Source organism: Corapipo altera, unplaced genomic scaffold (genome assembly GCF_003945725.1).
Source record: "Corapipo altera isolate COAL_440 unplaced genomic scaffold, ASM394572v1 75, whole genome shotgun sequence".
NCBI lineage: Eukaryota > Metazoa > Chordata > Aves > Passeriformes > Pipridae > Corapipo > Corapipo altera.
In genome coordinates, this window is record NW_020884887.1 from 13330432 (window position 1) to 13401870 (window position 71439).

Consider the following 71439-nt stretch of genomic DNA (forward strand, 5'->3'; position numbering starts at 1 on the left):
ACACACAACAACAAATAAACACCAGTGACAAATGGGGTGACGCATTCAGAATTAAGATAGCTGTCCCAAAGTGAAAACACTTATCAAAGTTTAAGAGGATTATCACCAGCCACAACCCTTCCCACACAGCTCTGCCCCCTCCCAGGCAATATTTCCTTCTCCATCATCTCTGCTGCATAAACAAGTTAAGTGTTTATATTCTCAATCACTCAGAAATATCTTCTGCAAATAGTCTCTTGAGGTTGCTAAAATTGATTACAGAGTCAGAGTGTCAAACTGAAGTAAGAGTACAAAAATGTAAGAATATGAACTATTTACATTAATCACAAAGACAGAGGAGCTCTGAAAAGGTGCTTTTTATCATCCTATATATAAATAAATCACAAAACAGGCAAAGGGAATAAAATCTAAGCCAAGGCTTGTTTCAGTGAGGTAGTTCATGTAGTGCAGTTTCTCAGGCTTTTGTAGCAACTTCTAGACAGTTGTGACACACTGTGTGCTTTCAAAACGGGTGTTCTTTGTAGACCCAGCAGATGTGCAATATGATAAATCTGTGTTTTGGTGGGAGGTGAGCCAGTCAATGTCAACAATAAAAATGATCAACAGCAGTCTCCTGTTCCATGGACAAATTGTTCAGGCCCTTTGCAAATTCAGGCAGCTCCCACTCCAGAAATTCTCACCACTGGTGTTTCGGAGGCTTTCTTCAAAAGCACAAAATACAGAGATCCCCTTCAAACGAGACAAAGTGAGCAATGATAGTAGAAAGTTACCTACACTGCTCTCCCAGATGGCTCCTTCTATCTGCCCTTGTAGAATCATAGAATCACAGAATGGTTTGGGTGGGAAGGGACCTTAAAGATCATCTTGTTCCAGCCTCCAGCTCCCTACACCTTGTAACCTTCCATCAATCCCACAAGACAGTGTTGTGGGTTTTTTAAATTTCACATGGGCCTTTGTTGCTCATATCAACAGAGATATTGGGGGGGGGGGGTATTTATATAAAACTTGTGTGTGTGACAGTAAAAGAGAGTGGGAAGAGTCAAGCACTGGAGGACCAGTTCTGTTGGGTGCTCTGCAGAGCACATGGGAAGGGTTTTTGTGTGGGCAGCACCACCAGCAAGGCAAAAGGGAGCAGAGCTCCAGTGTGATGTGAACGCAGAGGAGGAGGTGGGAGGGAGATGATGTGTGTGGGTGAGAACACAAGGAAAGCAGAGCGTGTCAGCTGTGAACGAGGAGCCACGGCAGATGGCCTAGTAAGGACTGTATCCATATCCTTGGGTTAAGGGCAATCGGGGACTATAGGGTACTTACCCAGCAGGGAGTCTTTGTTAAGCAAAACTGCCCCACTGAACGGCATTCAGGGTGTAATTAGCACTCAGGGAGCACAGTCAGGACAAGGCTGCATTTGACCGTGTGCTGCACTGACAGGTAATGAGAGATGTCTTGGGAGACACGGAGTTTGGCTGCGTTAAAACACAGACCAAGTCTGGCCGTTTAGAGGGATGAGAGCACAACTATAATGCCTGAAACACTTTTCGAAGGGATGTTTCTCAGACCAGCCACACATCTTTTACATAGGCTGTCCCCACATTCTTCCTTTAATGTTTTTCATTCTTCCTTTAAACCATCTTCTTCCTGCTATTTTGTATGACAAAGGCACTGTGATGATGTGCTGATACTGAGTAAAATAAGGAGAGCTGGAGGGCAGGGTGGTTGATGAGAAGAGCAGGAGAGAAGCTCCTTGACCTCCAGTAGCTGTCTGTAGCTGCAATGATATTATGTCACTGTCAGCTGTTACAGCTCTACCCGTGAAAGAACAGCAAGGGACACTGGGGAGGAGGTTATGGGCTGGGCTTTGGGCACTGAAGAAATAGGATGCTCCATTCGGGTGGGAGCAGTGGAAGACTCTGGGAGCATTGGCAAGCCAGGAATCTTTCAGGACATTCAAAACTCCAGCTGCCCCTAGTCCCACCATTGTACAGGCGGTGGCAGTTTGTTGTGAACTGTCTGTCCTGCAGCCAAGATCCGCTGTGGCAGCTCCTCTTTCCCACTGGCAGCCGGCGGGCGAGGCACCTGGAGAAGGCAGAGGGGAGGGTGGTGAGGGACCGAACCCTGGTCTGGGCAGCAGCAACGCGGGGCTCCCACCCCCGCAAGGTGAGCTCAAGGACATCCCACGCACAGACCCCTCCAAAGGCTCCATCTGGGGCCTCTGGAAAATGGCACCGAGCCATTTTTGTACAGCACGATGCACAAAGTGCCTGCGCCTCGCGTGACGACCCGGCCGCCTGTTCTCTCCCCTCCACGAACCACACGCTTCACGCCGGGAGGAACGCGGCTCGCAGCCCTCGCTCCCGGGCCCTGAAGGTTGAGGGGCGAACGCCTTTGTACACAATGGCCCGGGCGGGAGCAGCTGCGGAGGCCGCGGGGCCGAGGGCTCAGCCCCGCGCAGGCACCGGGGCCGGGCCAGCTGCCCCGTGAGGTGGGGGAGCCCCCGGGAAGCCCGGGGAGCTGGCCGTGAGGGGATCGTGAGGGGATCACGAGAGACCGCCAGGAGACCGGGAGGGACCGTCAGGGGCAGGACCGTGAGGGAGCGCGGGGCGTCCCCGCCGCGAGGGGCGGGCGGTGGATGTGACGCGCGGGCGCGCGCGGCATTGTGGGAGCTCCGCCAGCCCGTCCAGCCGATCCCGGTGGCCCCGCGGGCGGAGCGGAGCGGCGGGAGAGCAGCGGGAACGGGAGAGGGAGCGGGAGAGGGAGCGGGGCCGCCGCCGGCCGACGGGAGACATCTTGCCCGCGCCGTAAGTGCCCGCCGCGCCCGCCCGCCGAGCGGGGAAGGGAGGGGGGCGCGCCGGGGGCTCTGTCGCGGCGCGGTGACACCGGCGGCAGGGGGGGGGCCGGTCCCCTCCCCTGGGGGAGCCCAGGGGTCGGCTCTGCTGCCTCTCGTTGTTGTCTCGGCTGGATCCCGGAGATCCACCCGCGCCCGGCGAAATGGTGGCAGCGGGGCCGTATTTCCATGGAATCCGCTGTGGAATGACGGTGTGGGGCCGGGGGGAGCCCGGCGGGGGTGCGGGGCCGCGGTCCGCCCCCGTCCCTGCTGCTCCAGGCACAGACGGGCTCCTTCCTCGGCGTTCCCGCCGGGCAGCGCAGGGTGATCGAGGGGCACTGCGAAAAGCGCAAGGGAAAAGCAGCAGGACGCGGTTTTGGTTGTGGTTTGTTTTTTTTTTTTTTTTTTTTCCCCCCGTGCGTTTCACTTCGGGATGAGGAACCCGCGGCGCAAAAGTTACCTGCGGCGTGGGAACGACTTAATGAAAAACAAAAGCCAAATGGCGCTTCTTGAAACCGCAAGCTGAGAGCGGTAAAAAAAAAAAAAAAATTTTAAAAATAAAAAAAAATAAACGTTCGGCTGGAAGAAGAATAGGGGCTCGCTATTCTTTTGGAAGTGTCACTTGCCGAGGAGCCCGCAATATGTCTGCCTGCAGGCTCGGAGCAGCCCGTGGGGACCGCCCGGGTGCGGGTGTTCCAGGGGACCGCGGGCACTGCAGGTGGATGCGGGTTCCCGGGGCTCCGCACCGGGCACGGCACAGGAGCGCTGCCTTCGGCCCGTGTCTGCGCCCGGGGGGGCACAGCGGGGGCGGCAAACTCCTCCTGCAACTTGCACCTTCCCGCAGTCCTTTTGTTTTGCCTGTAGTCTTTGAAAGTAAGTTGCGGAAGGCCCGTGAAATCGCGTCTGAAGCCGGCAGCGGGAGCCGGCTCAGTGCGAGCAGGGTGGTGGAAAACTGGGGATGGAAGGAGGCTTGTTGTTGAAATATATTTGGATGAGGCTCGTTATTTGTCTCTTGACCGTACAAATGAACAAACATTTTTTTTCCCCCTCAGGACCGTGTGTAGCTGTCACTTAGCAACAGGTCTGTAGGGAACTTTGCAGATCCAGTGCCTCCCCCATTCTGAAGAGTGGAAGAAATAAATGAGCTAAGGAGCAGGAGTGCAATTAATAAAAACACTACCTGGGTTCTTGGGTACAGCCCAGAGTTGAAATACTTAAGTGGGAACAAGACAATTACAGTTGCTTTGAAAATTAGATTTTATTGCAGTTGGGTATCAGAGATTTTGTATCAAGTGGTTCCTAGAAAACTACTCAATGAGTTTGGGGTTTGGGGGCTTTTTTTCCCCCAAGTGTTATGAAAGAAAGGAATTAGATTGTTGTTTGCTTAGTAATGGTTGCAGGTTATTTTGCTGCATTATGATTCATAACCTTTCACACTGAAGTCTCCTGGGTCCCTAAAGAGTAACTTTGCTTTGCTGTTTGTACTGCATACCCTTCTGATTGCCAGCAAAGCAAAATGTTGACAGTGTAGATTAAGCCATAACTGATCTGAAAACTCATAGGAAGACTGGAATTTGGCCTAATGACAGTAGTACAGGAAGAGTACTTAAACATTGCTTATTTTGTACATCAACATTAGCAAAAAGAGAAGTCCACTACTGTAAGCTTAGACTTAAAAGAAATTGGTGTGTTTAAATTTGTCCTTAGGAGTTGCCTGGTTCTGCCAATGCTCAGCAGTGAGCTGATACAAGATATTCTCTTGATAGGAAAGGTGATATATAATAACACTCTGGAAGAATCATCGTGAACCTGAGCTCTCAAAGAAATTCAGAAGTATTTTTGTACAACTCTGTCAAGTGGGATCAAGGCCTGTTGTCTGTTCCACAGAAAAGCTTATAAACTAGGGATACAGGAGGAGGAATCTGATACCACAAGAGGAAAAAAGAAAAGAGGCTCCAGATAGATCTTCCACTGGGAGAGGGAACATTGGCCCAGTGGGCAGTGCTGTGAGCATTAGGTTTTGTCCACTCAAGAGGTAGAATTGGAAAAGAATCATGCAGTGCTTGTGGAAAGAATGCAGGGCTGGTTTGCTTGCTTGTTGGGGAAAGATGCTGTCAATGCATAAAGAAGCTATAATTCCTTACCCAGACCCATTCTAAAGACAGGATGGGCAGGATTCGTGGTCCTTGCTCCAGGAGTGAGGTGAGAATCACACCATTCATGACCTCAGTGGGTCGAGTTCTTGCACTCCCTTCCCTCAGCAGTGTAGCATCTCTCTTAAATTTCATTCTGCATCCAGATTTTGCCCTGGAAACATCCACGTGAATTGTTTATTATGTTTTTGTTTCCTTCCAAAAACGTCTAGGGGCAAAGGAGTTTTCAAAATGTTCTTTAAAACACTTTTTCTGACCCCTGAGCTCACAAACCATCCAGTGCTTTAAGGCCACGTATCAATTTTTTCTTGCTTCCTGTCAAGTATACAAAAACCTATAATGTACAAATGGGCTTATTTTGGGCCAGTTCTCCCAGCAGTGGTCAGTGAAGACAATTGTATTTACGTTTTCCTGAGTATTGGTGGCAGGATGCCCAGCTGAAACTCCTGTCACGCTCCCAGCACTGTTCAGTGTGGAGGTTTGCACATTAAGGGGTGTTTGTTTTGGTGTTTCAGACCCACTGGGGGAGGGAGTTGAATACAATTGTGCAACAGTGTTTTGTTTAGCACACAGATTTAATGAAAATGTTATTCCTCTTTTTCCCATCCTTTATGTTTTGGGAATTAATAGTCTTCTTAATCTTCAACAGCAAGTGCACCTATTGAGCATTCCTAGGTGAGGAGTGTTCTCTCAGTTTGCCAAGTGAAAATAAATGTATGTATGGTGCTACCTTTTCAGATGATAAATTAATGTAGTTTTGGAACGGATGTTTCAGTGGTTTCACAACGGTTTCACACCTGGTTTCACTCCTCTGTCCGTTTCAGACCTCAAAGAGTTATTGCTTTGATGAAGAACTTGAACTGAAGTTTGAAATCACATGAGATCAAAGGATAATTGAGAGCTCTTCTCAGTGCTCTTGTACCTAGAACCCACAGTGCCAGGCTGAGCCCCTCTCTGCTAGGCAGGCACTGTTAGAGCCCATTTTATACCCACCCTGGGCAGTGCATTTTATAAATATGCCAGACTAGCTTCTGATTAGCCAAGAACAGAGCAAGTTACTTGTCAAAGCAAATTCAAATGCACCTTTTCAAAAAGAGTTCAGGAACGGCTGTTATTGTGGTACATAAAGAGATTTAAGAGAGAATGGCAGCACTTATATTGTTAATCTTTTGAAACAATGGAAAGAAAATAGCGTTGCAGCTAATCTCTTTTGTGATACAAAAATGAACTTTCCAGCGTAGCCTTTGTACTGAAAGAAGAGAAAAATAATTACTACGTCTTAGTATTTCTCCTATTGTAGTAATGATCTCCTGGATTCCACTACACTTACTGAGATGATGATGTAGATCTAAATTTAATCATCTCTTTGCTGAGTGCAGTTAATACAGCAGTGCAAGCCCACGAGCAGAACAGTCCCTGCCTGACAGCAGCAGCATTCATAGTAATTTGTTTAGTCATTAAGAACCTGTACCTGAAAACTCTTAATAGCAGGGTGGTTTTATTACTGCTGTTTGATCAAAGTAGCAGATCGACTCAGCTAATAAAGAACTGGTGTTTGGAATTTGGGTATCACTTTGCCAGGATGTGCAGCCTGTGCTTTCAGAATTATGTGATGTTAAGCCTTTCAGAAAAACAGATGCCTGTGTGCATTTTAGGAAGATGGTATTTAAAAGTGTTGTTTAGCAGAGTATCTTCACGCAGGAAAATATGGCCAACCAGAGTTCCTACAGCCAATTTCAACCAGAAAAATGTTAATTATGGTGATTTCATCACAACACCTTAACGTTTTCTTAGAATATGTATTTCTGGCTTGCAAAGATGTGACAGCAGAGGAGCCTTGTAACTTGAATCTTGTAACCATCAAATCTCGTTTGTGTGCATTTGGACATCTTAGAAAGCAGCGTGAGTCTTGCTGCAGTCCTTAAGGGGTTTTCAAAAGGCTGTGGATCAGGTGCTAAATTCTGCACCAAGGGCAATCTGTGTCCAAGCACAGCAGAGCCACTGAAGAATACAGTGTGAAATTTGATTTGAAGTGAAAGGTGAACGTAGATACTTGACTGCTCAGTGATATCCCCTGATTATCACAGTGATAATTTTGTGAACTGTCCCATTGAAACAAAACCATTTTATTGTCAAAGTCTTTGGAGGCTTTGCAACGTATTTGGTAAAGTTTCTCAGTAATTCCATTGCAAAGGCAGGAGAGAAGAAAGAAAGGAAAGTACTGGTCCATTGACTGTCACTGGCTGTGATTCATTTAAAAATATATTTACTTATTATGCCACTCAAATCCCGTGTGAACTGTGGCTCATGTGATAAGGTTCCTTTGGTTGCCTCTGATCTGCGGGCTCCCGGTGACTCAGCAAACAGCTCTGGTTCATTAGTGTTGGCAGCATTCCAGAGTTCCTGGTGTTACAAAGATAAACCATTTCGGAGCATGGAAGGCACAGGGCTTTCTTTGGGTTTTGATCTCTTGCCGTGCTCTTTACTTTTCACTTCAGTCCATTTTCTTGTGGCCTTTGCAAGTGAAATCTCTTTCCCTTCTCTTTTTCTGTGGAGAAGGAGAACGTTCTGAGCTCCTCTGGGCCATCCCTCAGCTCAAAGGCAGGACAAACAGGTTCTGCAAAGGAATGATGCTGAGTACACAACGAAGCTCTGAAAAAGGTTTGCCATGCCAGGCTCTCACTTTCACCTCCCAAATTACATGGTTGGCAAGAGAAAAAGTGGTGCTTGAAACCCAGTTAAGTTTCCCACCCTCCACCCCCAACATCTGAACATTCCGTGATTCACCAGGTGTGGGAATGGGATCCTTGAGATGGGAAGCTCTGAAACTCATCATCACATTTCACTGTTAATACTAAAAGTTCCAGAAGTTCTTGGTTTTTTCAATGTGTAGCCCCCCTCACCACCTTTCTGATTCAGACAAAGTTTTTTTCCTTACAAATAAACTTATAGACAGAAAGGTCCTTAATGTTCTGTATGAAAGGACCAGGTTAAGTGTCAAGATAGGTCCAGGGTTATCCTAAATATTAATGCAAGAAATGTCACCAAGTGTATAAAATAGAGGGAGAGAATAACCTGTGGAATTAGCAGAGGTGATAAACTAAGATTATGAAATTTGTATATGGATCAGTGTTATTCTGTATTGGTACCTACTTTAGTAATGTTTTGATCTAAATGTTACAGCAGCTGATGACTGACACTCTCCCAAAAACATCAGGAAGTAAGGATTTCCATATTCTCTCCCAGCTGTTCTGACTATCCCATAAACTCATAAGCTAAGTGGTTAATAGAAGTTTACTGCTTAAGGCTTGCAGATTTTCTCTAGGATAAGCATGTTTTTCACCCATCAGTTACCATCCAAAGGTGCTGTGGGGCAGCACAGGTATTTCTCACACCCTTTTCCCTGGTGTTCGAGTCAATGAACTGCTTCACATTTGTGAGATTGAACATCTGTAGTGCTGTTGACGAAAATGGATTATGAAATATGAAAATAATCCCTGGCAGAAGGTCCAGAGCCAACTCAAAGCCCCACCCAGCCTTCCTGCTAACAAAGCCAGTGGTAACTAGATGAGGAAATGCAATTAAATGGATGGGTTTTTAAATCACTGGTGAGCTCCAGTTAGACAGTTTCTCAAGGCAAGAAAATTGGCTTTTGTCCTCTTCTTCACAGAATAATGGTGGTTGCAGAGCTGAGCCCACAGCAGATGAAAGGAGAAGGAGCCCTTTTGATGGCTTCTCCTTTCCCTACATTCCTGGCTGGATTTTGACATAAATTTCCTAAATGTAGTTTGAATTCCATCTGAGCTACAGAGAGGGGGTTATTTTGTTTACCTTTAACAAGCAATAAGCCCATTGCGTTTAATTTACCTGATGTGTTGTGCAGGTATGGAATCTGATGGGTGGAATATGGAAGTGAAAAGGAAAAGAAATGTTTGATACTTGTGTTTCTTTAGTTCTCCTGAGTGGTCTTCATTTGGCAGTTAGGAGTCTGAATCTCAGTGAGTCACTGAGATTTAGAGGACTGCAGGATGTGTCAGCACAGAACAGAAATTGCAAAACTTAAAAGTGGGGTTGGTGAACCTGTTCTGCTGAGTTCTGAGCTCCCTCAGTTGTGGATTCAGACGTGTAGCAAATACAGTCAGGTTCAAAAGGGCTAGGAGAAAATTCAGGATAAACAAGAGAAGATGGAAAGGGAAGCAGAGCAATGGTGTGATGGGAAGACAGGCTTAAAGGGGCTTCACTGTGGAGTGTATGAACACAGCAGTGAATTTGCATGTGTATGAGGCAGCGTTTGTGCAGCCAGGGAAGAGCTGGGATGCACAGAGGTCTGGGTATCACTGATGCATTCCACTGGTTTCCCTAGAGTTTGGGAGGGAGGGGGAGATGGGGATTGTCTCCTTGCCCCTGAGGTAATTTCAGAACCCAGTGAATTGCCTAAGCCTGTGCAGATACCTTGAGAGCCTGTGAACCCTCCACCCCTTTGGGTTTTGTCAGCTTCTATTTACAGCCTGAGCAGAAATCAGAGAGAGAACAGAATATGTTTGACAGCTGTATCAGCAGTAGGTTTCCTCCCTGAGATAAGCTGAGATACAGTTGTCAGATGTCTGCTGGGTGTTCAGACTCCTGTGCTCTGAGGGAAAGGTGGCAGATGGAAGTTCAGCACATTCCTGGAGGGCATGTTGAAACAACAGAGTCTTCGGTGTGGACATTGTTGGGCTTCAATAGATTCAGATCTCAAGGGGGTCATTTCAGCTCTTTCTAAAAATAGAACGTTTAGTGTACAGTAGATGTATTTTGCCATCCATAAGCTTTTGTTCTGTCAATTCACACTTCTTGAAAAATGAGGTTTTTAAAGAGGGTGAATACACTTTAGGAAAGCTTTAGTGGACACAGTTTTTCCTAGTTAGGAATGTAGTTGTTCATGAGCATAACTGTCCTACCACAGCTGTTCAAATCATCAAAAGTCCCACCAAAGGTCTTTTGTGGAGAGCAGAGGGTTGTGTCAGCCTCCTTGTTGCAGAAAGCATCCTCTGCTCCAATGCAGGAGCTCTCTTTTAAATCTGGTAATCTTCACTCTTTGCTCCATTAGTGGTACTGGATTTAATCTGTTAGGAATTTCAGAAAAGGAGATTTGTAGGAAATAGTTTGTCTTACATATTTCCTACATAAAATTATGCCAAGATTGCAATGGCAAGTAAACATTCTGGGGAAAAATATTTTAGGTTCTTGTTGTGTATACTCTAAAAAGGCAACTTGTCTGTATGTTTTGGACACTCTAATGCATTGCCTACCCCAAAATACTGATTTGTGTTGAAATTCAGTGTAAGATATTATAGCATCAGTCCTTAGTAATAACCTTTTATCTTTTGTTTGGTTGTTTTTCTTCCTCATCTGTAGAGTGCTGTTTCAGACCTGAGACAGACAAGATGTCCAGCAGGGGTGGAAAGAAGAAGTCAACCAAGACTTCCCGCTCGGCCAAGGCTGGAGTCATATTCCCTGTGGGAAGAATGCTCCGTTACATTAAGAAGGGCCACCCAAAGTACAGGATTGGTGTTGGTGCTCCCGTGTACATGGCTGCTGTACTGGAATATCTCACTGGTAGGTGTTGCTGAACGAGGGGAAGGTAAAACTCAAGCTGAATTTGCACAGAAGAAAGCCTGGAAAAAGATCCTGTGATTGATAAATGACTAAAAAAATGTTGAGTGTGTGCTGTGCTGATCACACATCTCAGCCAAAATCAAGGTACCCCCACCCTGCCTCAGAGCCCTGATGGTTTTTGTTCATTCCAGTGCTGTGTTTGCTTTCACCTGTTGTAAAAACTCTCCTTCCACACAGGCAGGCAGGGTTCCCACTGACACCAGTGTGTGTGGACTGGGCCTGCATTGCTGCCATCCTTGCTGTGCCTGCTGACTGTTTGGATTATAATTGTCTGCTAATTGTCTGTTAAACATACACATTAAATTGAAATAGAGAGCTTCTCAGTGTTTACACAGGGCTGAGATTGCTTACAGCCTTGTTTATACATTTTGTTCAATTTACCGATTTCTTTTGAGACTGCATGTGCTGTTTGCAGTTTGGTTGGTTGAGTTTGTGTATAAATGCACACTGTTGGTCAGCCCTGGATCTACGTGGCTTATTTGCTTCCATTTGTAGTCCTTGCTCTGTTCCTCTCCTTGCATCAGAATGAGAACACCTTAAACAATTATCTCATCCTCACAGTCCCTTCTTGGAGGACCAAAGTATTTTTTCCTCCATTTAGAAAGAAGCTTCAAAGGAAGAAAATGCTTTGCCCAAAGACATACAAGTAAAGATCTTTACACAGCAGTTCTCCTCTCAAATGAGACCTAAGACACTGCACGTTTACCCCACAAACAGCATTACAAAAGCAGTCCTCTGATGGAAAACCCCAGCTGTAACAGCATCAACATATGGGCTTTTTGCAATAATGGTTTGCTTAAAATAAAAATTAAAAATAGGTAAGAGCAAACCATCAGCTCAGTCACCTTTGTGTGGGCAGGTTGACTTTTAAGCATTTACCTGGGGTGTAGGAATGTAGCAAAAAGCACAAGTGCCAGATGGATTGCTGTCTGGGGACAGAGTCTATTAGCACGACTAAGGAAAAGCTTGAATTGGCTCTTATTTCTCATTTCTCATAGCAGAGAGAAATGCACTTTTTCAGTGCATCTGCTTCTGTCAGTGTTGGGGTTGCTGCAGGTTCAAGGGTTGGAAGGGAGAGGAGTCTTTAAACTCTGAGGGTGTGCTGAGCATCTGAGGAAGAGATACAGTTCTTTCTTTGACTTAAACACAAAGTTACTAAGGTGTGATTTAACTTTCCTGGCAGTGTTTAAAACTGTATCAACCTGACACTTGGGACTGTTTTAGATACACTTGATAGTGAATATTGACATTGAAGAACAGAAAGAGGCTGATCTTTTTTCTGTGAAGTTTTTTCTTCCCCTAAAGATGATTGGTAATATAATGAATAATTAATAAACTGCTTGTTTTCATCAAATATCCTTCCCCCCCCCCCCCCTCAGTTATTCCCATTCGGTTTTCTTTATTTGGACCTTTTCTTTAAAAGAATGCTTTTAAACTTCATAGATGGCCTTAAAAAAATTAACATTTCCTTCAGCTGGGTTCCTGCTTACAGCAATAACAACTCAAATAAAATACTTCTTAGGGTGAGGGGTGCTTTGAATGCTGCCCTTTTAAAGGAACAGAGCAATACAGGTGAGCTTAAGGCACTGCTAATGAGCAGCACATGTTGCTGGTTAACTCTTTGATTTAAAATGTTTACTGAGGCAGGGATGGTTTAGGCAGCTGAGAATAGGGTGGGGAAATAAAGGTATTTCTTTCAGTGCTGTGGATCCTAGGAAACTGTCTGAGGACATTCATACCACAAAAAAAAAAGCCAAGGAAAAGTTACACACATTGCTTTAGGAAAAGTAAAAATGGGAGAGGGAAAGGAGAGCTAAAGGTAAAAGTACCTTCTTGTTTTCTCCCTTTAAATATTTGCAAATAGTTTTGTTATGGGGTTTTTGTCTCCTCTGAAGGCTGGGTAGATAATCCTAATATCCTCAGGGTTTTATTTCATTCTTGTACATAGATGCACCTCAAAAGCACAGATACACTTTTCTTTCCAGAGTTAATAATAGTTTTATCATAGAATGGTTTGGGTTGGAGGGGACCTTAAAGCTCATCTCGTTCCAAACCCCTGCCATGGGCAGGGACACCTTCCACTCTCCCAGGTTGCTCCAAGCCCTGTCCAACCTGGCCTTGGACACTTCCAGGGATGGGGCAGCCACAACTTCTCTGGGCAACCTGTGCCAGGGCCTCCCCACCCTCCCAGGGAAGGATTTCTTCCTAATATCCAGTCTAAATGTATCCTGTTTCAATTTGAAGCCATTCCCCCTTGTCCCATCACTACTGGTCCTTGTAAAAGGTCCCTCTCCAGCTTTCTTGCAGTCCTCTGACTGTTTCAGTCTGGTGGAACTTTTTTGCCCTTCTCTTTCTGTAAGTTTTTCCCACTCTATGTAGTATAATTTTTTAGTCTTTGGTGCTCTGTACGTTTTCTGAAGTTGAGGTCATTCATCTTTTCCAGCATCATTCAGACACACTCCCTTGAAATGGGATGCTTGGAGATTTTTGGTTTGTGTTCTTTTTAACTCTTGGCAGTTATTACTTCACAAACCCAGAGAAATCCTGACTTCTCTCCAGGAGAGTTGTTTTTTTTTTGAAGATGGTCATGTCAGCACATGGTCTGAGACTAAATCAAAGCATTTGAACCATTTCAAAGTAAAAGCAGGATCGTGACATAATAGGAAGGAGCCCATGTGAAGTGGCCTGCTAATAAATTGGCTAAATGAAAAAAGCAATCTTGGCATCCAGGAAGGAGAGGAGAAATGTAAAATATCAAAAGCAGTTGTAGGAAAGTGAAACTTCAGAAAAAAATAGGAGGGGAAATGACAGAGACATGACCTAATAGAGAGGAACCCATTAAGGTTTGAAACCTTGTTCATCAAGGTGCAGAGTATTGGCCCCAACTTTAATCCTTTTGAAGGTGAGCTGATAAATTCTGCTGGCCTTTGCTAAAGTTTAACTTTGATGTAAATCTGAAATTAGCCCATAATGTGCTCAGATCTGGGATTTTTTGTTCAGTTTGAGATTTGAACTTTTGAAATGCTTCCAGCTGTTTAGGCTTGGAGTTCTGTTCTGGATTCATCTGGAGTTATGACTTTATCCACTTTGTACTTGGAAAGGAATTTAGTTTTATCATGTATGTACACTACTCATCAGAAAGTAAAGGTGCATATTCTGCCATTTCTTGTGTCCTTAGATTTCAATATACTTGACACAGAAACAGGTTGCCCAGTGAGTATTCTCCTTCTCTTGCTTCTTCACCAGAGGTTACCTAGAAATAATATTACAAAATAATTGTCTCATCAGCACACCCAGTGTTGGCAGTTGGGTTTCTTAAGCCAACTTTATTAGAGTTGCCTGTGTTTTCTCTAAGGAAATAACGTGTTATGTCCACTCTAATAGGGTGAAAGTGTGTGTTTTGTAGGGAACTGTGCAGAAAGTACCTTTGAGTCTTACTGATATCAAAGCAAGTGGATACAGTTCCTTTCTTTACTCTGCAGGAATAATGTGGATGCTGAAGAACTATAATACATGGTTCTTATTTCTTTTTCTTCTTTGCAGCAGCAGTTCATGCAGTGCTGCCTTGTCTTGTAGGGAATAATCAGGTTATTTGATTAACTTCTTATGCTGCAGAACTAATTTTAGGCATTATCAGCGTTATCAACAGTTTTATGTTGGCAGGTTCAGGGTTGGTAGTTCCTTTTGTCTCCTTTCCTTATTGCATCACTTGGTTTACAATGGTTCCTTGCCTGTTTATCTTCCTTAATGTGGACTTCAGAAAACTGCAATCCACTCCTTAATTTCTCTGCAAAGTAGTGAATCAGTATCAATTTATGTCAAAAAAGGACTCTAGGTCAGGCAAGGGAATGGCCACAGACTTCATCTGGGGCACTGCAGCCACTCACGTGAGCTTGGGTGGTTTGTATTTGTCAGAACTGATCCAGCCACACATCTAATCAGGTCTGGTCCTTTCAGATGTAGAGCTTGTCCAAATTACAGTACAGTCCAAACTTTCTTATGAGCTGAAAAAGATACTCCTTTGCCCTTGAAAAATAGAAGTCTCTTGAGCATATTTAAAGGCAGCAGAAACCAGGCCTGCAAGTGATTTCTGCTCCCCCTGTCCCCCATCATCTGTTCTACACTGTAAATAATTTTCATTTGCCAAAATGTCATAGCAAATGAGGAGAAGGAGAAGTTTATAAAACAGCAGGAGCACAGGAATACAGAAGAAATCAGACCCTGATTTATATTTGTTATGTACAAAGTGAAGGAAGGAGAAAATGTTAAATGTCTGTTTTCTCCATTAGTTTTTTTTCCTCGGCTGTGAGGTGGGGTTTTTTTGTTGCTGTTCCCCTCTGGTGTCCTGCTCACTGCCCAAAATCTTTACAGGGTCACAGGGGAAGGCAATGATCTGCCCTCTTTGTCAGAGGTACTGCTGAACTCCTGCCTGGGAGCAGAGCGAGCTCAGGGGTCCACAGGAAAAAAGCTTTAGGTTAAACTTGACTTCCAGGCATTCTGAGACTGCTCTAAATAACAGTCCTTAGGGAGTAATGAAATTTAAGAAGATAATTAATTGACAATATCTTTTTGATACTGTTGAAATGTGTACTCACTACCAAGATGCATCTTTTCTATTTAAACTGGCAACTTTGGAAACACTAATCCCTTTATGGTGTTGTGCCACAAACTGTGTCCCAAGGAGGTTTAAATTAAATTAGGAGTGGGACAGGTAGAACCTGTGCCTTACCTGAGCAAGCATGTAGCTGACTCTTCATGTCCAGTGCGGGTTTAATATGGATTAATACTGCACCTAAAATACAGCAGAGTTGTTTATGGCAGTACCCTCACAAGCAGAATATTTTGAATATATCAGCGTAGCAAAGCTCCTTTGTAACATTTCTTTTACGTAAGATTTGTGTCATGCTCTTAAGTGAAGTGAGACTGTCACAATTTAAAATTGCTCTACTTGTAAGAACTATCTCTTTAGATATAAAACCTTACATTTTTACCAACATTCTGGTTACAAATGCACGAATCAGTGCGTTTCAAATGTATAGAAATGAAGAGTTTTCTTTCACTGATAAACCCTTCCTTGGCTCCAACCCTGTAAGCACTTAAAAATGTGCCTCTTATCATGTAGTGCCATAAACTTCAGTGGATCCCCAAGTTGCAAAAGCTACCCCTCTCCAAAATTACTGACCCCAGCAGGGTCCTGCTGTGTTCTCAATTAGGGTCTCACGAGGTATTTTTTACGTCACGGTCAGCAAATTATTTCGTCCCTTGAAAATGTTACATTTTAGGTATATTTTAATGCACTTAGGTCTAGAATGAAATATTTTTTATTCTAGAATTAAATACTTTTTATTCTGGTAAGTCATTTCATCTGTTTATTGGGCTAAGTTGCAAGAGAGTAATGACTTCTACTGTCTATTGCTGCTCAATTTACTGTTGATGTCAGCGTTTGTTTTGAAGAGTGGAGTGTAAATGAAGTGTAAAACAAATATGGCTGATTTTGCTACACGTTTTTTTCTACCCTTATCTTTGCCTTATCTTGAATTCCTTGTTGAGAAGAAGAAAAGAATCTATTAAAGCTTAAGTCTTTTCTTCTTTGGCCCTTTATTCTTGGAATGCCAGCACAAATGGCTGGAAAGCAGGAAGACATCCTGACTCTCTAGAGCAGCACAGTGTGTTTAGCTCAGACGTTCTCAACTTTTAGAAGTTGTTACATCAATATTGTGAGCATAATTTCCCCCCCCCCCTTTTTTTTTTTTCCATGAGGGAGGATTATTTAGAATGCCTGAGTTCAGATAATGTTCTGTCTTTGGTCTTCAGTCTTTTTTTCCACAGTACATTTATCCCCAAGCTACGTTTGGAAATGAAATTCCATGTGGATTCTTCGGTGCAGTCAGATGAAATGCTCCATCCTCAATATAAAACTTCATCGGGGAAAAATAAATTTAGGGGATATACAGTGAAATGCAAGATTTCTAAAACAAACAGGAGGTGCTTTTCTTCCAAAGTGCAAAAATGACTGTGGTGTAGCGAGCCTTGTGTTCTCAGGATGTTATGGATGTTAAAAATGGATACTGAACCATTCTGAATGGGGCCAGAAAACAATTAGACACATCCATGGAAATAAAATCCATTGGGGAACTAAACAAAAAGATGCATTTCTAAAATGGGAAACCAATGTCCCCAAGTGCCACATGCTCCACTTGATCAAGTAATGTCTGGCAGCAGTTACATTAATCACGTTTGAGCATTTGTAAAACGTTTGTAAGCTGTTATGAGTAACAGCAAAGGTGTCCTGCCAGGTAGAGGAGGCTCCACTGGAAAAGAATAAAGGTTGATTTGAATTAGATCAGGATTCTTGAAGTCAGTGGAGAAGAACTAGGCTATCTCTGTAAATTAGTACTCAGGGTGTGAGTGCTGTAATAAATAACATTTGAGTTGAAATTCAGGTTTCCCTGAAAACTGAACTCTCATACCATTTACAGATCGATAGTAAACCCAGAAACTAAAAAAAAAAATAAAAATAGGAAGTTAAATAACATTAGATCTCATACTAAAAAAGAAAAAAAAAAAGATAGTAATAAAGTGTAATAGAGAGCTGAAAAGTGGCTTTTGTGGCCTGAACTTGTGTTTTATGTAAACATCAGTCTGTCATCTGCCTCACAGAAATGCAAAACTTAGAATAACTTGGCAAAGTTAACAGTTTCTCCTTTAAGGGGCCTAGTTTTGATACAGCTCAGACACTCAAGACTGAAAGGTTTGGGGTTTTTATCACATCCTAAGAGAATGATTGCCCTGCTGGGAGTTGAGGTTTCATCCAGGCTTGTTCAAAGCAGTAAAATTGCTTGAATTGATTTTCACTGCATCAGGTTTCCATGACTTTGAACCAAGGCTGAGAACTGTTTTATTGGGATGCATAAGAGGGAAAGTGTTGTTAAATGACTCTACCTTCCCTCTTGCAACTGCAGATTCCAGGGGGACTGGGTGGAATACACGGAGAGAAGAATGCAGGAAACTCTTACCACTCTTAGTTGATTGGGGTTGATTGGGTTAAAACCTTCTGGAATCACGTAAAATGATTCTCAGGTCAATAAAATGCTGATGGGAAGATGATTAATTTAAAGTACAATAAGCAGACTCCTTGTCATGTAGTTGGCTTTGTGGCAAACATATTTTTTTTCAGTGGAATTGTGTCAACATTCATTTCTCTTTGATTTCTGGATACCAATTTTCTTTGGAGGAGAGGCTTCACCATTCTTTTAAAAACCTCTGACTTGTTCCTGTTGGAATTTGAGTCTTCAGGAATTGGCCTTTTGTCAACACATCACCTGTTAGTTGTTAAGAGTTTAATTTTCAAAGCTATGATTTCATCTCCCTGAAGAGAAGGTGGACAAGGGGATTTGATGCAACAGCAGTGGTTTAGCTTGAGATGTAAACCAAAAAAAGAGAGAAAACCAACATTTTGGGGATGAACTCAGACCAGTTAAATTGACTATTAACATTTAGAAAGTATTACAGCCTGGAATGCACGATAAACTAAAGGCCTGAAAGGAGTTTTAGTCAGTAATGACCAGTAATATTTTGTTTGGAAATGGGGATAAATGAACTAGAGCACTCTCCAGGAGTGGGAGAAGAATGTATTTGCTTTTGTTTCCAGCCAGGTCTGCAGTTCCTGCTGTGCCTGCTTTGTTTCCATCTTCACAGTAACTCATTTCATTTTAACCTTGTGGTGTTGGTTCCAAAATTTGCAAGTGTTGTGAAATAGGTGTTGAAGGCAGAGAGGAGCCCCCCTGGGAAGTAGGGAAATGCCAGTAGGGAATTGAGAACTCAGGAGATGTCCAGGACGTGACCAGAGTCTCTGAAAGGAAAGGGTGAGGAACTCACCCTGAAAACTTGCTTCAGGATGAGGTTTCTGTGGACACTTCTGACACTTCTTGGTTGTGTTTGAGGAGGAAATGCCTTGAGAACAGCTTTTCCTGTGGTCTTATCTCAGGTTGAAATGCAAAGATGTGCAACCGGTTTTCTTTTCTCCTTTAAAAATATTTAACTGAACTTTTTAAAAACCTCAGCTGAAGAAAAGCAGTTTTGGTTCAAGTGCTGAGAACAGGCTTGAACGAGTTTTCACTACCCATATCCTGGTTCTAAATGTTACAAAGGAGTTTTTCAATTGAAAACTACCTTTGAGTTAAAATTTAAGAGGAAATGTCTTAACTTTTAAGGCTTTCACTTCCCACTTTAACCTTCTACTTTAATAATGACTGAAAAGAAGAAAAATATTAATCATAACCTTCTACTTTAATAATGACTGAAAAGAAGAAAAGTATTCATGACAACCTTCTTTAATAATGACTGAAAAGAAGAAAAATATTAATCATAACTATACTTTTTAAATTGAATTGATATGTTCATTACAGATTTCTGAGGCTTCCATCCCTTTTTTTTGCTGCTTAACAGCTGTCCATACGTGAATATATCACATGCTGACATGGCATTCCTACTTAATTGGGGTTTTTTTCCTAGTTATATATTTCTCACAGCTTTTTCACTGGATTGTTTTATATCTGCTCTTAAAGCAATACATTTTTGTTTGAAAGTATCCAAAAGCACAGAAAAAGTCATTTGTGCAAGTAAGAGTATCTCTTCACATTAAGCTAAGATTTCAGTATGTAGTAGTTGCAAAAATATACCTTCAAAAGCATAGAATAATGAAAAACTTGTATATTTTCTTCATGTTTTAAAAAATAGAGCTTTTCATTTTCTATTGCCTGAGTGGTGGTGATGTAATTATTCTCCTGGGGGGAAATGCCTTCAGTAAATATAAGAAACGAATGGAATAGACATTATGCAACTTCCATCCTTTCTGTGAGGCCTCATTTTTGTAAAATGTTTTGGTCTTCTGGCTGGATAAATACAAGCTGAGTGAAACCTGATGTCATGGAAGCTCTTAACACTTTCTTTTGCCTCAACATTTTGAAGCAGAGTCTTCTCTCTTGGCCCTGCTCAGGTGCAGGAGTTGATTTTTCGATGTCTGTTTTTTCCCCACTGTGGGAAGGTTACCTTTAATGAGACAGAACTCTTCAGTGACTCGAACCCTTGAGCCTCCTGCTTCCAAAGGTGGGTCTGACCTAAGAATTCAGAGCTGCTCTCAATTTTAAATACCTTTTCCCACCTACTACTCTTTCCAGCTAAAGCCAGAGTGATTCTTCTGGAAATTCGAGTCAGCTCCCTTATAGAGAGTGCTAGATTTTCATCTCATTTAAAATCAGTTTAAAACATGGGTGAAACACCATTTAAGTCTTTAGAATTAAAGTAGCATAAAACAGATGTGAAAGTGAAGCTGGCTGCAAGCAAGCTCAAGGCAAGTACTCCAAATGCCATCCACAGCCACAAAGTCTTCATTTCCAGCATTTGTGAGTGCTCTGATCTGTTGGGTTTGGATTAGGTTTGGTCAGTGCTAAATCAAAAAACTGTTGCCTGTATTGGCTTCAGCTCAAATTCCTCCTGATCTTCTGTTTTTAATCAGGAGAGTGCCCCTCTGACCAGCCTTGTGTGCAGGGCTGAGTTTGGCTCTTCCGTGCTGTGGGTCTCTCTGTGTGCACCAGCAATGCTCAGTTATTATTGGAGAGCTGAGAAGGCCAGAAGAGAAATTCCACCCTCCATGGCCTCCTCCTCGTCTCTCCCCCTCCCCAAGCTCCTCTTTTGTGGTCCTCAAGGCCAGTGCAAAGCGTTCTGTTCCTGAGGAGGAAGTGGGGCACCTCAACTTCCCTAAAGGACCATTAGAAAACTGTAATTTCAAAATGAGTTTCCTGTCCAAGGAAGAGGGCTTAGCACTTACCAGAACAGTTCTCCACTGTACAAGGCAGACATTTGAGTTTTATGAGGAACAAATAAAACATTCCTCTGTGCTTTACAGGCACAACACTTTTCTTAGAGCCTTTAGTTCCAAAATGACCTGTCTGCATAGTTGTGCCGCTCAGTCACAGGGAATAACACGGCCTGACTGTTCCAGGGCCTGCTGCAGTAAACTGGGGGAGCAGAGGCAAAGGAAAAAACACAGCCTGCTGTTTGCAGCAAAGCCTGGCTTTTCAGCTGGGACTAATGTCTGAGCACAAACAATTCCATTCCTGCTCTTCAGAGGTGGGGATGCTGGTGTTCCTCAGCCTCGCTGAGCTCTGTGGGGATGTCTGGGGTGTCCACAGGGATGGGAGCCAGGTCTTTGTCGTGACAGGCAGCTAAACCTCATGTGTCTGAGCTGGGCCTTTTGGGGAAGTATATGAAAAGGATTATGCCAGTTTAATTCCCTTCTTTGGAGGTGTGGAAAGCATAGGCAGGTTGACCTTACCCTGCTAATCCTGCTTTAAAAATAAATTAAAGCAATTGTTGTCAGCGTGAAATGTTGAGTTGGTTTTGCGGCCTTAGACTTAATATTCTGTCTCACCCTGTAATAAAGTTAATTGAGTGCTTTGAAGAACACAAAAATAGTGAAAACCTACCAAAATCCTCACTGAAGTTTAACTGTAGAACATCCCGGAGCAGCTGTAAGCTTTCCAGTAAGCATCATAATTTACTTGTTATGGGAATCAGGATGAAGAATAATTGGAGAATCATGTTAAATTCAGTCTAATGAGAAGCCATAGTCTGTGCTGTACAGTATTATTTAAGATGTAGTGTTGTGTCTTATGTGGTCATATGGACTTTGATTTTAGTCTTTTTCATTTCCAGATTAATGTCTTAATTCAGTTCTGTTTGCCTCCCTATTATGGAAGAGCTCTCATGCTATAGTCAGTTATTAAATGTGAAATGCATCTCATACCTTATTGTGATGTTCCATTTTAATATTGGTGTGTAATAGATGTAAAAAAAGACATTTTCATTTTCTTTTTTTTTCTCCAAACATTACCGGGTTTGCAACAGGAATTATACAGAAAGTAATGGTGAATCACAGATTGTAGAGAGGGAGATGGAAGGTGACAGCAACAGCACATAATTGCAAAGTCAGATAAACATGTTATGTCATTTTTTAATTGTTCCCCAGACTCTGTTGTAATTAATTACATCCTTGCCTAGGGCTTGTTGAGCTGAAGACAGATAAGTTTGCAGATAACACTCCAGCCTTTCACATCATAGATCCTTGCAGGGGAGCAAGGTAATCATTCCTAATTCCAGTAAAAGCCATCCCATACATTGCTGTTAAACGTTATTTTGTCAGGACTGGAAATGTCTTCTAAGGAGATAATTTATTAGGAAAAAATAAACTTCATTCATCAGTTACTTTTTTGGGTTAGACACTTCTTGTCAGGCAGAGAAAAAAGATCTTTCAGTGTTTGTAGAAGGAGAGTTTGTATTTTTAGTGTCCCAACTTGGTGTGTGCTTAAATGCTTCCATGATGAGACAAAAAATGAGACATTGAGAAGAACATCTTTTCCAGTAATAAAAAACTAGTAGTGATTCAAGCCAGACTCACATTTGACTGATTTGAGAAAAAAAAAAATCTATGGAATTTGTACATCTAGTACTGTCACCTGATAGGAGAGGGATCCTAAGAGATGAGCAGACAGTAGCCTTGAGAAGAACACTGAAAGGTGAAGAATCTGGAGGAACTGCTTCAAAAGAACAAAAAAAAAGAATTGTGGTTTAAAGCACAGGACTTCAAGGGTGCATTTGTGCTTCAGTGATTAGACATGTAGAAAGAAGATGGTAATTTTAGAGTTAGATGTCTGTTGAGGGTATCTACAGTACTTAGGAGGAACATGATGCAATTCCCATATCTTTTTGCTAAATAACACATTGATTTTTCTTAATGATCACATTGTAATTAAAAGGGGTTTACTTTTCCCCCAGCGGAAATTCTGGAATTGGCTGGAAATGCAGCAAGGGACAACAAGAAGGGTCGAGTCACTCCTAGACACATCCTGTTGGCTGTAGCAAATGATGAAGAATTAAATCAGGTAAGAAAAACCTGCCCTGTGAGGGCCAAGATTTCCTTTAGGGCTTTTTAAATTGTCTTTCCATCCAGCTGAATTGTAACTCAAGACCTCTGCTTACTGAGCAGCACAGCAGGAAGCAGCTCCATCACTCCCTGACGTGCTGCCTGTGTAACTACTACACTAATTCTGTGTTTCAGCACCCTTAAAATGTGGGAGAATGCAATGGAGATGTAACCTGACCTTTGCTCACACCCTTACAGCCTCTTCTGTTGGGGTGGGACGTTGTCTTAAACTCTACAGGGACACAGAGAAAATCTTGCAGATGCTTTTTGTTTGTTTTTGTTTTCCCCTACCTGTTCCCGCTGAAGTCTGTTATTGTGACCACAGAAGAGCTCTGAACTCTTGCATATCTGTGTCCTTTGCAGACTTCAAGATACCACAGAAAATTGGGGTATTATTATTACGGTGCTGTGGCATCAGCAGGGGCAGTGGCTGGGTTAACTGTACCTTTGTGTGAGGTGCTGTAAAAACACATCTGAAAAGAGACTTTTGCCAAACTTATGATGGAGCAGGAAAAAAAACCAACATCCCCAAACCACCCTTCTTCTGACTTTGTGTGAAATTTGGGAATACTGTCCATTCATCATCCCTTTGTAAGCTTGGAGCCTCCCTGAGTTAAGATTGGGGAACAGTAAACACAAATCAGAAGGTGGGAGTACCTGGGGGACTTTGATGTCACCTTTTGTATCCTCCTGAATAGTGAATTAGTGCCAGTTAGATGTATAAAAATGGGTTAAAGTGTTTTTAAATGCAGAACATTGTATATTTCACCTCTGTTTTTAAAGGCTTGAATGAACCACACACTTTTGAATATTGATCTTCAACTGCCTATTTCTTTGAAGAAAGACTTCTAGATATAGAGACTTGTAGAAGTGTTACCCTCCATTCTGAAGTTTCTTTTTCTAAGAAAGAAAAATCTGTTTTAAAAATGCACTTTCAAGAGAATTCAGCACTTGGGGACATACACTGGGTTGTGGCACCCATTGCAGTGTCACCCCTGGACTTTGGGGCCCCATTTCTCTCTCTCAGGCTGCCCTGCAGGGCCCTCATGTGTGTGGCTGGGACTATCCTGTTTTCTCCTGGTTGGGTAACAGCCTTCATGGCACAGCTTCAGAGGAACAGATCTTGTGTGAGCCCTGGAGATGCTGACAGTGCCAAGCATATGTTGCAAGAAGAACACACATTCCTTTTCTGGTTAAAATCTCCTACGTGGTCAGCTTCATTTCATACATTTCATGTCTCTCTTCTTCAAGGGTAAATGTGTTGAGAAACTCAGGGCAATGTACAAAACTTGCAGTAAATTGCCATTTTTTCTATTTATTGGTGAGTAAACGCTGGAATTTGTCTTCTACAACTTTCTTTATTTTTTGTTAGCTATTGAAAGGGGTCACCATAGCCAGTGGTGGAGTGTTACCCAATATTCACCCAGAGCTGTTGGCAAAGAAGAGAGGATCAAAAGGAAAACTGGAAGCCATCATCACTCCACCTCCAGCAAAGAAGGCAAAGTCTCCCTCACAGAAAAAAACTGTATCAAAGAAAACAGGCGGCAAGAAAGGAGCGAGGAAATCCAAGGTAGAGTAATGTGTTTATTTTAAACCCAACGAGCTTGCAAACAGGAGCTGCAGGGAGCTCCACTCAGGGGCAGCTTTCTGTGCCATGTGTCGTTAACAACAGTGATTTCAGTCACAACAAGCAAAGGAAGGGGGAGTCTGAAAACCTCAGAGGTCCTGCAGGACAGGGGGGTGAGCCATAAATACTCTGTAAGGAACATTCTTAGGTGGGCACAGGCTGGAGGCACCAGGAGATAGAAGAGTTAAGTGTCTGGGGGTGTGCTGGTCACACCTGACAGGTTTCAGTTTGTAGGAGTAGGGAATCTTTGCACATGTGTAGCCAAGGATGGCTTTTTCTTTTGCAAAACAACTACTGTCAAGCAATAAGTTATGAAAGTAGGAAGAAAAGGACAGGAATTCCTCATGAAGTGGACAAGGAATGTCAAAATTGCCTCTGGGTCAAACAAAGCTTCTTTATTCATTGTGTATGTCTCTGTTACTGTTTACTTGGTCACTCTGCTGATTTTTTTTGGGGGGGGGTTTCGAGCTGTTGAATTGTTTTCTCCCCCAGAACACCTAGTAGTTGACATTTCAAGTGCAGTGCTTCCAATAACCATGCACTAATAATTTCCCTAAATCTGGAATTTTTTTCCCCCTGCTTGATTACAAAAGCAGGAAGTCTGTTGTGGGGTTCTGTTTTTCTTCCACACAATAAACTGTATTGTCTGCTTACTATACTGGTATTTGGCTAACAGCAAACTCTTGGGGAATTGAAATAGGACCCATGAAATTCTAATTTTCAAAATATTTGTGTAAAGTAAAGCATGGTTACAGCTTCTAAAAGCACCAATATACCCTTGCATCAAAGTCATTTTAGTTGTTCACCCTCGGATTTAGTTTATATAACTACAAACTAAACTTTGCAAAGGGATAATAGGGAGACAGTGGCTTGCTTAATACTTCAGGTGTGCTTTTTAGCTTCAACATAGATATTGCTGAGGCACCAAATATTTATATGAAACCCTAAGTAGTAATTTTATTGAAAATATGAGATTATTTTTGGCACCAGTTGAGTTTATGACCACAGCAGTCAGTTCACTGTCTTCATGAAATGCCTTTTTCAAAACGTTCCTGATTCTCATTTTTGTTCATTCCTGAGAACTGTTGAAAAAGGGAAGGGTGGTTGAGGGGAACTCCTTCTCCCCCAACAGTTTTACTGGAGATAAAAGTGGGTGGTGATGTTAACTAAGACAGAAAATTTTTCAGCCCATTTCCTGCTACCAGGCAGGTAGAAAGTAGGTGCATTCTTCTGACTCTGCCTCTGAGGACACATTACAGAGGAGCATTTCTAAAAATAAGTTTGTGAAATCTGGGAGCACCTCCCTTCACAGAGAAAGAAAATTTGTTCTCCAGCAAGTCACTTTTTACCTTAAAATGAATGTCTGCCCACACATGCAGATAAAATATCTTTGTCCACACAAGCCATCAGAAAGCTGTTAATTTTTGGGGCTGTCTATGTGTTTTCCTGCAGCATTTAAGACAACTCCCATCTCAAGTGTTCCCTGTCATGGGCAGGAAGAGGCACCTGTGGACCTGCAGGTGCTGAGGTCGTTATTCCTGTTGATCCCTTCACTGTTATCAGTCACTTTGGTTGGACTGGAGGATAAAATCCAACCCCAGTGTTTGCACAGGCATTTTATTGCCTGCTAAGCATTTAGGGCATGTCATGTATCTTTGTGTCATTAAACTGGTTTTCTCAGAGCCTTGAGTTAACTAATGAACTGTATTTTTGGAAGAAGAAGCAGGGAGAAGTGAGCAAATCAGCCAGTGCTGACAGTACAACAGAGGGAACTCCTGCAGATGGTTTCACAGTCCTGTCCACCAAAAGCCTGTTTCTTGGCCAGAAGGTATGATCCTGCATTTTTACAAATGAATACCTATTTTTTCATGCTGCTTAGGGAATACCCCCCCCTCCTGCCACTCCCCTTTTCCATAAAACATCCAGGTACAATGGACATTTCCCCACTGAGCACTTGAGGAAGTGTATGATATTAGCTTTTCTAATTTCAAACACCAAACTTCTAGAACATTTTAAAAATACATAAAAAATTCTTTCATGTGGCTACATAATTAAATACTTAATTAGAAGGAAAGCCTGTGTGCTTGTGATCTATCTCACCTTATTGATAAACAGCATAATTGTTACAGCTCAGCATCTGCCAAAGAGGAGATTATTATAAGAATAATATGTATTTTTTCCAGTGGGCAGCCCACTTCATTGCTGATGTAAATGATTTACAGGTTTTTATCAAAACCTATTTTAGGCATTTGTTCATCATAGTGGTTTTATGTTATGTTCTGTTTTGTGGTTTACAGACTGTGTAATAATGAATGATGCTTTTTTGAAAAGCTAGAAGTCAACAATCCTTTTTTTCCCTGTGAATATGCTTTGGGACGTGGGATGGTTTAATACAAATACATACCTGCTTAAAGAGAGGATCCATTTAAAGAGACAATTCATTAAATCAATTTGGTTTTTTATCCTGAAACCTACCTTTAGTTCATGATACAAAATTTTTTGTTAAGTAAAGCTGCATCTTTCTTCTGTCATTCAGTAATCAGATCATTGTGTTGTAAGCCATAAAAGACGAGCCATTGTCCATTGTGGAATGTAACTCCTCTGACTCATTTTTATTTCATACTGAGGTTGTTCTCCATTTACCCTGCCACAGTTTGTTTGCCAAGTTTAACATGCATGAGAGTAACATTTTTTTTGCAAGACTTCTGATTTTCCACATTTAGTTTTACAACTGGAGCTAAATTGCTGGGTTGGTAGGGGTCTTTTATTTTACTCCTAGTAGGGGGGTGGTTCTTTAAAAACATTTCAATGACTAATTTAGAACCTAAAATTTATAGTCCACGTTAGTGTTTCAAGAAAGCAACATCAGACTTCTGGAGCTGATTTTGAGCTCCTTTTAGTTACCAGAGGGAACCTGGGATAAGACCTGGTGGTGTGTCCCAGCAAACTGACCCAGCAAATCAGTGAGGCTTTGCTGCTGGGCTCAGGAAGAGAATCCTGAACTCCAGCAGTGCTTTAAGCTGTGCTAAGCAAAGCCAGTGTCTGTTTTAGAGCTTCCCAGGGAGTACCTTGTACTGGGAAATGGGCTTCCTGGCTTTCCCATTCCCTTGGAGAGCATTCCCTGGTGTGACATGTCCATCCCTGCACTGGGTGGTTGTCGCTTAGCCCTGCACGTGAGAGGGACCAGCTGTCAGCCTTTTGTTGTAACACACATGAAAAGAAAAATGAAAGGAAAATGAAAACCTGTTTGTCTCCTGTAAGAGAACCCTCCAAATTAAAGGGATCATGTCCTGAGTGTTAGAGAAGGCATTGGAAGAATTGCTGCTGAGATCAATCAAGCAGGATCTTTCAAACCTCCTGTGACATCCTTGAACACCTCTCCAGCATGTCTTTGTGGTTTGCAAAACCATTATCTGCTAGATCAGAAAATCATTTGCTAAATGGCAGAGAGGGAAGAAAATAATCTTGGGTTTGGTATCACACCATTCCTAAGTGTTTAATGGGAAAAATCTTAGTCTTGGCTCCATGTTTGCAGAATGGAAGGGATTTATTTGCAAGGGCAGCTCTTCATCCTTCTAATATCCCCAGATTTAATTAGCTAAGAAAACAAATGAGAATGTTGCAAACCTGGGTATTGTTCAGTTTTTAAAATTCCTGTTATTGCATTAAATCTTTAGGTAACTGCTGACACTCAGAAATTCTTAGAGGTCAGGAAATGGCCAAGAACCCTTCAGTTATACCTGTACAAGTGCCTTAGTGCTACATTAATTAAATATTAAAATCTGGTTAATATGTAAATGACTGCACATGCTACAAGTGCCATCCCAATGGAAATGTGGTATTGTGCACATTAAGTAGTTTGTTTTTCCTGAGAGGATTGGAGGCAGAGTTGTGAGACCTCAAGCCTAAGCATTAGGGTTTGGACTTTGCAAGAGACCTCAGCTTGTGGTCCTCAACAGGCATCTTCAGCTTTCAGTATGAAACTCATACCAGAACAACTTCCAAGACTTTTAAGGTAATTTTATCTGAAATAAAAAATGCAAGGCTTGGCTCAGAAAATACCCACGGATGTGCTGAGTGCCACCTGCATTTTATCCAACTAACATTTAATTGAAATGTTACCTAAAGTTCTGTCCATTCTTTGTTGCACATGTATATGCAAGTTGGGCCTATTTATATTTGTAAAGTGGCCCTTTAAGGGATCACTTCTCCTGCCTAATACATGCTTCATGTTATTTGGTAGTGAAATTAAGCAATTACTCATAGGAGGATTTAATTCTGATTAATTTTTGAGTTGTGTTCTGGCACTTGGATGTCTAACAGTGCATTGAGCAGTAAATGCAGAATTTAGTAAAATAATACTTAGCTGCCAACTCATGCTATCAGTCATGGGCAGCTTTTTAAGCATCTTGTTGTTGCTGTTAAATTAAAAGTTTTAATTACCGACTGTTCATGATGTAAATCCCACGTATGGGTGGGCTCAGGGTTAGATTTAAGGTCCAAAACCAAAATGTTCTGCAGCTAATAGATCTGGGGCAAAAACCTGTAGAACACAGAATTAGGGATGAAAGAGGAACATCTATAGAATGAAGAAAATATGCTTAGGAGCAGACTAAAATCTCCACAAAACAGTCTTTTGGTGTGTGCATGTGTTTTGTTGTTGTTTTGGGTTTTTTAATTTTAAAATTCATGAAGTTTCTTTAACATTTTTGGTTTGATTTGATTTGACTTTTTTTTTTTAAACAGCAGTTGCTTGTAGTCAAACTCAAGACTCAAACTCAAGTATGAATAACTTGCCACGTGTGAAATATTAAAGGATTCCAAGCTATTTGGAAAGGAAGCTTTCTTAGATTTTATTACAAATTCCCAAACAGACCCATACTTAAAACACTGAATTACACTCATTTTTAGTCAAAATCACCCTATTTTGAGGGAACACAGTTTACTCAAGCAACATATGCAAATGATATGACATTGCAGGCTTTTAAAAAGAGAAAGAAGGTCAATTCATGGAATCACATGAATGAAATGGAAATATTTTTTTCATAAAACCTAAATACGTGGATGGTGGCCTCTTTAAATCACCCATTCACTTGTATGGGTTTCATGGATTGGCTCATATTCCCTGTTAATAAATTAACATACACAAAGAGATTGTTTGAAGAGTTAAGTTTACAGAACATGGATTACAAACCAAGAGAAAAAATTGAGTTATTGATGAGATAAAGTGCCATGCCTGTTGTGCTTCAGAGGTTGAGGGCTTTGGATTAGAAGGAAAGCCTGGCTTAACTGCAGCTGGTTTCAAGACTTGCATAAACAAATGAGAACTTTCTCTTCCATAGTTGCTTTCTGTATCACCTAATCAGCCCCTGAAACAATCATTTTAAATACCTGTAGAGACAAGCATAGACCATGCTGTAATTAATATGTTTCCCCAGATGAAAGAGTCTGGAAATTTTTAAAACTTTTAAAGTATTTTAAGTTTGAAATAGTCAACTTAGTGCATGTGAAATCAGACTTCCCAACAGGAGCTACGAAGCAGTGCCACAACCTGCTCTAACCCTGCAATTCTGACCTTTGCCAAGTTTGGCATTCCCAGAAGGTTGCCCAAATTATGGAGTTGTTTCTGTGGTGTGGGTCACATCCTGTGGTGAGACACCCAAACTATCAGTAGTAGGCAATCTGTACTATCACTTTTCACCCCTGAGCACTACTGAAAAAGAACATCCTTACTGGAATGACATGACAGGATCCTTTTGTCACCATGGCTGGTCTGAGTTTTTCCATTGACTTCTTATTTCATAGAATAGTTTGTAAGTCTTGCTCAAAATATATTACCAGAAGTTGAAATCTGCACTTCCTCATATTAATTCCATGAATTCTTTCTATTCTTTTGAGAACATGTAGTGCAGATGTGAATTAATCTCTAGATCTCTGTGCCACCTCCCTCAGTTTACTGTGTGCCCGTGAGAAATCCTCCTGATTTTGTAAAAAGAAAGAAATAGAAATCCAGGGGTGCAGTGAGAGGAGTTAATGGGCATTAATGGGTGGAGTTAAAAATCTCTGTTTTCCTAAGGGACAAAAGCAAATAAAATAAAACCTAGAAGCAATAAGCACATAATATTATGTGCCTGCTTATGGTACCTCACTAGGCACTCAACAAAGGCTGCAGAACGTAATGAGAACTGAAATGCTGCAATACAGAACATGCTGACCACTGATAAGGAAAGAAAAAGAATCCCATCCCCTTGTTGGGATGGAGGAATCTCTGGAGACAAGTGTGTGCTTCCTCAGAGATAGGCTGTGTGTGCTGGCTTAAGGAAGGAGGAGCAGCAGCTTTGATCCCAGTTCAGTCTGAATGGTCTCAGCACGTTCCTGTAATTAATGCTTAAGGAATGCTTAGGGTGTCCTTCATCTCTACTTGGAGGAGAAACAAAAGCCTTCTTTTAATGCCAAAATTAGAATCACGGAGTTGGGTTGGAAGGAACCTTAAAGAACATCTCATTCCAACCCTCCCCTGCCATGGGCAGGGACACCTTCCACCAGCCCAGGTTGCTCCAAGCCCCGTCCAATCTGGCCTTGGACACTTCCAGGGATCCAGGGGCAGCCACAGCTTCTCTGGGCAGCCTGTGCCAGGGCCTCCCCACCCTCCCAGGGAAGAATTACTTCCCAATATCAAACCTTAACCTTCCCTCCTTCAGCTTGAGGCCATTCCCCCTTGTCCAGGCACTCCATGCCCTCATGGAAAGTGCCTTTCCAGCCTTCTTGTAAACCCCTTTTAGGTAGTAGATAATAATAATAACAACAATCTCAAACAGTGATCAGCATAGAACCAAAACAGAGCTCGTTAGTAGGTACATTCCTGTCCTCCCTGTGTGAACAGCGTTTGAGTCTTGCGTTTGAGTTTTTTGGGGACAATAACCCTCCTTTACGACCTGCCTTTTATTTTGCATATTTGTTTGCAGTGATGCTATCTCCATCTGTGTTGCAAAGCTCACTTTTCTGCAGCTTCTCTGTGATTTCCCAGCTGTCCTGTTATTTCCCACCTCATGCTTTTCTTTTCAGCTGAACCTTATTCACAGTGAAATCAGTAATTTAGCCGGCTTCGAGGTGGAGGCCATTATCAATCCTACCAATGCTGACATTGACCTTAAAGATGACCTAGGTAAATGGGGCATGGGTTGACACAACTAACGGTCACATGGAAATTATGGAACCCAGAATTTACCCTCTAGGCCTTCAAAACCTTTAGAAAGAGCAGAAATTCAAATCTTGCTTTGTTGAAGAAATATGTTCCAAATACTCTTTCACCGAATCCGAACGCTCGCAGCTGTTGCTTGTCTTCAAGCTGATTTCAGTTCAAACCAAAAATTTAAATTCTTTTCCATAATGATCATATGTGACTGTTAGCTATTTTGGGGGGTTTCTTATTTGGATACTTTGAGGACTAAAATACTTTTTTGTCAGGTTGTTTTCAAAATAAGCAGTTTCTCCATTCTACCTGCAATCTCAGGGTTTTTTTCTCATACTTAGAGTAGGCTTTAAATTTTTAAAAGGAATTATTAAGCAATTAACTGTTCCCAAGTCTTTCCTACCTCAATTTCATGTTTAATTTCATCAAATCGTGTTTCCATTATGCTTCAGTTACTCCCTGTCACTCAGATTCAGCTGAAAACAAATACTGATATTATACCAGCAGTGAACTACCGTAGATGGTAAATTGCTTTTAAAGCTTCTGTCTTGTTCCAGATTGAAAAGAAATCAAAAAATTCCTCCTTCAGCAAAAGAAAAGTTACCTTTCAAGCATTATGTACTGCATTCCCTTCTCATTTGAATATTGAATATTCTTATTTGATTATGCTGTTGTCTTTTTTTTTAAACTTCCTTAATGGAATACAACCCGTAATTCTACTACTGCTGCATTTCCTGTGGGAATGTACAAAAGTAATTTTGACAAGAAAAAAGATTTAAGAAGGCTAATTTTTAAACCAGCCTTTCTCAGAAATATGTATATCTTTACAAGTGTCTCAGCCATTCCAACACATAATTAGAAAGTGTGCCTTACCTTTAAACTATAACAACAATCCCTTGTATTTTTTAAAGCAAATTCAGTACAACCCTTGCTGCAAATACAAGGTTTCCTCTGTGTGAAGGAGACTGGCATTTTTAGAATGTGAAGATTAGTACCTGTCAGCTTATTGATGCTGACAAAATGGAGAAACTAATTATTTTGTTTGGCTTGATGATCCTGAATTTCTTTTTTTAAACAGATTCCATATTTTAATGTCATGCTCTGTGGGGAACTGGTTGTTCTAGGTTTCTGCAAAGTGCAGTGGGGCATTAGCTGATTTTAAAACTTTGGAAAATGATCTCATGTGATTGCTCTGACTTTGTCATTTTAACATTTATTTGATCATGTCATACTCAATATTCCTCCTCCTGTTCCCTACACCCCTTTCTCTACACACACCTGCACACACAACTCAGCATTTTGGCGCAAGGTTTGGAGATGTGAAGGTAGGAAAATATGGACGTTGGTACATGTGTAAATGTAGAGCCTGTGCTGGGTCTCTGTCCAACGTGGTTGATATCCATCTGTTTACCTGTTGTAGTTGCAAGTTGTACAGGCTGACATTGCCACGATCGACAGTGATGCTGTCGTTCACCCGACAAACTCTGACTTCTACACCGGTGGTGAAGTAGGTAATGGCAAGTTCAGCGCTGCCGAGTTTGTATGTGTGTGCATGGTCGATCAGCAGCCACAAGCTTGGTGTAGCTATGCAGATCTGCATTCATTTCTCACTTCCAGCAGTCCTGACTGATCAGAGAAAGAAAGCAGGGATTGCAAACCCAGTAGGCATTTCTGGTCACCGAATCAGGGCAACACCAGAACGCGCCGCCAAAATTGGAAGTGCGGGAACGGTTCGTTCAATGCGGGCACGTGAGCAGGGCACAGGAATCACCACGGGGTTGGCCTGACGTGTTCAGTGCCTGGGCTGAACGTGGTTTGAGGCTTGATCTTTAGATTTCTAACCAGTTCCAGTGCACCCTCTCCGTGCCAGATGTTCACATCTGGATTCACATGCTGGATCTAGCCTGTCTGTATTTCTGAACTCTTACAATTAACCTGATGGTCCGATGACCTTCCCAGCCCTGCTCAATGGTCCACAAGCCCACAGTGATGTGACACGTTTTTCAGGTGGTCAGTCATCTAAGCCACACTGCTGAGAGAAGGCACGACAGAAAACAGGACAGACCTCTTAATTCAGCCATCATAACTGTCCCCTGAGTAACTCCTCTAAGTGGTACCCTCTCTGCTTACAGTGTTCTGAAGGATTTGTTAAAAAGGTAGCAATGCTTTCACTGAACTGCCTTGGTAACTTGAGAAGGCAAGTGACAGTTTGGGCTGGATGCAGAAGTTGTTAAAATCGAGTGAGCTGATCCCAGCCTCTGTTCTGCATCTCATCTTGAATTCACCATCACCATGTGAACGAGCTCCCTGCACACCCAAGGCCCTGGTTCAGTACTGGCTTGGGAGGACACGTGTCCTGCTGCAGCACTGGCACGTCCTACACCCCCTGCTTTTCCTGAAGGAGCTGCTTCCTGAGTAACACACAGAGAAAAGTAGCTCTGGATGGCCCGTTGAGCAGGAGCACTGTGGCTTGGCTGGCTAAATAATAGGCAGAGACATTAAAATAAAAGTGTTAAATAGCCTGTAACTGAAGAATATGCTTGCAAAGTCTGTCAGACCCATTTAGCCAATGTGCCTGTCTCCTCCCCTGTGACAGGGAAGTGCTTTGCTACCCTGCTAAGAAAACTGTCTCTCAAAGCTGGACTGCTCATTCCTTAGTGTAGGTTCCTGTTGCCTCTGACTGCTGTAAGAAAGAATAGAAGTGCACAAATGCTTAGCTTCCAATGATTAACTTTTACCCATCTAAATTTATTTTTTTTTATTATTATTTTTGTTGGTTTTTTTCCCTAACAATTTAAATGTACTGGGGGCTTATCCTGAGAATTTTAGAGCCTAAATTTCTGCTAACGCTGTTTTCCACACTGATACCAATGCCTGCTTGGAAAGCATGAGATAATGATCTTGTTCTCATGGGAGTGACACATATTTATGCCTGTGAGCAAATAAGCTACTAACCTTGAAGCTGTGAAGCAAGACTTCCATCAAGAAACTTGCTAATGTAGTGGAAAATGGTTAAATACAGTCTGTCCTTTCCCAGATTAAGCTAATTTACAACATAGATCTCAAGTATGATTTCAATATAAACCCTCACTATTAATCAGAAGAAGAGCATAATTGAGGAGTAAATGCAGAATATCTCACTGATTCATACTTTTACTCTTCTTTGTACCAAATCTCCAAGAAGAGAGCTCAGTGAAATAAACTGACATGGTTGTTCATTGCTTTTAATTATAAATTAATTCCCAGTAGAAGGGAAAAAGCTGATCCTTCTGGATTGAATTAAACCAAACTAGGCTAAATTCCATTAAATGTACAACAGCTTTACAATGGCAAAGAAATGACCTACTTAATAGATCTTTGCTGTTCCTAGGTTCTGCACAAGGCTTAATTATGTTTCCCCTTGAAACAAGAGAAATTAAGGATTATGAATGTCATGGGGTTTAGGACTGATCAGAGTTCATGGACTCGGGGGGAATATAACTGGAATATATATAAAAAAATCAATGGGAATGATATGGAAATACATACAGCAAGAATGGAACTAGAATGGAAACTGTTCTGTTGCCTCCCCATCCCTTCTCCAGCAGAGGGATTTTACAAGGCCCTGAGCTCAGCCACGTGTCCTGGAAGGGCTCAGCAAAGGGCATGGGGGGTCTGTCTCTGCCTTTGAGGTGCCAGGGGGCTTCCAGCCCCTCAGTTCTGCTGTGGGTCTCCTTTCCCAGCCCTCTCCTAAGACCCCTTGCTGCTACAAGTAAAGCCATTGCTGTCTCCTCTAAGAGATTTTAAGATGGTCCTTCCACTCTCGTGCGCTGGGATTGGTGACTTTAAGTCTCAGAAAATTCCTAGCGAGGAGTTGGGCTGAATAAGTCGAAGTACTTTGGCTGAAGTATTTCTATAAAAGAGCTTAAATGAGCACAAAGAGCAAATTACACTCTGACCTACACAGTCTGACCTTGCAATCCAGCTTTTGGCAAACCCTGCGTTGAACTGATGATGAAAAAGCCAAAGAAAAGGCATAAGTTTTGTAATTGTCCTCAGCTTTTGTGCCCCAAAAGCAATAAACTCCAACTGGAAAAATAGAGGCAGGGTCACAGAGTCAGTTTTTGAATGAAAAACAAATGCATTGTTTTCAACTTTTCATCTTCAGTTTGGAAGAAATTTAGCAGAACAAAAAGCATCTTAGTTCTTAGAGCCATAACCCAATTTAGTAACCTGAACCTTGGAGGAGGGGCTCTGCTTCCTTGAGCATACAGTATGTGCACTTCCATCAGAAAATGCATTTTTTTCTTTCTTCATCAGTGAAAGTAAGGGGTGTCACCAGATAAATGTCTAGATCTTTAGAGATCCTAGTTCTGAATTTTTCAAAATCAGTTTTCAAAGCAATATCTCAAATCAGAGCCTTTATGATATCACTGCTTGTACTTATCTACCTTTATAATTAATATGCACAGTGCAAAATTATGTGGGATGCTTATGTAGTTAGGAAAATGCTTTCTTGGGCTGTTTTTGTTTGAGTTTTTTTTTAATATTAATATTTAAAACTAGAGCTGCAAAATAAGATCTAAACCATTTAGTGATGGACTGCCTTTGTAAAGAGCATACCTTTGGGTTGCCCTGAAACACTGCACAGCTCTTCTCCTCTCAGAATGACTTTGTCCAGCTCCTTAGCTGTAGTTAGAGAAGTTCATTGGAGGAATATGTTCCTTAGAGATTCTCCTTATTTCTGAGGCTCTTCCTCTTGGTTAAAGGTGGCTCAACAAGCTGGGCAGTTACCAAGTAAAGCAGCCCGCTGCACTCACGAGACTGTTTCATTCCTGGGGCCACCTGTTGGGGTCAGGGACCAAGATCAGGTGAGTCTCAAATTCTTATTGTGGCAAATGGCTCTTTAAAACAATTTGTAAGAGAAGAGGGGAAATGAATCCTAGGTGAAGGAGTTATGAACCTTCAACCACTCTTGAGCTAGCACATTCTTCTGGAACGTTGCACACTGAGAGATGCTCGTGATAAGGAAGGAGGTAGGGATGTCATGTCCGATGCTTTGACAGTAAAATCAAGTGTGAGAATGTTAGCAAGGGATACCAGGGTGAGGTTTTTGGGTTGTTAGGGTTGTCTTTTTGGTTTTTTCTTTCTGTTGTTGTTGTTGTTGTTTTTAATGATTAGCTAATTCTCAAGTCCCAAAAGGTTTAGATCTTACTTTGCAGTCCCCAAAAAAAACCAACATTTGGGCAGAAAACTCTAGAGCGATGTAATAAAAATTAATGATGAGTCACATGTCTGCTGTGGAAAGCTGAGGTGAGAGGAGTAAACTATCAATTCTCTGTCCAGGGAGCACTTTGGAAAAGAAAGGCGGGAAGGAATTTGTGGAAGCTGTCATTGAGCTCCGCAAAAAGAACGGACCCTTGGACATTGCTGGAGGTGAGGCTGCGATCCGGGAACCCAAACCCAGACCTAGACCTGAACCCAAACCTGAACCCAAACCCAACCCAAACCCAACCCAAACCTGAACCCAAACCCAACCCAAACCTGAACCCAAACCCATCTGAAACCAAAACCTAGACCTGAACCTAAACCCATCCCAAACCCAAATCTTCACCACGTTGGCTCACACAGCCAAGCTCCTTCTACACCAGCCCTGGAGCTCCTGCTGTCTGAGGCAGCTTTTATGGCTTCCATGGTATTTGTATTCTCCATATACACACGTTGCATCATAAATAACCTTTACCAGGGCATGTGGGCAGTGGGGCAGTGATGTAATGCTGCAAGTAAAAGCTGTTCACAGGGACGTGCACACACAATGAATGTTGCTCATTAAGGGCACAGTTTAGAAAAGCAATTAATGAGATGCTTATTTTTGAGCCCAACTCTGTTAAACATCTGCTTTGCTGAAATGGTGCTGACTTTCACTGAACTTAAGCACGTGCTTAAAGTTCAGCATCTGCTTGGGTCCTTGGTTCCATCAGTGCCAAAACCATCACTGTAAAAGCTTACGACTTTTTGATGCCTAGTTATCAAAATTTATGTAATATCGGAGCAAAATCTACTATAGGAGTAATAAAGTTTGATAATGGCAATATATAATTTTACACCATCTGTGAAATTGCTGATCCATGTTGTTCATATAGAAGGCTGATTCTGCCATCTGTGTTTATGCTATAAAAACAAATACAGTGTGTGCAGTTTTGTAAACGAATCCTAACTACAGCCGAAGGGGAGATGTAAGAATTCAGCTCTGACAGGAAAAATTACAACTGTTTACTTCTGCTTAATACTTTTGGGGCTTTTTTCCCCTTACTTTTTAAAAATTTTAATAAGTTTTTCTTGGAATTTTTGTTCTGCAAAAATATGCAGAATCAATTACTCAGTTTTGGGTTGGTTGTTTTTTTTTTTAAAAACTTCTCTACAATATTCCTCACCGGCCCAGACCAAACTGCTCCAAATGGGTGGCAAGTTGGAAAGCAGAGTTTGTTTTCCTCAGGCATCAGTGCATCCCCGAGATCTGGGGGCTGCTTTTCCAGTCTTCCCCAGGGAGCTCTGTGTTGCACTGGGAGAAACTGGCTGTGAGGGATTTGTTGGAGGGCTCTAGAGCAGAATTGATGCACATCAGTTTCTCAATGCTGTGGTTATCCAGTTTTCAGATTTCTCAAATATAGGGGTTTTCCTTTAATCTGCCAATAACCAGGATCCCTACCTGGTAACTAGCACAGAATGTGTCCATGGCTCACTTTCTGTTTCCTACTTCTCCTTCCAGAGCATTTGCTTTTGAAGTCAGGGACAGCTGCTCTTGGTAATGAATAGTTGTCCTCATCAGAATCCTAATGACTTAATTAATGACTACCCTAGAAAACAATCCCTGAGAAATATTAAAGCTGGTGATGTGTATCAATACAGCATTCTGTTCCTTTGGGATGAAGATGATAGCCACATTTCACATCTGACTAGAGATATGTCAGCTGCTTTTAATAGATTTTTCTTGGATTTATGATGTATTCTGAATCTGCCAACACTTTAGTTGCACATTATGACAAATTAACATTGCCTAACACTGAGGCTATTCAACATGTTGGGACTCTGCAAACCCATAAGAACATAAATGCTTGTGCTTCCATTGTCCTTCAGAATGTTCTGGTTAACCCCTGGTCAGGATGCCATATGACAAAGTCTATTTTCTCTTTCCTGCAGCAGCCATGGGATAGTATCCATATGTGGTGATCGTGTGCCAGGAGTTATTTCTACTATACTTAAATAACAAAATGCCTCATAAACATTCCAGAATGGAGTGGAGGCTTTCAGACCTTTGCAAAGCTGATTTTTAAATTTTTTTTTGTAAGACTTATTGGTATTTTTATTATGATTTTTTGAAGACATAAGTTACCATTTTCTACCTACCCTTTTGTGGGGTATTTTAGGGGCTGACTCTTTGTGAAGGTTCCCTGTGTGCTCGTGTGAGATGTCAGCTGGATGTTTTTCTGCCCTCAGCTTGCCATTAGGGTGGTTTTATCCTTCCTCCCTCCCCCCTTTTTGTTTTTTGACAAACCAAAGCTACAACTTTTTGTTTGCAACCAACCACAGCCCTGTGAGTTGGGAAATGGCAGAGATCCTCCTCCCCTGGTTTCTGGCAGGCAGAGCACAGCCTGTTGTTGCTCTGTGGTGGGAAGTGGTGAACCCAGAGCCTGTTCTCCTGCAGGGAAGGCAGAGAATCCCTGGCTGTCGAAGGTTCTGCTCCATCTTCTTGGGCCCTGCCCGTCCATGGTAGTGTTCTGGTGCTGAGATACAATTAGCATGGTAAAAATTCTTCATTTCGTGGCACACAGAAGGCCTGGCCTGTTGGTACATAAAGAGTGTGAATCAAACATTGCAAATCTGTATGTGTGTCCCCTCCAGCAGTCTGTCAAGAATGTGATGAAAGAGAGAAACCACAAAACTAAAGCCAGCTGTGTTCAAGTGGTCTTAGATGACCCCTAGACAAAAAAAAGTTCTGATAAGGCCAGGCCCAAAGTCTTGAAATCACACAAAATGTCTTCATTACAGTTACTCAGAAACAAAGGTGGAAATAAAGCCAAAATCTTAATTCACCTCTTTTCCAGCCTTTCTTAGGGGTTTGTAGAGCACTGGTAGCTCTGATCTGCTCCAGTTTGGGCTGTGGTGTGATCAGAAGTGAGCTGAACAATCTTTACATTTACCAGGAGTAGCTGAAGGTCACCCAAGTCATAACTCCATGTGCCTGTCCACCATCCTGATATTTCCTGGGGTAAACCAAACCAAAGCAAGTTCATCCCTTGACCAGGTTAACATTCTGCCCTTTTCCTTAGACAATCCCCAGTATAAATGTGTTTCCTTTGATAGCAGCCATGAATTCTTGCTCTCTCTAAAATAAGCTCTATCATAGCTATGATTCATAAATTATCACAGCAAAGTGCAGCTGGAAATGGAAAATACAAAGTCTCTCTCCTCATGTTGTATTTTAAGGCTGTGTGATTTGTAATCCAAACCATTCACAGGGGCTGAGGGAATGTCTGTTGATTGTTTGCTATTTTAATCACACGTGCACTCCTTTAATGCCGAGGAGAGGGAAAAGCAATTTTCACGTTTCACTTTCGGTTCTCCCCAGCTGTTGTCAGTGCTGGCCATGGACTGCCTGCAAAATTTGTGATCCACTGTAACAGCCCCGGTTGGGGCTCAGACAAATGTGAGGAGCTGCTGGAAAAGACAGTGAAGAACTGCCTGGCCCTGGCTGATGAAAAGAAGCTGAAATCTATTGCGTTCCCTTCCATTGGCAGTGGCAGGTAAGGCTCTTGGGGCCAAAGAGGTCACATTTCCTAAGTGCCATCCCATGGTCCAGTCCCCTCCCATGTACAAAACCCATTGTTACAATGCTGACTCTTTTCTTCTTTAAATCAGTTCTCTAAAAGAAGTGTTTCTTCTCTTGTGGGGCCTGCAGTGTTCTCCTGAGTGATTCTGCCCTGCAGAATCTTAAAGCGTGCAAATAGGATAAAGAACATAAAACAAACTTGCAGGAGAATATTAAGAGACTCTCTTCAGACTGTCGATTTCTTCATATAAATTTGGGATGTGGAGAAGAACATGAAGAAAAAGGGGTCTATTTTGCCTAGTTTTAGTGCATAATTAAACTTCCTGCACTTTATGGCTCAGGATGGCCAAAGACATGGCTTAGTGTTTGTTTAAGCAGCAAACCTGAAGTGCTTTGATTCTTGGGATTTGCAGAGTCACTTGAAGCTTTCACCCAGAATCCGTAAGCTGAATTCCGAGAAGTTTACATCATGGGACTATTTCAGTTAAAATAAAAAAAAAGACCTTAAAAACCTTTGCCAAGGTCTTTGAAAGCCAAAGCCTAAAGTTCAAGTCCTCTGGCTTTGTACAGGGTGCTCAGTGCCTTTGAAAGTTGGATTGTGTTCTTAAGAGTCTGAGACTGCACCCTTAATCTGAGGCTCTTGGGTTTGGGGTGCAGGGGGAGGTTTGGAACTCTTGGCCCTCAGTGATGGCTCAGTGTGAAGAGCAAGGGCCCAATCTAGGCTGAATCACACAGTCGTGTCTCTAACCCTGAACAACTGCCCCTCTTGAATGTGCCATGAAAGAAGTTGGCTGATGTACAGCAAGAATATTCTTCCCATTGTGCTGTGTTGCAACAGTAGATGAATTCCTGCATATTCTGTGGGCTAGAGCAGAAATCAGTATTTGAGCTTCTGGGTGAATGACAATGAAGAAATAGAAGTTTCATTAGGATAATAGATTTAAGCAGCTTGCATCAGACAAATCTCCAGCTAAGGTTAATTTACATGGGTGTCATTTTAAGGAGATAACTTGTGGAGAAATATAGCAGAGGGTTCATAGTAAGCTGGTGAATTAACTGTCGGGGTCACAGGCTGGTCAGGACACAGGGAAGCTCTGAATCACTCTTTGGGAGAAACTCCCTCCCTGGACTGCAGTGTAACTGTGGAATTGGTTATGTAAAAGTGGAACTGTGGAAAGTATCTTCCACAGAGCCCTTTCTTCCCTGGATAGCTCCCAGCAAGGAACCAGTCCCAGCCCTTGCTGTGAAGTAGGTGATTGGTACTGGAAGATGATGAAACCCTGAATAAAATGAGCAGATTCCCATTCTGTTATGAAATCTGGGTACTGGCAGGCAGGGTCTGTGGTGAGCTCTCAGCCTGGTTTGTGCACGTCATTCTCACTGGAGCCAGTTGAAGTGGTGCTTTTAAAAGATGGAGAGGAATCAAAAGGCCTTGAGTAATAAATGAGGCTATGTATTTTCCCTCCTTTTTCTTAATTAGAGATAATCAAGCATAAATTAATTTTTGAGGGAGCAGACTATATTCTGACAATACTCTCTACTTGTTTTTATGAAGTCTAAAGCATTAAAAAAAATAAAAGTAAAGCTTTAAAAGATAGCAAATGCCAAAAGACACCACATGTATGCAGCTGTTCTAGTACAGACATCTGTCAAGCAGACATCACCCAATAAACCCACATAAACAGTTTCATTCTCTTTTATAGTTGAGGAATGGGATTACATGAGGGCAGTTCAAATAAATCACAGGGGGAAATAAAACAGCATTCACTGGGCCAGATGCTCAGCTACAGCCAACTTGTGGAAAGCACAACTTGGGTGCTGTTCAGAGGTAGCCTGGAGTTCAGTCTGGTTGGGCCATCAGGAGAAAAGGGAGAGTTAGGGATTGAACATGAAATCATCCTTGGGGTAGGATTTCATTCTGAGGCTCTGACTTTGATCTGGATTGACACTGGTTTGGCTGAAGCCTCAAACTACCTTTTCACAGGAGTTTAACTCAGACCAGTAGATCGATGCAAGAGGCTTCTGCTGCTTGCAGCCCACACGTGGCCATCAGGCCAGCACCTTTCTGCTGATTTTTCTATCCTCTTTCTTTTGGGAGAGGGGTTCTGAGCAATGTACTGTCATCAGCTTCCCTGGCAATGTGCCTTCCTTTCACCAGGCTGCTCTTCTTTCATGTGCCCTGTTGTGACCACCCTGTCAGAACACTTAGAAGTTTTGTGACTTCAGAGTTCCCCAAGAACAATTCAGGAACAGTGTATACCCTGATCTTGATGCTGCATCACAGTCTCTGCTCAGGAGCAAAACCCCTAAAGATCTCTTCAGTGTATGCCAGGATTTATGTGCATTGATAAGTGACCTGCAAGTGCTCAGGTGTGGAGGCTGCTGAGTCTGTGTCTCTGCCTCTCTGTAAGCTGACAGCAGGAAGCAGCTCTGATGTCAGAACTGCTCTCAGCTGATTAACTTTTCACACAGCTGATTCTCCCTGACCAGCTCATTTGCCTTTGGAAGAGTACAAGGTTTTTTTTACTTCTTCTTCAACAGAAGAAAAAAATAGGGCATTTTCAGAAAAGAGAAAACAACGTGAGCTATTGCATGCCATCATTTTTGAAATACCACAAGCATTATCTTCAGGCAGCCTGTTTAATATCACATTACAGGCAGGACTGGCACAGAATTGCTCTCAGAGAATATTTGCTGGGAGGGCAATGTGCAGGCAGTGGGCTATGACACAGGCAGTTGCCCTTCTCATTTTGTGTGTTGTGACCCAGAATGAGAGGGAGTGTCCAACAGTGCTTCATTATCAGGGTGGTGCTTTGGTGAGCAAGTGCTGAGTGATGCTCACCTGTTAGTGCCAGAGGAGAATTTAGCCCAGCTTCTTTGAACTGCTGAGGAAACTCTGAGGAACTCAGCCATCTGTGTGATCTGTAAATTATTTGCAGTATTAATGGTACACAATTCATAATGAGGAGCATTGACTATCATACATCTGTAAGCACATGTCAAGGAACCAGGTGACGTTCAACAGGCTCTTTCAAATTCTTTTTGGGTGCTGCTCCTAAGGGTATTCTTGTCCCTTCACCCTCAGACTGGTTGGTGCACCACACGTCACTGGGGCTGGGAGAGGGCTCACACTTTGTCCAGGGCAAACCCCTGGTGTGGGTGAGCAGTACTCAGGTGTAACACAGCAGCAAAGCTCAGGTTACCAGGTGTAATTTCAGCAGTTTACCATGACCTGTAAAACTCACAGTTGGGGTCAGGGCTTTGCTCAGACCATCCTACTTGTGCTTGACCTATTTTAAAGATTAGATGAAACTTTCAGGCAAAGGTTGCTAGGTAAAAATGTGAAGAAGCTTGTAAGGAGGGTTGCCAGATTAGGTGCTGAGCTTTGAAATTCAGTCATGCAGAGTTTTGGCATGTGAGAAAGCAGCAAGGTTGGTTCTGTGTCTGTGGCTTCTCCAGAGGAAGGGGGTAGGAGCCTCTTCTTTAGGCATGGCTAGAGGAGCAGGAAGGCCTCTGGTTTCACATCTCTGCAGTTGGTACCAAGCAGATGTCTGTCAGTGTGATTTTCCTAGGACTGTACTTGGAGCAGCCTGTAACTAAACAGGATGTGAGGAGTGTTGGAAGTGTTGCTGAAACGTCCCTAAAGTCTGTCCTCAGACCTGACACAGCAACTTTGGCTTCCCCAGCCCAGTCCAGTCAGACTGACCCCATCTGGCCAAGGCCCCTGTGACCCAGGAGAGCATTCTCACCATCATCCGGCCTGCTCCCCTTTCCCTCCCACATTTGAAATCATAATGGGGTAACCAGTGCTTTTTCTCACCCTCAAACTAGCAGAACTCATTCTCTCTTCCTTTTCAACCTGCAGCAAGGCCGTACAAGTAACTTTTACAATCTTGTGCTTAATTAACCATTAACAGTGGTAAGAACATTTTGTACTTTGGGTCTTTTCATGTTTCATTTTCTATGTCAGGTTGTCTGTCCCTTTTTATTTATTGGTTGCTTTACTTTCAGGGCAGGTTTAACTCTTCAGCTCCAACATCTGCACTGCTTTCCTGAACACATCAGGCCCTTGTTTTACTTGTCTGTTAAATGAGAATAATTGACCCATCAGGTATCATAAGGTTCAGCCCATTAATGTGGGTGTATTTTGGGAATGTGTTTCTTCTGTTTGAACATTTTAAGTCTTGCCTAAACAAACAAGTTTGTAGCTCTAATTCAGCCTGTAAACACTGACTTTGCAGCTTTATTCACCACAAGGTCTTAGAGAAAAGCTGGAGCCTTAAAGGTTAAACCACCAAAGGCAGGTTCAGCAAGTCTTGATTTTCTTTCTTTTCATTTTTTTTTTTAATCTCTCCTTCTAGAAACGGCTTCCCAAAGCAAACAGCTGCTCAGCTGATCCTGAAAGCCATCTCCAGCTACTTTGTGTCCACAATGTCCTCTTCAATCAAGACCGTGTACTTCGTGCTCTTCGACAGCGAGAGTATAGGGATCTACGTGCAGGAAATGGCCAAACTAGATGCCAACTAAGCCCCAAAAGCTGCAGTACCAGCCCCCTCCTCCACCCCTCCTCCTCCCCAGATCCTTAACTCATTGTGAAGCAGAGCATCCCTTATTTTAAATTTTGCTCATCTAGGGGGAATAAAGGTGGGGGGTTTTTTGTTGTTTTGTTTTGGGAATTTTTTTTTTGTTTGTCTGTCTGTTTGTTTTGTTTTTACTTTCTAAACTGTTTTATGTTGGCACTGATAGTTGGCATTACTGCTGTTAATGCACTGTACCCCAGGCATCGTCTGAATTTAGTGTAATCTAGGAGATTTTATAGTTTTATTTTAATGAAGTATGGATCAAGCAGGAAGCTGTTATAGGAGTATGTAGTCTTTTACTTGTGAAAGAAACAGGCCAACCCTATTTTGTAACTGTGTTGTGGTGCTTTATCAATACATCGAGTGGCGTTCCTTTCATTTTTTAAAAGAACAGATGCTATAAACCTAATTTGTGTTTGTTTATTGTCTTAATGATGAATCTGGAAGAGAAAAAAAAAAAAATACAGAAACCCTGTTGTCCTTAATTATATTTACAATTTTGAAACTGTGTGAATTGATTTAGTAAAATGTTTGAACTGTTGCTCTTGTTGGATTAATTTTTCCCCAAAGGCTTCGTTTTCTAAGTTCTGAAAAGTTACCTATGAGAGGGATGAGAGCAGATCACAAACAGTGACCTGGAAATTTGGGGATGCTGAGCCTCTTCCCTGTGCTGGCTGCATTTGTGTGTGCCTAGTGACACTCAAACAGCTGCATTTTTTCCACAGAGTATTCCGACTTCCCAGTTATTGCTTCAGATCCTCCTGTTCAGAATGTGCCCTAATTGCCTGTTCACTCTGGGAGGTTGAAGCCTTTTAGATCAAGCAAGGCCTAAGATTTTTTGAACTAGTTCCAGTCATTTATTATTGGCCTGTTTGAAGCCATTTCGTGTTTCTTCCAAATATTTATGAGCCCTGTTTGTATTGGTGGCCACATCCTTTGCACAGCTGAAATCCATACCAACAACATAAACCTTTATGGAAGCCACTTGGGTTTGTGCTTTGAGAAAAAAGAAGTTCCACTTTTAAAAGCTGGTGCATGTGGATGCTGCTCTGAGGGAGGCAGCTCTTCCTTTGAAATTTTAGCTGCTTTCTAGGTAGTGGATACACGTTTTCTATCTCTGGTGAAAACTTCATTTACTGATTAAAGAGTATTTCACACCCACTCTGGGTTGATCCAGAGCAATGAGTGGAGCAAATCTGACTGACTTTTTGGTAAGCTCAGAAATACCAAATATTGAAAATGTGTAGCTTGAACTCCTGCAGTAGTTTGGGTTTTTCATGTAGAAATCCAAGTACTTGGAACCTTCAAGTGTAGAGGAGCAACAGCACCAACAACAGAAGCCAAAATTTAAGATATAAAATTAGAGTGTAATTCTAAATATATACCCAAAGTTAAAAGGAGCAAAGAGTAAATTAATTTTGTGCCTCAATGCATAAAGTATTTGACCAGAATATGGGCTCAAACTTCAAATTTTTCTAATGCCCAAAATGCATTTGGTGCATTCCTCAAAGACAGCAGTAAATGCAATGAGGTGTAGTACTTCAGCATTTAATTGTGAAGCATCTGTTACTGCAGTTGCACTGATCCCTGGAGTTAAAGAAAACAGAACCTGCACTTTCCCCAAATTTCACTAGATGTCACTAAAAGGATTGGAAAATAGGAAAAATCCCGAGTGAGCAGCTACCTGAGGAAACACTTGGTGTGAGAAGGGCCCTAATTTTTTTCAGCACAGGGGGATTTTTAACTCAGAAGGAAAGTGCACATCAAACAGTGTACATATTGCAGTTTCCTGATCTCTTTGCACTGTAGAATTTACTATACTATATAAAGTCTCATTTTTTTTAACATCTCAAAATATTAACGTCAACAGGAGAAGTGTTTTTCCACAGGTATTTTCTAGGTAGTTAAAAGTACAGCCTCCAATGGCATTAAGCAGATCTCTTACACTGTAACACCGTGCTGGGAGGGCCAACTTTTGTCTTTCAGCTAGAAAATCCCAAAGCAAACTATTGTAATTCAAATCACATGGACTTGCTTCTTCTGGCCTCACATCTCATCTGCTTGTTCAGCTGCTGCTCCATAAATAGCTCAGCTGGTTTCCTTGGGATCTCCTGTGATGGACCATTTTATTTTCTGGGATTCTGGTCATTTTGTGAGAAAATACAACCCCAAAATGTTGTTTGCAGTGTCAGAACTGGTCTCACGAGGGGCATCACCATCTTCTCCTTCTGTACAAACACCAGAGCATCCTCTTCCTCCTTACCCAGAGCCTATCCCAGAGCCCTGTGTGTGTTCAGAGCTTGCTGTGATGCTGCTGCTCTCCCACCAGCCAGAGATCCCAGAAAAAGCTTGAGCTCAGGTAGCCCAAGTAGATTATGGCATCTAGTCAAGAACCTAAAAAGTAACATATCAGGTTACACAACATAACATGAAAAACAAGAGGAGAAATTCCTGCTAACTTGTGTGCTGTGGGACAACATTACTTTGGGAATCTCCTTGGCATTTTGCTTGTTAGAGCCAAACATGAAAGCTCCACTTGTGGAAAAAAAAAATACTGATCCCACTTTGGGAAGGCCACAGATGGAAAAATCTGGGTGAGGTACCTTTACAGCTGCTTCTCTTACTGCTGAGTCCTTTCTGGATCTTACCTGAACACAACAGTTAAAATAGATGTTCTCTCCTTTTTTCAGTGCTTTCAAAGTTTAAAAGCATTTCGTGGCCAGTAGCCTTTTAAATTCACTGTTTCAAATCCTGCTCTGCACTATTTTCCAGCCTCTGACCTCACTGACTTTTTCCACAACAGAAAATTCACTGTAATACCGGCCTTAAGATGCACCAACTCACGGAACTTCACAAGTTCCCTCTGATTTTACAGCCCTTCATCCTCCTGGAGCTTTCCCCTCTGTAAGCTGTCAGCCTGTGTGGTTTGCTGAGCTGGGATAATTAATTATCCCAGCACATCCATGGCCAGGCTGGGTTGTAGCTGCAATCAACTGTGACAGAAGTGCTTCAATGTCCCAAGAGTGAAAGCAAAAATGCAAGTTTGGGAGACAGCCCCCTCTGCAGAGTTCCTCCCATGCTCTTCTGCCTCTGAATCCTTGTTTCCCTGAAGTCCCTTTTTTTTATTATTATGAAAAATGGGAGCAATGAACAACATTTGTGCAACCTCGACTGTTCTAAAACCATTTGGGAAGGGCAGATCATTTGCTACCCATAGTGGATGTGTCTTCTGGGATGGTTGGTGTGCTGCTGGACAGGTGAGACTTCCACTCTCATGTTACATCCCACTGACATCCATCCTCTGTACACTTCACATTTGATTTGAGATTCAGCTGCAAATCCTGCTGCACTTCCTTCAGCTCCTTTCTGGATGTGAACTGGAAGTTTAGATGTGGCAGTTTGGTAAATGCAGAGGTTGGGACAGCAGCAGAAGTCAGGTTGCTGAGCAAGGACCACCCTGACAGGAGGTACAGACATGTGGCAGAGACTTCTCTTTTCTGATCCCTCTTGCCCCCCACTTTCAGACAAGTGGGCAGGGAATAGGTGGGATTGTGTTACTTCCTCGTGTTTGGCCCTGAGATCACAGGTCTGACAGCCCATTTTATCACCAGCATTTAAACTTATAGCACAGTTGAGAACAAATAACTGTTCTAACTGTTCAATAAATTATGGATTTATTTTTAAAATAATATCATTTTAGATTAATAACTCAAACCATCTGAAAACTGACCACTCATGTTGCTCCCAGGGTACTAAATATGGTCCCTCCCCACCAGGGTGCTTCTGTGCTGATCACCTGTGGGTATTCAGTTCATCCAAGAGCCTCACTGTCTCCTGAGGGCAGTGTCCATCTTATCTTCACACCTCAGCTACACCCAAACTCATCCCCTGGGTAAAGCCAGCCCTGCTCGGAACAGGTCCCATTTTCTGGCCATCAGGACACACCAGTATTCTACAGGACCTTACAAAGAGCTCTGACATCTGCTGAGGGGGCTGGGCTTCCTCACAGTGCTCCATCCAGCTGGTTATTTCCAGGTTATTTTGGATTTCCATTTAATACATGTCTATTTCCAAAGAAACACCTCTAAGTAGGATTATGACCTCAGACATCAGCTACGAGACACACAGGATGTTACTTTCTGAGCCCACATTCACTTGCTGTGCACTGTTTTTTCCCAGGTATTGATCATGGTCCCACAGATTAATTAGCACTCTGATCATCTATTGCATGATTTCTCTCCTCTGCTGCCCATTGTTGCCTGAACTCCCTTCTTAACCATAAGATTGCAGAAACCTGTGCAGCAGGTAACGGATGTAGCACTGGGACAACATCAGAACATCTGTTCTCCAGAGATTTGCCACAAAAAAATGCTTCCATGTACAGGATTTCATCCCAGTTGTGCAATGTCATTCCAGGGCTCATTAGGAGCAGCATCAACATATCCATGAGGATAATATGAAAATATAAAAAGTCAGGTGTTAATAGCTGGATAGGAGAGGTTGTAATCTTCCAGCCACTAAATGTTCTACGGAAGAGTCACTGTGGTTTTGTACAGGTGTGATAAAAAAATGAAATTAGAGTGATTAAGTACTTTCAGAAATGCTTTTTTCAGTAAGAGGGGGAATTGGGAACCTTTCTATTTGTAAACTCTCCAAAAAAATCTGAGTAGAATCATGGAATGGTTTGGGTTGGAAGGGACCTTAAAAGCTGACTTCATTCCACCCCCCTGCCATGGGCAGGGACACCTTCCACTGGACCAGGTTCCTCACAGCCCAGTCCAACCTGGCCTTAAATATCTCCAGGAATGGGGAGTCCTGAGGGCTTAAGAATTCAGAGAAAGCACCCCAAGAGGGAAAATAACATGGACAAGACATCAGAACCACAGTCAGGCTGAAACAACCACAGAGGCAAAAGTTGACAGAAAAATAAGGCTCCGGTTTTGCAGCATTCATTAGCACCAAGTTTTTGTGAGCTCCCTTCCCCTTGATCCCGACTAAAATTGGGTTTTCTAGCCTGAGAGACAGCACTGACAGGAGCTGCAGGTGCAGATACTGGAAGATGAGGACTGTAGCCTGTGATAACTAGTCCCATACTCTGCTCGGCGCTGCTTTTACAGAGGACAGTAATGCCTGAAGTTGTAACAGCAACTCGAAGGAAGCAGCATAATTGATAGGCCTGAAGAGTGCAGGTAAGTAGGAGGATTGTGTTTATATCCCTGGCACGAAACCCAAAGGGAACCAGGCTATTGCACACTGGCTGAAGTGCTTGAAAATTGCCACCGATTCCTTTTCGTGTCGAGTTCTTCAGAGATTTACTTTGTTCCTCCATAGAATCCCACTTAATGCCTCCACAACTCATGTTTAACCATTATCACTAGCAACCTGCTCATAAATGCTCCTTCCTTGTTAGATTCCACGACCAGGAATCAAGGGGAGATGATGCTGCTGTTTCCTAATACGAAGGAAGGAGCGACAACATTTCACAGCGCAGCCCGGAAAATCCCAACTCTTCCTCACTTTTTCACCGGCCTGGTTAACGGAAGAAATCTGATATTTTTGTACCTTGAAATGACTAACCTTCTCAGGCTTAGGAGAATAAATTAAACTTGAGCCAAAGTATGCCTCAGCTGCAGCAATGGGCAGATTGATTTGCTTTCCATCTGGGAGATTAAATTCCACTGCCAAAAAAATGGCACCGGCATAATTAGCTGTCAGTCAAGTTGCAAAGAGACAGACTATGTGGGATAATTGAAAGCCCTGCAGCTTCTCATTACATACTACAGTAGCCCTATTTGCAAATTTCCACCTTGAGGAGGTTCTCCCAACATGGTCAGGATTGTACTCGTTCCTCCTGGCACATTCTTCCAAAGTGAAATAGGAGGATTGTGCAGGGATGGATTAATTTTAAGTAACTCGCTTAACCTAAGTTGGTTATAATATATTTGTCAACAGCCCCTGACAGCTCCACTAGGCTTTAATTGCAAACAAATCCAAACAGCTCCAAGGAAGTGGTACATCTTCCACTCTGGTTATGCCCAGGAGACACCTTTACAGGCATAAAAATCACCTCCCTCCTTTTCCCCTTTCTTTTTTCTCCGTGCACTGTCCCTCCCCCAGGAATCCCCTTATTCAGCAAATTGTAATTCATAATGAACCCATCAGGATGTGACATTACAAACATGTACCTTTCATAAAATAATGAACTCTCTTTTCTTCCTCCCCCATTTCCTGAGGCTTGAGCAGCTTCAGCCACTGCTGAGCGCACAGGAAAGTTTAGAATCCTAGAATAGAATCACAGAATGGTTTGGGTTGGAAGGGACCTGAAAAACCATCTCATTCCAACCCCCTGCCATGGGCAGGGACACCTTTCCCTGGACCAGGTTGCTCAGAGCCCAGTCCAACCTGGCTTTGAGAAACAAGGAGCTCTGAAGATCAGCCCAAGCCTTAGTGAAGGCTCTGGGGTAACCCTGGTGATGAGGCAAAAGGCAAAAAGGGTCCTAAGAATAAAATATGTTCCAGCTTTCATCCTAAAACCATAGGGAATATAATAATGATATAATAAACCAGATTTTTCTTCTGAGTGTAATGGGAGCCAGCACTGCCTGCACTCTTCTTTCAGGGTGAGATGTCATTTCATTTCTGTCACTCCTCCCCAGTAAACCAAACAGGATCGGGGCCATCACACTCACCGACTGCCCAGTTTTAAACTACCACAGTTACCACCAGCTCCAGTTGAATGCCCTGGCCCCCCTCCCCTCCCCGGGGAGGAGGCAGCTGTGCCCCTGCCTCACCCCTGGGCACTGCCTGATCCCTTCTAAATAACGTGGTTTGTACCAATGGCCCCGAGGTGGGAGGGATGGGGGAGGTTTTGTGGGCTTTGCCTTCTTTTGGCAGCTTCAAAGTTCTCCAACCCAGAAAAGTTACTGGTTCCCACAGAAGAGGGAGCCAGTGTCACACCTCCCACATGGCTCCGAAACCTCCGAGCTAATAAAGCCCAGACTAATACACTAATAACTCTTCTTAAACCAGAGCTTTCATTATAAAGTGTAATTTATGTTCACCTTTAAGAGCACCACAAGCCTGAGCCCTCTTACAGGCACAGATTTGCCTCTCGCCTCCCTGCAGCACTTCCTCAACACTGGGAGTGTTTCCAGACCTGATGGGACTCACTGGTGTGAACTGGGAGCCAAACTGGGAACAGAGCAGGTGGTTCACAGAATGGGTAAAGCCCAAGTAACAAGCTTGGGGCTGTGATGTGGGAGAAGCCTGGCTTGGCACAGCAGAGCAAGACAGAAACTGCAGAAAACAGGGTGAAACTATTTCTGATTATTCAGGCTCCATCAGAAATATAACCACACCAATCTACTCCTGGGTCTAGAGGGAGCAAGTCAGGATTTAGCACACAGACAGGTCTCACACTGGCTTATCCTCATGCATGTCAGGAATGGGAAAATTGCCCCTCTTGTCTGTGCACAATGCCCCTTTATGATTTATTAGACAGTCCTCCTTTTTTGCCTCAATTACTCACTTCAAAAGAGGGTGGAAGTGGGACATTCCTTGCCCTAATACTAAATGCATGTAGTCAATAAAAAAGAAAAAACACTGAAAAATGTTTAAAGGGAGGGTGCTTAAGTTATTGCAGCCCTTGGGAGCATTAATGTATGTGCCAACAAGTTACTGTATGTGGCTTTAACATGCTTATTTATTCTGCTGTGCAATAAAACCCTGTCTTAAATAGTGCCAAAACCTGTTTGCCATGGCAACCCCTCATCACACATGTGTTCCAGTAGTACTTACAAGCACCTTCTTAAAGAGAAATACACAGCAGGATGAATGGCTTGTGACCTTCAGGGCATTTTACAAAGTTTTTTTTTTTAAATATTACTTGGGACTGAAATATTTCTTCCAGGTACTTTTTTTTTTTTTTTCCTTTTTGAGCAACTTAAAGCAGCGAAGCAAAGCTTGTTCCTTACTCACTTCTCTCCAAGTGGAGCTCTAATGACCTGGACAAAGCACAGAGCCTGGTTTTTACCTGGCAGGGCTCAGGTGTTGCCAGTTGGCTGGGGAAGCATGGAAGGGATCAGCTGGTCTTCTACAGTTTCAAGTGCACTGCAGCTGTTCTTGGTGCAATTAGTCATCCTTTGTACTGACACAAGAAAATAGGTGTTTTCCTCCTCCCATCCATACTAAAGGTTTGCCCAGTCTAGACACTGGTCTTGAATCCAAGAGTGCAAGTGCCCACAGTGAAGCCACATAACACCAGTGTTCCAGTCCCTCAAGTGCCCAGGAAAGGGTTCAGTCCTGTCCTTTTTCCACTGCTTAATTTACTGCTGGGCCTTAAAACTGGCAAGACAAGCTCATTTCCCACAGCCCCGGGAGATACATCCATGGATGTGCTGCATGGAGCAGGTCTGGGTTATCCTAAACCATCCTCCCACTGCAGGACTCTGCAGTGTGGGAATCCCTGGAGGAAACCAGTTCCTTGGACTGCTGACCATGATATCTTAGCTGGAGTGGCTCAACAAGCAAAGCCTTGGTGATAGTGGCCACTTTTGATTATCACTGGCTTTTGTCCTGCTGTCCTGCACAAGCAGGAGCAGTGGAAGGAGCATCCAGGCAGGTTCTGCCCAGGGAGTGGGGCTGACCCCAGAAAGGCTTAATTGCCAGGAGTTATCCCATCTGCTCTTCTCTCTTGCTTTCCTTCTCAGCTGCTTCCTTTTGTGGGGTTCACACTCCTTTCCTTCCCCTTTCATTTCAAAGAACATTATTTAATATTTCCCAGCCTCCTCACTGGTCTGTACAGGTTGAAAGATGTAAGATGGTAAGTCCAACCATTAACCTAACCCTGCCAATCCACCACTAAATATCATGACTTTTTGCACACGAAAGTTCAGTCTAATCTTTATACAGAAAGATATCCATGAACATTATCAGCTTCTGCAGGGCCAGGCACTTTCCCTACAGCTGGAAAACTTTCCCCACTCCATTCCCACCTAAATCCCTGTCCCAGGCCCTGCTGCAGACTGTGCTGGGAGAGGGCTGGTCCCAGCAAGGCATAGGGAATGTTACCAGAAGTGGCTGTAGAGATATTCCTTCTTGTAGCCAGCTCCAGGGAAATGATCTCTCCAACCCTCAGGAAAGAAATCCTAGAAAGCAGCAGCAAACAGTTGTTTTAAAAATAAATAAATGTATATAAAGCAAGAAAAGAAAACAGTGTTTTCTTAATGCTCCATTATTAACGGTGCTCAGGAAGGGATTTTCTGCTTTGCTGGAGCATGTAACAGGCTTAAATAAGAATCCCTATCAGAATATAACTTCGTAATTATGCAGATAACATTTTGTTCTTGCAATCACAACATAAGAACTCCCAAACTGCACTAGGGACACGTTTCTGTAAATAGTGGGGATGTCTCTCAGCTTGCATTGCCACAAGGACCACAAGTGTGTCACCTTGACAAACCACCAACCTGTTAAGACTTCAGGCATTTAATAGTGTTGTCCTGTTGGTTTTAGGGAGGTTTTTGGGTCCTGGCAGGATTCCTGAAGCAGTAGTGCCAGGTAGAACACTGATTTCCCAGCCCCATACTATTAATTAACCATTTCAGCACCAGCTCAGGTGCATCCTTTGGTGCTCAGCGAAGCCTGTAGAGAACCAGCAATCCTGAGGATTCTTTTCAAACACTTCAGTCTTACTCTTTATCCCCAAAACAACAATACCCCTGCTAGAAAGATATAGAATGATAGAATTATTTGGGTTGGAAAGGACCGTAAAGAAATCCTGTTCCAACCCCCTGCCACGGGCAGGGACACCTTCCACTATCCCAGATTGCTCCAAGCCCCATCCAACCTGGCCTTGGACACTTCCAGGGATGGGGCAGCCACAGCTTCTCTGGGCAACCTGTGCCAGGGCCTCCCCACCCTCATACTGATGAAATATTCTCTTTTTTTTTCCCCTTTATTTTCTCAGGGACTAACACAGAATATAAACACATCACTTACACGCCCACAACTGTGACAGGGCATAACTCAAAAATTCCTAATGTACAGAAATAAAGCCTAACAGCTCTGTACAGTAAGTGATTCCTTCTGGTAGACTGTGACCAACTTCTGTGCTATCACAGCAACTGTGTGTTTTACTGCCCTGGCAGTGGCATCAATCCCTTCCACAGTAAGTGTTTAACCAGATACACCCCTTGCTCGACAGCTGATTTTGGATCCACTCCACACAAATTCAAATTTGTAATGAAATGTCTCATTATGAACACTTCTGTCATGTCTTACAGCTTCCTAAATCCCAACAGGAAAACATCTTGGTGTTATACTGGTGTCATCAGCTCAGATAAACACATAAAGTTCCGTTTATTGAGCATTTGCAAAATTCAGAAGACACGCTAATGTGTGATTCCCCCTAAAAGCAGACACTGAAAACACACACACTGATCTACTTGTGCACGTGTTTACAATTATTTCTGTACATTGCTGTGTCCAAATAGCTGTTAGAAAAATTTCCAGGGCTGGTGCATGTATATGTTTAGTTTTACTCCAGTGTCCAGAAATGCATAAGAAATCTCTGCTGCCTGGAGACCTCTGGAAGTGGAGTTCTGAGTGGAATCAAATATCAGGAGTGATACCTATTACAGCATCCCCCTCCCCTATCCCATTAGAACTTGGAGGTATCACAATATTTTGTGTCATTACATAGTGCTGGAGGCATGAGAATTCTCCAGGCTGATCAGCATCCTAAAATTTCTCACACTTAAAGCACCTAATCCGTGGGAAGGGACTGGTGGGGGCTCAGCTGATCATTCATTTGTCTCATTGAAACACTATGACTCCATTTTAAGAGCCTTTTTTATAGACTCGTATAAAGGAGAGAGTGAACTTTTTAACATGTTTGCACTTCACTAAGTCAATACACATAAAAAGAAGTACAACTGGGGTTCCTACATGGATATATGGCCCAGAAGTGCTAAGCTGGTAGAGATACAGCTACCAGCTAGGCAGGAGATTAACTTTATGTATTTCCTTCCCTCCACTTTGGTGACTTCTTCCTAGAGATGCAGGGGACATCCAGGAACGTGACAGTAGGATGAGTCAGATCCCAGACTCCCCAGACACTTGTTTCACTCAGTAAATTCATATCTGATTTTTCCCCTGCCTGAATTATTCCCTTGGAATAGTCCCTGTTACCCTGTGGGTTGTTTTGCTGTCCTTTGAATGCCAGTCCAAACCCAAGGGCAGGATTCCCAGGGCACTGTCACTGCTGTCTCTACAGGATTTTGTGTGCAATTAAAACAAGTAACCCCCATCCCAACAAGTTTTCTGGGAGCACTTTGCCCGGTCACCTGGTGGTCAAAGAGCAGAGGTGAAGATTAAGAAGGTCTGGTGTTCTTGTCCATCCTCCTGCCTACATATTTAATGAGTTTAGAAAGCACAGTGGAGTGTTTGACCATCCCAATTTACCATGTGCATTAGAGCATCTTCTCCCCAGCATCCCTGGTTCCTGTCTAGATCATTCCCCAGTACAAAGATCTGAGTCATTTTAGAGAGAATAAAATCAAATTCTCTGCTTTGGTTATGTGGGAGGCATTTGCTCCCCTTTTTGATGCCTCTGAGATGGTAAGAAAGACTTAGAGGAAGCAAAAAAAAGAATCTCAGCAGCTGCAAGATGGAGAAAATGAAAGGGACATATTTTTAAATAGAAACCATCAGTACCAATACACTTGTCTACTGTGTTTTGCCCCCCCAAAAAAGTGATTTTTTTTATTCAGCTCTGTAAATGCTTCTAAATCTGAAACTTTAAAAACTATTTTTTCTGCTTAAAATTAAATGTAAAATGACAGAGCTTTATTGAAAGCTAATGTTGAAGCAAGAGTATTGCCAGGAGAATCACAGAGATGAATACAGTTATTAATGACATTGGCATAGATCAAACTCAATTTTGCCTTGACAGGGAACTGAGTTTCTCCACGACTGGTTGGACCAGCTCAAGACAAGGTAATTCTGAACTGCAGAAGGGAAACAGCAGAGGAGGAACACAGAGAGAAATAAAAGAATTAATGAGCAGCAAGGAGGAAGAGAAAAACAGGGGAAAGTAGAATAAAGGACCAAAAAAACCTAGGATTACAGAGATTCAGAAAGGCCAGTTATATTCAGAAAAGAACCCTCACATCAGCAACACAATCAAAGGAGAAGTTGTGAGTTCTCTTGGATGGTGTTTCAGCTGAAGCCTTCCCAAGTTGGAGGGGTTTTTTTGTTTTCTTGAAAAGTATAGACATTAACCCAAACCCTCGAAAGGGTGGTGAAAGCCACAGAATTCCCAACCATTGCCAAGCATCATCTTTTCCTAAAAATACTGTTCTAGGCTGTTATTTATTTGACCAAAAAGCTGAGAACATTTAAACCAGAGGGAACCACAGGCCAGAGACAATGCCTATTAGAAACAGCCTCAAATTATAGATAGAGTTTGACACTGTGTTCCTCAAGTTATATAACAATAATTCTTCTTGGAAGAGAATCTTCCTGGAAATGAGGGCAGAAATTTCTGCTGTCCTCTCCTTTCTGACACTGCAATGAGAAATACCCTGGAAACTCCTGGTTTATTAGCATGAAATGAAAGTTTGAGAGAGGAGGTGGGTCGGGGCAAGCAGATCTGGAGCTGCTGGATCAAGATAAACATGTACACAGAGGGAAATAAATGTTCATTAAGGAGCCTAAAATCTGAGGGAACCCAACTGCATCGCCCTGCTCCACAGGTTTTATGCAAGGAACTTATTGGCATAGACATAACTGTGTTAAGAGTATAACTGCTGATTGAAACAACCCAGAGAATTAGTTATTTGCACTTTGATTAATCTGGAGTTCCAGGATGGCAACATTTCCATTTATAAAATAGGGATCCAAACCAACTGGGATCCACTGCTGTGCTCCACCAACCAGCAGATTCCCAGCCAGAGGCCAGTTTGCTGTGGAGGATTAGAGATGAGCAGGGCTCAGCCCCAGGAACTGGATGACAGGAATAGTGAGAGCAGCAGCAGCAGAGCCCCTGGTTCCCACTGTGACATGTCCAAGCCCACAAACATCAGCTGTCACATATAAAACAAGGTTGAGAGCACTGGCATGCAGAGCATGTTCTCCAAGCCTCCACCAAGCTAAAGCCTCACAGGGAAATCTTGATTTATGTATCTATATAATCCATAATTGGCCTCATGACCCAGAGATTTAAAGCAATCTTGAAATAAATTGCAAGCTTCTTATATAGTTGAGAAAGTTGTTTGTTTTTCATTCCCCCCTCCCAACAAAAACTGGTTTGGACTCTTCTGCTTCCACACGATCCACAGACCCTTCCCAGCAGGGTAATTACCTTCTGATCCCAAGAGGATGTGAACAACAGAAGGACATCCAGGGTGCAGAGATGCAGGACAGCAAGCCATGTGAAAGCCGAGTAATTATTTCTACTGTTCCCCTGACTGCCAAAGTGCTTTGAGAGACCTGGGGGAGTTCCAGTTAGGATGGGCAACTTGACAGCCATCTGAAATACACCCTATTCAAAATACAGTCTGACACAACAAGCAGTCCAGGCCGCAAACATGATGTTTGCCCATGTGTTATGGTCCTGTGAAGGTGTGGAGCAGCATAAAAGGAGATTTTGAAATGCTTTCGGGTTTATTACCTCACTCAGAGCCTCGTTAACAAGGTCTAATTTTAATCAGCCAACTGTCCTAATTCAGCAGAATTGTCTTCCAGGGGATGGTGGGAACAACATCACTGCCACATCCCATCCATTCAGGGAGCAGCATTCCTGGAGTGCTTGGCATTCTGAAAGGCTTTGTTTCAGAAGCCATGAGCAGTTAATTTTATCCAGCCCTGGTGAGTCTTGAGATTCACTTCACCCCATTTCTCACAAGGGGACTGTTGGAGGTACAAGTTTGAAGCAAGACCACCATGACTCTGCTCCCATCCCACAGAAAGATGGGGAGAGAAAGGCATCCTCAAGACAGATCTTGGGGCAAAATACTCAGACCTTTCAGGATTGGGACAGTTGATCAGAGACCTCTAATTTCCATTAGCTCCAAGCAGCAAAGTTTTCCAGTAGCTCCTTTTTTTTTACCTCTTTATTAAGAAAACCTGCTTCTTTTTAATTAAGAAGCCAGTGCCCTCCTGAGAGATAAACAAAAAGGAGAGAGACCCACAGCCAAGGGAACAGGATCCACTCTCTGATATGCAGTTTGTGCATGGTTAATGGATGTTGGGCATTAATATTTCTTACCCTTTTGTCTGTGTTCACTGTAATAGAAACCCCTGTCTAGACTGAGTGGCTACTACAAGTAATCCCAGTAATATCCAATAAAATCACTCTGAAATGTGATAGCTATAGTTATCAAGGAGCACCAGGATTAAGTTGATTGATTGAACAATGGACTTCTGGTTTTTAACATGATCTATATATGTCCCAAAAAAATTCAAAAATATACATAGGGTTGTAAAACCTTCAATGCTGGGCAACTTATCATGGTCTGTAAGTGCACTGACACACCCTGAGAGAGATTAGTGCTGCTCCAAAATTAAAGGATAAATGGCAATGGTCATAAAGAAATACTTTCACTTAACCAGCTTCTGCAAGGACAGGACACATCAACCTCTCCCTGACAACCAAGGAACAAAAACAGATACTTCAATCAATCTCTCCTTAAAAGTCCTCTGCTGAGAACACATCCCAAATGAAGATTTTTGCAGTAAATCCAACCATGAGAGCCACCTGCTCTTCCTAGAGGAGCCTCTGAAGTGCCTCAATAGATGCACATTCCTTTGAACAAGGAGAATTAGGTTCTTCCAGGAGGGATGAGATCACTTGGAATGCATTTGCTGGATTTAAATGAGTGGAAAAACCTCTGGGCCCAGGTGTGGAGCATCACCCACTGTGTTCTGCCCCAGATCTGCCTGTGGGCACCCAATACCTTCACTCTGAGCCCAGATAATCCACAGGGGTCATGGCTGATCTCTCTGAAGGTTGAATCACATCAGTGGAGAATTAATTAGTCAGAGATACAAGATCTGGAACCAAAACTCCTGCACTCATTTCCATCTCTGCCATAGCCTTCCTTATGAGTTTGGTCAAAATTCTGAGTTCTTTATGGGGTCTGGTATGAATCTAGAAATGAGAAAAATGCTTCTGTCTGGTATAAAAGAGAAAACATTCAATAACTGAGTGCTTAGGGCAAAGGTGAATCACTTCTTCAACTAGAAAAGTATCAAACTTCAGAAAAGTTACTCAATAAATCAGTTTAATCCCAGTAATCTCCACCTAATGAACTGAATTTTATTTCTAAATCTAATAATTAATTCCCACCAAATTGAAAGGGAACTATCTTAAGCTTGCAGCAGTACCCAGAGATAAAAAAAGACAACAAGAAAATAAATGTATGGTTACCAAGAGTTTTAGTACAGGCACATTCTCTTCATGAAGGGGCTTTGAATGACCTGGCAGGGAGATGGGCTTTGTTTGCTCACCCATTGTTTACCAATAAGCAACATGACTGCAAAGGAATGGAAAACTACTGACCTTAACAAATTCTTCTGATGTTCAGGTTATTCCCACCCCAGTTGTGCAGTAACACAAAACACAACTACTGCCTCCCACTGCAATAGGAAGACAAGTTCCCTTCCCAAGCACCTCTGCCTTCCCTTTTATAATGCACCTGTGGATCACATTTCCTTTGGTTCCTGTATTAAAATGGCAGAACAGGTGGTTCAGGTTTGTTTGAAAAAACAATTAAAAGAGCTGTCCCTATAAGGTCAATTATTAAGCATCTCAATTACTCACCTGGGACTGCTCTGCTGCCTGTTCCCTTTGTTCTGCAAGTAATCCAGTTTGAGAGGGGTAGAGGAGAAAAGGGAATTCCAACCAGAAGTCCTTCATTCACTGTTTATTTTCATTTTTCTGGTGGAAACATTTTTATTTCTGGAAGCTGGGCCTGTACCCACTTCCCAGCTTTTCTCAAATGCTGACCAAATCCAACATTTAAAATGACCAAAAGGTGAATATTTTCAATCACTTCCACTCCACCAGCCCCTGTAGAGCCCTGACAATTCCTCAGGTGAGGATATGGTCCACGTCTAGCAAAACGTGGTTAAAGAGCTCCTCTTTGCTGACCTGGCATTGAACCTTGGGCTGAGCCATTCTCAGTGCAGGAAAATATTTATTTTATACAGCCCTGCAGAATTCATCCCAGTCCTGGCACTCAGATTAAGATCAAATGTGTCAAGTTTTCTTTAGGTGAAGTTATGAGATCTATATTTGGGATTTTATCTGACTTCTTTTGTGGACATTGGTGACACTGAAAGGGCACAAAATAAAAGAACTGCAACAACAACAATGCTCATGGTGGTGTGTTGGGGACTTCATAAAGGACAGCCCTCCCTATGTCAAACAGGGTTCTCAAAGGATTATGTAACACAACTCTCCCTGAATCCTCTGAAATTCCTTTTACAAGGAAAGGCAGGAGGATCTCCTGGCTGGCTGAGCAAAGCCAAGCCTTCCAGTCTCAGCTCACATCAGCTCCCTGCACACCCCAGGGACTGGGGACACCTCCAGACCCGGCTCAGCATCACCAGCCATCCCAGCAGGAGGGAGATGGAAGAGGGAACCTCTCCCCAGCCAAAGCTGGAAAAGTGTGGAGGTGGAGGGAGTTTGGAGTGGCCACGTGTCTCCAGGCACAACTCAAATGTGATCCTGGGAATCCTGCAGTGAGAGGAGGGACCATCTGACCTGCACTGAGACCTAACCCTGAGAGGTCCAGGAAGACACCAACATACATTTCTGATTCACTGCATTAATACCTCCTTCAACAGCAGGGAGAGCACTGAAATCTCCTGGGGTTTGACACTGATGAAACCATTAAAGAGTTTTCACACCAAAATTTCTGAGTAATCTGTGTTCTCATGGTAACAGCAAAATCCCTGTTAAAATATAGTTGCAAATATCCTGTTTCTTTTTATTGCTGAGCTGATATATCAGACCTGGGATATGAGATATACGATATTTCCATTACAACCATAATGTCTCCTTGGGACCTACATGGTGTCATTGTGTATTACCAGACTTCAAGAGTGATCCTGAATACAAGGATTTTATTTACTAAAATATCACGTATACCAGCTTCTGATCCATCTGCTGTAATACAAAGAAAATGAAAACTAACGAAAAATAAAAGCTAATTCCAATATTTGGAGCCCAAATGTAAATTTCAAACTTAGAAAACGCAGCAGGAAAAAACAGAGGAGGGGGGAAAGTGTGAAATCTTTTATCTGGACACAATCAGAAGAGAAATGTCAAATACCACGAGGGTTTATTGGTGTCCCTGGGCTTGTTTCTGTGACTGTGTGAAAGGAACCTTTATAAAGGAGGCATTATTTGAAGACATCCCCCAGTTCTCACAGGATTTTCCGAAAGCATAACTGATGTATCACTGATACAGAAACTGAGATCTGCCCCGGGAATTATCTGCCCCATCTATTTGAAAGCAGCCTGAGAGGCGGGGAAGGGTGGTGAGATGCAGATGTTATCAATTAGCCAAAGGAGTTAACAAAACAGCTTCAAACTGCAACAGTTGTTCCAGCTGAGGAGTCTGAGGTTGGAAGGGGGGATTGAGCTGCTGCTGTGTGCTCACTCCTTTTGTGTGTGATAGGAAACCAGTCAGACCACAGCTGTGAAATCCCAGCTTTGGGAACCAGATCCTCACTGTCAAATCCAAGGGGCAGGAGGCAAGGCTTGTGTTGCAAAGGATTCACAGTCCCGAGGCAAAACTTGCAGCTCAAGCACACCAGGGCTGTAAAATGGTTGTTGGTGAACAAAGTGAGGGACAGGGAAAAGGAAACCCCCCTTCTGTCATGGCAAAACCAGCAGTGACACGAAGATTATGTGAATTGCTGTCTGAAAGAATTCCTCCAAATCGTGGCACATAGGAAATGTGTGGGAAAGGATGACCAAGTCTAGAAATGGAGGGAGAATGTGCTTGTCCTGTGCCCTGAAATGCCACCATCTGAGTGAAGTGCAACTGCACCACAGTACAGGGGTTTTTGCAAACACTTCTTCATCTTCAGCCTATGCTGAGCTCTCAGCACCATCCATGGAACACCAGCTAGAACAGCTAAACTCTGGCAGAAGGGAAATCAGGGAGTTGTTTCCTACTGACAAAAAAATAGCGGATGTCCAGAGCACAGGAGAGCCTAAAAACCTTCCTTCCCTAGTGCAGGGCTCCCAGCCTGTGTCTCTCTGTGGCTTATTCAGCACAGCTCTGGCCATCCCAGCAGGCCCACGGCCTCCAGCCAAACCTGGCACAGAAATCCAGCCTGCAGATATTCCCAGGGGCACTGAAGGGACCAGACTTGCAGCCACCAAAAGCCCAGACGGTCCCAGAGCAGCTTGAGGATGCTGCAGGGTAGAAGGGTAGTGATCAAAGCCTGTGGGTGCAAGCAGTGGTGCTTTCTGTGGAGCCCACACGAGCCAAGGAGAAGCTGCTTGTCACCTCTGTAAGTAAAATTCATCCAGACTGCAGTTCTGACCTGTTTCTGCAAAAGCCAAAGTGGAGTCTAATAAACAAGTGAGCTCAAGATAAATACAGCTTGCCTGCAAAGGCATGATGTCTTCATTGTGACAAACCTCCTGGTGATGTCCTTGGCCCAAAATCTTGGGTGGGAGGCAGAAACACGGCGCAGCGTTCAGCCAGCAAGGCTCCTTGGTGACAAGACCACAAGGCAGAGCAAAGCAGGGAGAGAGAATGGGTTGCATGGCTGGAAGCATTAGGAGGCCAGAACAACCAAGGCTGGTGAGTAATTGATCTTATAACAGTTAATTAAAAAATCAGTGTGATTCAGAAGAGTGCAGCCAGAGGTTTATAAGGCGGTGTGGTGTGGAGGGTGTGTGTTGGCACAGTTTAAAAGAAATAACAGCAAAAAAACATATTATCTGATCCTGAAGTGACAAGAGAGAAACACCAAAAACTTGCTGTACCTGCAGTTTTTCAGTGAGCTCTGAAAATAGGAGTGAAAGGCTTTATTTCATTGCCTTGGAGCACAGAGCCATCCCTTTGTTGCCGTGGGTCCTGCATGGCGTGGCCACCAGCCCGGAGCTGCAGCCATCCATGGTGTGCCACTGGATGGCATCTGCTGGAGTCTTGCCTGGGGTCAAACACCAGTTCCAGTGAGGGAATTGGCAAGTGGCTGCACCAGCAGACAAGCAATTGGAACAAGTCATGCAGCCGTGGCACCTGGTGCACCAGCCCTTGCACAGAACGGGCTGAGAGAGGCCTCCTGGGTCCCCAGCCTTGTCTCCTGCTATCACAGGCACCACGCTGGATAATCCCCTTCATAAACAGCAGCAGCTGTGGGAGAGAAGCCTGGAATGGCTGAGGATGCTGAAAGTGAGGTGTTACAGGGTCCTGAATCAGGGGGATTGGGGGTATGCAAGGAATGCAGCTTTGTGCTGTTTAGAAGAGCAACAGAGTATTTTATTAATGAAGCTGGAAAGTCATATATCCAGGGAAACACCCAAGACCTTAATTATGCCAGAGAGGCATCAGGTTAATGCAGTACTTACTTTCTACTTCTGGCCTTGAGTTCAGAGAATTATTTTCTTCTGTTTCAACATTTGGTTCAGCACGACATGCCAGCAGGAGAGAAAAAAAAAACTGGTTTCCATTCCTGCAAGTACTGTGTCTGGTTTAAATCATGAGAGAAGGAGACTTCTAATGAGGCTGATTCATATAATGATGTATTTTACAAGCTATTCTTAGCAGATTCACTGCAATATGTCATTCTTTATGTACCAGGAGAGAGATATGAGCACACGAGCCTACAAAGGGTGGGGAAGTCTCTGAATAACTGGCCAGTTTTGCACCTCATGTGCTGGAGGAGGGGAAGTTCACACAGACTGTTGCTTCCAAACCCTCCAGACCTCGGGTCAGCTGTGAACTCCACTCCAATAAATCCCAACATTACAAGGCTCATGTCTTAAAACTTATTTCCAAGGAAGTGTCTCATTTTATTGCAACACGAATAGGAGACTCTAAGGTAATATTTACTTTGTTTTACATTTCATAAAAAAAAAAAAAGAAGACTGTAATTTCATGGAGGCTCTAACAGAAATTCCTCTTTCCATCCAAGCGGAAGAAATCACGTTCAGGACCTTTCCCTGAGGGCTCAAGGAAAGCACATTAACATGGCAACTCCCCCTTTGCTTTATCTGCAGGTTACCCTCACAGGAGGGTGAGGCTGGAACTGAGACAAGATATAAGTGGACTGACAGGCCAAAGCCTGTGACATTAGGGGTAGGCAAAGATGCTGAGAGGATAATCCCAAAGATGGAGCTGATGAAAACCAGAAGGGCCAGATAATCACCGAGAGAGATCCCCACCTGGACAGAAGGTGATGGCAGGGGCTGTGAGCACAGGGGTACAGTGGTTCCTGCAGTTCTCCCTGTCACTCCTGCCACTGCTGACTTTCCCAGCACTGTGTTTTAGGATGCTGGAGGAGGGGCTGAGGCCCTTTTAATGAACTGAAAGGATGAACAGGAGGCCTGTCCAGAGCAGCAGTGGAGAGAGCAAAGACACGTGCAGTGAGCCCTGAGTGTGGGGAGAGCAGAGCTGAGCCTGTGCCAGACCCAGGAGCCGCTGGAGCACAGATGTCTGCAGGAAATCTCCACTCTGCACACCAGAGACTTGTGGCCAGCTGGGAAAACCAGTCACTTCCAAGGCTGTGCCAGTGCCTGGCTTTGCCACACACCAGGGACAGCAGTGCCTGACCCCCAGGACCCACACCAGGACCCTCAGACGAGTGAGAGCCACCGACAGGTGAGTGCCATGGACAGGTGACTGCCACCTAAATAGGTGAGTGACATGGAGAGGTGAGTGCCACCTGAACAGGTGACTGCTACCTGAACAGAAGAGTGCCACCTGAACAGAAGAGTGCCACCTGAACAGGTGAGTGGCATGGGCAGCTGAGTGCCACCTGGCCTGGGTGTTCTGATGTCCCCCAGCACAGCCACAGGTCCTCTGGGGGTGTCTCCCCCCAGCCCCAGCCCCTGCTGCCCTGGAGGGGCCCTGCTTCAGCCTTTCTCTCGCCGCCAGTGGAGCGCCCTGAGTTCTGGCAAGGGGAGCTGGCTGCTGTTCCCTGCCTGGGCTGCCAATACACCTCCTCCTTCTGGCCCGAGGGGCCACCAGAGAGTGCTACAGGCTGCTGCCAGCTCCGTCTGCCTGGGAACTGGGGACCCGGCGTGGAGCCCAACCCAGAGCAGAGCTGTTCCCTGCTCGCCTGCAGACCAGCCCTGCTGTGTTTCTTGAAGGCAGCCTGCCCTGACTTACTAATTTTCTTAATTTTTTCGTGGCCTCGTCGATGATTTAGTCATAACACCGGGGTCAGCCACCAGCTGCTGCCTATTCCCACGGTATAACCTGCCCACTCCACTGCCTCTCCTTAAATGTAAGACGTGGTGCATTTGTGTCTGGTGCTTTCTCTTGTTTCTGCAATTGAAATTTTATCCCTTCGTGGAGCGCCCGAAATTCTGCAGAGACACTTGGCCTGAATACTCATTTCATTGCTGAAAGCCAATACTGCTTTAACAGATGCAGTAAAATTGTGAGAATCTAAAGTTCACTTTTCTGCTTTAAGCACCCCAGATGAAAGAAGCCCACTGCACACAGCTGAATGCCTCTCCTGTGTGCTGGCACATGGGCTTTAAAGGTGTTCTGGTAGTTTTCAGTCCTCTGTGTTGCCTAAGTACTTTTGTCCAGATCCTCAGCTGGAGAGATGGATGCAGCTTTGCTGCAGCCAGCAGAGCTATGCTGATTTATACCCCCAGGCAGAGTTTTTTTATATGTAGATATCCTTAGAAAGTAATCACCAGGCTCCCTCAAGCTGATTCCTCATGACTTGCAACTGCACTTTCAAAGCAGTGCTGTTCCTGAGGCTTGGGTACCCCTCCCACACTGTGTAGGAATCTGTCCAGGCCATGAAGGAACCTGGACCCACACCAGTGGCAAACTCCCAACCTCCCCTCGAATTATCATTCGTTCTTAGACATTCTTGACTGTATAATTATTGTACTGCTTTGCACAGTTTCAAACAGCATTTCATAATGACACACACACACACAAAAAAAAACTCCAGACCGAGCTGTCAAATTATTTTCACTGCAACAATTCAAAAAAAATACAAACCCTGTCATTTTTTTCACCTCGGGGAAACGGAACCAGAAGGAGCCAAAGCCTGAGCGCTGCACACCCGACGGCTTCAGACTCTCCTTCAATCTGATTTCTGCTGTGTGAGTGAGAGCAGTGCAGACCAGTTCCCTCCTGCATTTGCAGCAGCCAAACACCCTGTGGAGACCTCGGGCTCTGTTTAGTGTCCCGAGCTCACAGCCCTGAGTTCCAGGGCTATCTCCACCCAGCAACACAGCCCCTCTGTTCTCCGCCGACCTCGCAGGTTTGTCACCATTTGAAAACAATTATTTTCCCCTGACTTGGCATTTTTGGCTCTCACTCAACTCCTTGCGGGCACTTTGGGATTTAGAGTTAGAGCCCCTCAAAGGAACAGTTATCTTGAAAGTTGAAACTGTATCCAAAAGGCTGGAGCATATCTTTCAGCTGAGCGTGGCTTTCCCTGCCAGAATTGCTTCATGTGGATCTAGGCAATTCATTTTCCTGCAGGGAAGAGGTTGCAGGAACACCTAAGGGCTGGGGTAGAGGGAAGGAGAGGTTGGGATGATTGCCTCTTACCACCAGAGACTTGAAAATAGCAGCACAATTTACTTCCCCTTTGAGATGCTTTACAAATGTGAATCAAATCTAACCGAGTAACTTCTTATGAAGAAATAATATAGAATAAAGCAATTTAGCTGGTAAGCAAAGGTAAGAAAGGGTTTTCATGCTCACAGGAGAAGGAGAGAGGAAGATCCAAGAATTATGGCCAGACCCAGGTCCCATTGAAGTGCTTAGTTCCCAAAGTGGGAGTCCTTACACATGGAAACACAAAGATCCCGACCCTGGCAGCATCTCTTCCAGCTGCATGGCCAATGGGGAGTGCTGGGAGTGGGAGTTCAGCTTAAAATTACCTCAGCTGGGCCTGCCCTCCAGACTGTAAGTCAGGATCTTGACATCCTTATACTCTGTATAGTGATGAAATTGTGTGTAATCCAATGGGCACGTGTATCCCAACTTTCCTGGCTGGTGTTTAGCTGTAGGGAAGCCCAAGCAAGCCCCTGACTTTGAACAGGGGGGAACTGTGTGTGTGTAGCACAAGTGATATTCCAGACTTGGAATTGGCAACGCTTCCCTGGCTGAAACTTTGCAGGCCTTGGTTTCAAAGGTGACTATTCGATAGATAAAAATAGAAATAAAACAAATTATGTCAGAGTGTTTATCTTGCAGTTAGCTCTGACTCACTGTAGTCAAGACATCTTTGAATTACTCCTCACAAACACACCAGCAACGGCAACAATAATAAAAATTACACCAAAAAGAAAAGAAAAAAATCCATGTTTTTGGTGTACAGAACTGCTTTCCCAGGGTAAGGCCTCTAGCACCTCATGCTGTTCTCAGTTTTTATAGCTGTGGAAGGAAAGATGTTAAGCAAGATTTGGAATTTGAGCTTTGATCTCCAGCTATGTCATACAGGAGGACATGCCAAGTGCAGCTTTCTACAGCCTTCACAGCAAACACCCTTCTGCAGATCCCAGAAAAACCTGGACCTCAGCCTGGTACATTTCAGACTTAAAAAATAAGAAGGATCAATGCCACTAGCAGCACTTTTGGACATGTTTGATACCCCAGCCTTGTTCCTGGTGCAGCTGGAGTGGCCATAACTCCACGTAATGCTCCCAACTCACATTTCTGCCCCCTTTTATGACCCAGTCATTTAACAGGAGACAAATATTTCTGTCATCTTCCAAGTGTGGTTTCTGCAATATCTTCCTGTGCTGGCTTTCACCTGCTTGTTAATAAAACATGCAAGTGACTGTGATAAAAGGAAAGGAAGCCACCTTTACACTGCCAGGAATTTTTGACAGTGACTTTAGCACAAAACAGAGGAACTGACTGGTCAGAGTGACTTGGGTTGTTGTGACACTGAGGGTCAGGTGTGGTCAGGTTTGGCCATTTGACCAAAGAGGGTAAGGGGAAACCTCCACGAGCTCATGGGTATGTACAGAATTATTACCAGCATAAGTAAAATAAAGAAATATCCACACTGGGTCCAAAAGGATTTGCAAGGCTCTGCCACTGGATGAGTCTCATCATTTGCAGTTAAATGAGCCTTTTCTCTTTCCATTGACATTATAATATAACATCCTTGTAGCTGCTACAGAAAAAAACCCTAATATATGAAGCTCACCTTTAAATAGGTATTTAACAGGCTATATTAGATTATAACAGGTGGCCATGAAGAAGAAAGCCAGGGCTACTGAACAATAAGCCTCATGCTGTTTGCCAGCTGTCAATGGAATGTGATCTGGGAAAACACTCCCTCAGGAAAGCTGATCAGAGACAGGACATGGGGAGGAGAAAAGTTGACACCTCTGCCTTCTGCAGAGCACTCAGACTTACACAAGCAGGTTCATCAAGTGGAGCTGAGCCTGCCTGGTTTACAAAAAAAGCATCCTACAAGTACTTGTTAAACGCTTCATCCTGGGGAATAATTCCTGGCATTCCTCTGGATTATTTCTCAACACATCAATACCTGAGTGATCTCACTGGAAAATGTTCCTCACAGGAGGTGCCATCCTGCCAGGACTCTGCTTTGACTCATGCCAGTGCTACCTGCGTGCACTGATCCTTTGGAAGGGTCTGCAATTCCTCGGGATTCCATCCGCATCTGAGAAATCATCATTAAAAGCTGTTAGCAAATTCTGTTTACAAGTGGTTAAGTCTGTTTCCTTAAAGAAAAGTGAAACCACGAGCAGGGTGAGAGGGTCAGAGGAAAATTCCTAACCCTGGAATCTGATGCACTTTGGAATAAAACAGGATAAATTTGCTCGGTGAGTGACAGCAGCACTTGGCAGGGATGCAGTTGTGCAGCACATCATTTATCAGAGCTGGGCTTTGCCTCACAGCTTTATCAAACAGATTTCTTTGCAGAGCTTGGCTACATCACCATCTGAAAAGCTCCCATAAAAATGCAAAGTTAGGTCTTACCTGCCTTCACTCTCCATGCAGTCCCTTGGTTTGCACTGGATTCCTGACACTCTATCCCCTTGCAGACCAGAGCTCCACCAGCACAAGTTTTAGGTGATACTCAGTTTGCTTTCGACACCCAGAGTGCTTAATTCTTCAGGCTGTCTGGAATATATTGGTATCAATGGTGAATAATCCCTCCCAAGTCATCACATTGGGCCTGTTTTAGTAAATCTTTCCATTTATTAAGAACAACTTTAAACCACCAAAATATGCTTGTGTAAGGAGTCCTTTAAAAATAGTTCGTAAATTTAGGAGCCAGCATACACTGAAAAAATCCAATAAAAAAGTCAGTGACACACTTTAGCCCAGTTTAAACTTCTGCTGGATCCTCCCACCTTGTACAAAGCAAACAAGAGGTTTTGCACAAAAGCAGCCAGCAAGGTCCTGCTGGGGTTAAGACAGTTCTTTCTGAGGCACAAAACAACATCTCCTCTGCTTTGTTAGCCCGTGGCTGGGCTGGTGGCTGGTACCCACATTCCTGAAGAAGCAGCCAGGATTTAGAAGCAGCCAGACTCAGTGACTCCCCAGCTCTGGAGGAGTGCAGGGGGTCTCCCCTGGACCCAGCTGAACGCTCAAGCCTCTTGCATGAGTTTTTGGGAGGAAGAAGTCAGGGAGCAGTTGCTGGGAGTGACCTGCAGGCTGTTCACGGCAGCCCCGGGGGAGCAGAGCCCGTGGCTGTGCTCTGTATGCCCAGCTCCTGGCTAAGCAGTGGGGTCAGAATGTTGTCATGTTGTCCAGGAGATCTCAGCAACACTCAGGAGAGTTCCTGTAAAACCTCAGTGACTTGGAGCTGTGTCTCACTAACAGCCAGAATTCCTGCACAAACATCACCTCCTGCATCCCACAGGGAATGTCCCAGTGCAGACACAGCAGCCACTGCCTGGGGAGGGGGCTCATCACAGAGTCAGAGAGTTTGGGTTGGAAGGGACCTTAAAGTCCATTTTGTTCCACCCCTGCCATGGGGTGGAACCCTGCCTGCCCCCTTCCACTAGCCCAGGCTGCTCCAAGCCCCATCCAACCTGGCCTTGAGCACTTCCAGGGTTGGGGCAGCCACAGCTTCTCTGGGCAGCCCTTGTCCCTCCCTTCACACCACTTCTGACACAAGACAGTGCCCCTGGACTGCTGCTGAGATCTGCCCTCACTGGTGCAAGAAGAGGTGCAGGTCCAAGCCCAGGTATTGTCATGCACATGAAAATCCCAGTGTTGGTGAGCGTGTTCTTAAATCAATGATCCTATTAAAGAACCCGACTGCCAGTGGATGGAGAGTTCATTGGTATTGCAGGACTGTCTTTTAAAGATGTTCCCCAGGGCTGACTTGAAGCTTCTGCTTGACAGGTGTGTGTGATGTTCCAGGATCCAGGGAGAAATCCTGCCTTGTCAATCTGGCTGA

At 43.3% G+C, this 71439-nt stretch overlaps 1 protein-coding gene across 6 annotated transcripts; it reads left to right on the top strand.

Annotated features, from left to right (window-relative positions):
• Positions 1-2680: 2680 nt before the first annotated feature.
• Positions 2681-45364, top strand: LOC113947073 (core histone macro-H2A.1). Of its 6 annotated transcripts, XR_003527634.1 has the most exons (10): positions 2681-2795; positions 10372-10572; positions 22468-22574; positions 23988-24185; positions 25960-26070; positions 32855-32945; positions 36183-36284; positions 36760-36849; positions 40043-40217; positions 44605-45364. XR_003527634.1 is itself a non-coding variant. In XM_027643297.1 (9 exons), the coding sequence occupies exons 2-9, from the start codon at positions 10401-10403 to the stop codon at positions 44768-44770; spliced, it is 1116 nt and encodes a 371-aa protein (XP_027499098.1). In that variant the 5' UTR covers positions 2681-2795; positions 10372-10400; the 3' UTR covers positions 44771-45364. The 6 variants fall into 6 exon arrangements, 4 of the variants coding, with proteins under 4 accessions (XP_027499098.1, XP_027499097.1, XP_027499101.1 ...); XM_027643297.1 differs by lacking the exons at positions 32855-32945; positions 36183-36284 and adding an exon at positions 31308-31407 and having other exon boundaries at positions 25963-26070; XM_027643296.1 differs by lacking the exons at positions 32855-32945; positions 36183-36284 and adding an exon at positions 31308-31407 and having other exon boundaries at positions 2682-2795.
• Positions 45365-71439: the final 26075 nt, after the last annotated feature.

Excerpts from the sequence above, each read along its gene's own strand:
- LOC113947073 (XM_027643296.1), top strand. The coding sequence starts at position 10,401 with ATGTCCAGCAGGGGTGGAAAGAAGAAGTCAACCAAGACTTCCCGCTCG. Across the intron at positions 36,850-40,042 it reads ACCCTTGGACATTGCTGGAG|CTGTTGTCAGTGCTGGCCAT; the intron begins GTGAGGCTGCGA and ends GGTTCTCCCCAG. Across the intron at positions 40,218-44,604 it reads CCTTCCATTGGCAGTGGCAG|AAACGGCTTCCCAAAGCAAA; the intron begins GTAAGGCTCTTG and ends CTCTCCTTCTAG.